This window comes from Salmo salar, chromosome 09 (genome assembly GCF_965601325.2).
Source record: "Salmo salar chromosome 09, fSalSal1, whole genome shotgun sequence".
NCBI classification, from domain to species: domain Eukaryota; kingdom Metazoa; phylum Chordata; class Actinopteri; order Salmoniformes; family Salmonidae; genus Salmo; species Salmo salar.
The window spans coordinates 42255595-42327683 of record NC_138299.1 but is presented as its reverse complement, the minus strand read 5'-3'; positions in this window follow the sequence as shown (position 1 = coordinate 42327683).

Sequence of the window (72089 nt, the reverse complement as noted above, 5' to 3'; positions counted from 1 at the left end):
TACCTACAGTATACTGCTGTTACTGTCTATTATCTATCCTGTTGTCTAGTCACTTTACCCCTACCTACAGTATACTGCTGTTACTGTCTATTATCTATCCTTTACCCCTACCTACAGTATACTGCTGTTACTGTCTACTATCTATCCTGTTGTCTAGTCACTTTACCCCTACCTACAGTATACTGCTGTTACTGTCTATTATCTATCATTTACCCCTACCTACAGTATACTGCTGTTACTGTCTATTATCTATCATTTACCCCTACCTACAGTATACTGCTGTTACTGTCTATTATCTATCATTTACCCCTACCTACAGTATACTGCTGTTACTGTCTATTATCTACCCTGTTGTCTAGTCACTTTATCCCTACCTACAGTATACTGCTGTTACTGTCTATTATCTATCCTGTTGTCTAGTCACTTTACCCCTACCTACAGTATACTGCTGTTACTGTCTATTATCTATCCTTTACCCCTACCTACAGTATACTGCTGTTACTCTCTATTATCTATCCTTTATCCCTACCTACAGTATACTGCTGTTACTGTCTATTATCTATCCTGTTGTCTAGTCACTTTACCCCTACCTACAGTATACTGCTGTTACTGTCTATTATCTATCCTTTACCCCTACCTACAGTATACTGCTGTTACTGTCTATTATCTATCCTGTTGTCTAGTCACTTTATCCCTACCTACAGTATACTGCTGTTACTGTCTATTATCTATCCTTTATCCCTACCTACAGTATACTGCTGTTACTGTCTATTATCTATCCTTTCCCCCTACCTACAGTATACTGCTGTTACTGTCTATTATCTATCCTTTATCCCTACCTACAGTATACTGCTGTTACTGTCTATTATCTATCTTTTACCCCTACCTACAGTATACTGCTGTTACTGTCTATTATCTATCCTTTACCCCTACCTACAGTATACTGCTGTTACTGTCTATTATCTATCCTGTTGTCTAGTCACTTTATCCCTACCTACAGTATACTGCTGTTACTGTCTATTATCTATCCTTTACCCCTACCTACAGTATACTGCTGTTACTGTCTATTATCTATCCTGTTGTCTAGTCACTTTATCCCTACCTACAGTATACTGCTGTTACTGTCTATTATCTATCCTGTTGCCTAGTCACTTTATCCCTACCTACAGTATACTGCTGTTACTGTCTATTATCTATCCTGTTGTCTAGTCACTTTATCCCTACCTACAGTATACTGCTGTTACTGTCTATTATCTATCCTGTTGCCTAGTCACTTTACCCCTACCTACAGTATACTGCTGTTACTGTCTATTATCTATCCTTTACCCCTACCTACAGTATACTGCTGTTACTGTCTATTATCTACCCTGTTGTCTAGTCACACTACCCCATTCATCTACACACTACCCCATCCATCTACACACTACCCCATCCATCTACACACTACCCTACCCATCTACACACTACCCCAACCATCTACATGCTACGCCGTCCATCTACACACTACCCCATCCATCTACATGCTACCCCTTCCATCTACACACTACCCCATCCATCTACACGCTATCCCTTCCATCTACACACTACCCCTATCCTTCTACACATTACCCTACCCATCTACACACTACCCCATCCATCTACACGCTACCCCATCCATCTACACGCTACCCCATCCATCTACACGCTACCCCATCCATCTACACACTACCCCATCCATCTACACGCTACCCCTTCCATCTACACACTACCCCATCCATCTACACGCTATCCCTTCCATCTACACTCTACCTCATCCATCTACACACTACCCCATCCATCTACACACTACTCCATCCATCTACACACTACCTCATCCATCTACACGCTACCCCTTCCATCTACACACTACCCCATCCATCTACACATTACCCCACCCATCTACACACTACCCCATTCATCTACACACTACCCCACCCATCTACACACTACCCCACCCATCTACACACTACCCCATCCATCTACACGCTACCCCTTCCATCTACACACTACCCCATCCATCTACACACTACCCCACCCATCTACACACTACCCCATCCATCTACACGCTACCCCTTCCATCTACACACTACCCCATCCATCTACACGCTATCCCTTCCATCTACACACTACCCCATCCATCTACACGCTATCCCTTCCATCTACACACTACCCCATCCATCTACACGCTACCCCTTCCATCTACACACTACCCCATCCATCTACACGCTATCCCTTCCATCTACACACTACCCCATCCATCTACACGCTATCCCTTCCATCTACACACTACCCCATCCATCTACACGCTATCCCTTCCATCTACACACTACCCTACCCATCTACACACTACCCCATAACAACAAAGTGAAAATATGGCTTAAGAAATATTTGTAGAAATCTCCTTTAGATAAGTATATAAATATCTAATTTACATAAGTATTCACACCCGAGTCAATACATGTTAGAATCAACTTTGGTGTGAGTCTTTCTGGGTAAGTCTAAGAGCTTTGCGCACCTGGATTGTACAATATGTGCACATTATTATTAAAAAAAATATTCAAGCTGGTTCAAGTTGGTTGTTGTTCATTGCTAGATTGTTGTTTTAAAACATGAAAACACAGAAACGACACAATATAATTCATTCTAAGTGCTATATCTACACATTTTAAGTGACAGTGCAATATGCTTGTAACGTCTGATTCCAGCTCACACTCTCAAACATGTAGATCCCCTGAACGCAGCTCACTTTCCAGATCCCAATCACCTGAATTCTGATCACCTGTTCACACACCTGTATGTCATAATCACAAACTATTTAGTTCAGTTCCTCACACCCCATCATTGTGAGATATTGTTTACTTTGTGACACACATATTCAGAGCTTTGTTTTTCCCCGTTGTTTAATCCTCCCTTTTAAGATAGTTTTTGCCTGCCTCACTAACGACGCCTTGTGCCTATTCTCTGCCTGTACTTTAGCCTATCGGATTTCCTGTTATCAACCTATTGCCTGATCTCCCTGACGACGTTACTAGCCTTTTCCCTACCTGTACTGTTGCCTTGTTGGACCCCCTGTGTGTGACCTTCTGCCTGCCCCTGGACCCAGCTACCTGCCTCCTCCTGTGGTCCTTTACCATAAACACCTGCTGCACCCTGCGCTTGAAACCAGCTCTCTGTCTCCCATTGTGTTCATTACAATGTTGTATACCCCAAGGGCCAACAGACTATTTATTACACTGCCTAATGGCTGTTGGAATAAAAGAGTCCCCATATCTATCTGTTTTAATTTTCTTTTGAAGAAGTCTCTTTCCCCTTGCCCGACTGCTGCTGCGACTGAATTTTGAGTGAAGAGGATGAGTACTGTCCTGTAACATGCTTTCAACTTTTAGAAGGATGAGATTTGTGTACAGGTTGATGGCTGATTCTTGATCTATACCAATTATCCTTCCGTCTTAATCAAGCGCTGAAGCTTGACTTGGTCTTGCACTCAAGTTTCCGAACACGCATATCAGACCAAATGATAGAACACTCTGCAGGACAGATGTATAGATCATCTGTAAGATATGGCGGTCGACATTAAAATGGTTCAGTTTGCGTAAAAAAAAACGTTCTCTGTTGAAATGTCTTTATCTTTGCAAAGGCACAGTCATTGAATTTCAGTTTATTGTCTATTTCAATACCCAGGTACTTATATGAGGTCACTATATTGACTGATTCTCCATTGATCTTCGTAGTGGAGTTTTGTTCCTTCTGAAAAGCAATTTCCATCTCTTGTTTTCTTATCATTTATTTCAAGAAAGTTATCTGGACGGAGTTAGCTGTTTCTCTGTTAAAACAAGAGAGAGAGAGAGAGAGGCTTGGGCATCTGCATATTTAAAAAATGTGTAGGCTGCATCAGAGGCTTGACAATAGTTTGTGTACAGTATCGGTGAAAGTACGCAACCTTGAGGGGCTCCCATATTCACTGTTCTAGATGTAGAGATGGCGGAGTTAAACTTCACCTGTTGAGTACGGTTCACAAGGAAACTATTAATCCACTTGATCAGTAGAGAGTTGACACCCAAATTCACCAGCATATCCACCAGTGGGTGGGATTGGATGGTGTTAAACGTGCTACTGAAGTCAATTAATACAATTTCCACTAGGCTATTTGCCTTTTCTAAATGTTGGTAGATATTGTTCAGCATGACCAGTAACACATCATCAACACCCCTGGAGACACGGTATGCCAATTTGTTGAAATCTAATTAGGATGAGATACCAGAGAGAATTTGTTTTTAAGATTTTTTTTTTAAACTATCCTAGGTACAGATGTCAGGGCTACAGAATGTCAATCATTCTTTTCTTTTAGTCTGTTGTTTTTAGGTATTGGGACAATCAGCAACTTCTTCCATAAGTCTGGAATTATCCCAGTGTCCAGTGACAGCTGGAACAGCTTCTGGAATGGTAATGTGAGCTGGTCTGCGCATGCCTGAAGTGCCTTGCTCCTGACTCCGTCTGGATCACATGATTTTCGTGGGTTGACACGTTGAAAGTATTGCTTGACGTAATTCACAGAGATCTGTATATCAAAAAAAAATATCATTTGCAAAAGCAAGGCCATTTTCGACGGTCATACAATGTCTCTTTGGTTTGTAGCCTGTGATAGTTTGTAACCCTTGCCAAGCTTTCCTACTGTCTTTGTCCTTGAAAAGGTTTTCTAATGTATCTTTGTTTGCTGGCTTGCACTCCTTCATTTTGCTTTTGAGTTGCCTCTGAATATGTTTCCTTTCCTCTATACTGCAACCTGACTTAAAACACTTGTTTTTTCTGGTTTAAGAGCTCTTTTAATTCCTGAGTTATCCACGGTTTATCAATGGGAAAGACGTTGACTTTCTTTTTGGGAATAACGAGATCCTCATCGAAACGGATGTACTCAGAGACGATATCTGCTGTCTATTCCAGGTCTGTCTGTCTGGTCTGCTCAGTTAGTGGACTCAAAACAGTCCTGGAGGACTTCAGTCGCTTCAGGAGTCCACCTTTTCAGCCATCTCTCACTGCAGACCCGGTTTGCAGACTGGGGTGAGCTGAAACATGTCATGATCCCAACCCCCAAGACTGGGTAGTGCCTTGGGAAAAATACACACCTGGGATGTTACCATAACAGAGGTCCAGACAGGCTTCATTTCAGGTAGGACATGTAATATATTGCTGATCTGATGGTAAAAGTTCAGATAGATTGCACATGTTGAAGTCTCCCATGAACAGCTTTCCTGCTTCAGGTGACTCTGTCTCAACCCGGGATACAAGGTCTTGAATCAAGTCGGCAGCTCTTTGGGTGTCAGCGGAGGAGTCTATGTAAACAATAAATAGTCGGACCTGATTTATTTCCTGTGGCAAGTAGTGTGGCCGTAGGTTAAGAGCAAGGAGGTCAATGTCTTTAGTACAAACCTGGTGCTTAGTTGTAATATGGGCAGGATTGCAATGTTTCTCGTTGATAAATGCACAAACTCCACCACCTTTTCTCTTACCAGAGTTGATGTTTCGGTCCATTCTAACGATTGTATAGCCATGCAGCTTCACAACGGAATCCTGTTCCGTAAGTCAGGTCTCAGATAAACAAGCAGGATTGTCGGTACTCTGTGAGGTATTGGGTACAAGCCATTAGCTCATCAGTCTTATTCCTTATGCTTTGTACATGTCCATGCATAATAGATGGAAGAGGTGTTCTGAAGGGCTGTTTTTTAATTCTGAATTCGGCCTCTACTGCTACACTTCATTGGTTTAGAAGCCTTTTCTTGGGAACACATTGATTGTATTAATAGTGGTACTCCATTGCAGTGTAGACTTGCAGCAAAGGGTCGGAGATTAAGCAGGACATCTCTTGTGTATGATATCCGTGGTTGCGGCGCGCTGTATCCATTGAGGGTTAGGTCGACAGCTTGTTTGGTGTTTTTCACAACAAACAAACAAAAGGTTAAAACGAACAGTTAAAGTACTGCTATTAGCCTCATTATTAGTTATCCGATTTAATACAATCGAAAACTTGGTTGGTTGAGGTAGACCAAAACTTTAAAACACTTTAGACAAAAAAACGAGAAGAGAAGAGCACAAATGGCTGTGTCGCTGCAGGAACACACACCAAATTCTTGCCATAGATTTTCAAGCAGATTTAAGTCAAAACTGTAACTATGCCACTCAGGAACATTCAATGTCGTCTTGTTATGCAACCCCAGTTGCCTTGTTTTTCAGGTTATTCTCCTGCTGAAAGATGAATTTGTCTCCCAGTGTCCGGTGGAAAGCAGACTGAAACAGGTTTCCTTCTAGGATTTTACCTGTGCTTAGCTCTATTCCGTTAACATGATGCAGCCACCACCATGTTTGAAAATATGAAGAGTGGTACTCAGTGATGTGTTTTGTTGGATTTATAATAATATAATACGTTGTATTCAAGACATAAAGTTAATTTCTTTGCCACATTTTTTGTAGTTTCACTTTAGTGCCTTGTTGCAAACAGGATGCATGTTTTTTCTATTTTTATTCTGTACAGGCTTCCCTCTTTTCACTCTGTCATTTAGGTTAGTATTGTGGAGTAACTACAATGTTGTTGATCCATCCTCCGTTTTCTCCTATCACAGCCATTCAACTCTAACAGCTTTAAAGTCACCATTGTCCTTATGGTGAAATTCCTGAGCGGTTTCCTTCCTCTTTGGCAGCTGAGTTAGGAAGGACACCTGTATCTTTGTAGTGACTGGGTGTATTGATACACCATCCAAAGTTTTATTAATAACTTCACCATGCTTAAAGGGATATTCACTGTCATCTTATTTTTTTACCCATCTACCAGGTACCCTTCTTTGCGAGGCATTGGAAAACCTCCCTGGTCTTTGTGGTTAAATCTGTGTTTTGAAATTCAGTGCTCGACTGAGGGACCTTACAGATAATTGTATATGTCAGGTACAGAGATGAGGGAGTCGTTCTAAAATCATGTTAAACACTATTATTGCAATTTATTATGTGACTTGTTGAGTGAATGTTTTACTCCTGAACTTATTTAGGCTTGCCAAAGGGGTTGAATACTTACTGACTTAAGATATTTCCGCTTTACATTTTTGTATTAATTTGTAAAACTTAATAAAAACATAATTCCACTGACATTATGGGGTAGTGTGTGTAGGCCCGTGACACAAATCTCAATTTAATCCATTTTAAATTCAGGCTGTAACACAACAAAATGTGGAAAAAGTCAAGGGGTGGGAATACTGTATACAGTGCTTTCGGAAAGAATTCAGACCCCTTCACTTGTTTTCCCCTCATCAATCTACACACAATACCCCATAATGACATTGCAAAAACAGTTTTTTTTAATGTTTTGCACATTTATTACAAATAAAAAACAGAAGTATTACATTTACATAAGTATTCAGATCCTTTACTCAGTACTTTGTTGAAGCACCTTTGGCAGTGATTACAGCCTTGAGTCTTCTTCAGTATGACCAGGGTCCGAAATTAACACCCGGGTAGATTTTCCATTTGCTGAGAAAATCTCCGAAGGCTATCTGCCACACTGGCGGGTAAATGTTTGTACCAAAATAAATATGTAATAAAATATCTGTCATGATGGCTCGGAGGAAATTACTCATTTTTGCCAGCCACAGACCGTCTCTAGTGCTCTTAGTTTCGCGGCACTCTTTACCGTACGGGATATCAGCTACTCGACAACGCTCACTTGCCACAGGTCTGCTGCTAGCTACTAGCTAGCTGTTATGTGGCGACGTTTACCCGGAGTAAGCCAATCTTTGAAACGAAAACCCACCGATGAAAAGGAGGACGAATCACATAAAAAAGCATGTTTTGTGAGAAATAGAGGTTTGGAGATAAAAGAGTTTCAAGAGGCTGGCTAAAGTATGATGCTGAGGCTGTAGTGATGAGTTGTTCTGTGTGTCGCCAGTATGCTAAAGATAAAAGCCGAAACAACTCATTTGTCATCAGAAATAAAACAGTGAAGCTGGAGAACATTCGTGACCATGAACACAGCAAGTGTCACATTGCCTGTGTGTCTGTGTCCCGGGCTCAATCGGAGCCTCTCCTCTTGATACCCTCTGTGACGATGCTAATGGAAATGTCGAGCAGACCAGCATGAAGATGAAGATACTGTTTAGGACTGTACATCCCATTGGCAAGAAGGCGAGACCACTTTCTGACTTGGAGTGGATGTGTGAGTAAGTGAAAATGTCTTTACTCTTGTAACTAGACTAGTACTTTTGTAGCTAGTTTTTACAAGTCTGTTTAGCAGACGTGGTCCAGTATGGGAGGTTATTTCTCAGCTCTTGATTAGCATTAGTTCACCTCCAAATAGTGTATAAATACCATAACATTATAGGCCTACTGATGCTGACATTGATATCCATGCTTTCCTATGGCTCTATAACATTTTATTTTAATGTTTATCTCCTGATGCTGTTTGCATTTTAAAGCATTGTGACACAATTGACTTTACCTGCCTTATTGTGTTGATTCTTAAGTAGACAAAGGGTAGAAGGCTAATTTAGCACAATCAACTGCCAGCTATATTGGATAACATGATTGTATATTTAATTATTATTGAATTCGTTTGATGTTTGATTTTTGCAGTTTAGATTTTAAAAAAGGAATCGCTGTGAGAAGCAGGCAAAAGAGTTTATGCACCATATTGCAGAGGTGGAGAGAAACAACACCAGAGAGAATCTGAAAAACACAACATTTCTCTCCGTCACGTCAGATGGCCCCACAGACAGTTCTGTGAAAGAGGAGTTAGTTTATGTCCGATTCTGTCACAAGGGCAAGATCGAGTCGAAGTTTGTTGGCATCAAGTCGATGGAGAAGTGTCACAAAATCCTTCGTGCTGTTGAAAGGAGGACCAAGGCGCAGCGGGAATATGGATACTCATATTTTAATTTTCAAAAAAAGGAGTAAAGTATCCACTGAATAAACAATAAACACAACAGTGACAGTCTTACAGGCATACAAAACGCAGTGCAAGTACAACCACCCACAAACTACAGTGACAAACAACTCCTACATATATGACTCCCAATCAGGAACAATGATTCCCAGCTGTTCCTGATCAGGAGTCACAAGACACACAAGACTGCCACGTCCTGACCCCCAAACTACTACAACAGCTCCATCTGCTGGTCAGGACGTGACAAGAAGGCAGACGTGGCACACAAAAGCAACGCCATCAGTGCCATTGTGGAGGGAGTGTGTGATGAGTGGGGGAGGAAGTTGGTCGCTCTGGGAACATATGGAGCTGCTGTGATGACCGGAGCCAAGAATGGTGTGGTCAGCCGGCTGAAGGGGGACAGGGCCTACATCATCGGCATCCACTGAATGCCACACTGCCTTGAACTGACCTTTTCTGATGCCATCCGGTCCAACGTGATGTTTCAGAAAGTAGAAGACCGGTTACAATTGGTAGCATCATGTTTTAACCTCTATGGGCTAGGCGGGACGTAATCGTCCCACCTACGTAACAGCCAGTGTAATCCAGTGGCGCGATTTTGAAATACCTTAAAAATCCTATTACTTCAATTTCTCAAACATATGACTATTTTACAGCTATTTAAAGACAAGACTCTCGTTAATCTAACCACACTGTCCGATTTCAAAAAGACAGCCAGTTGTGATAGAGCCTGGAATCAAACCAGGGTCTGTAGTGACGCCACTAGCACTGAAATACAGTGCCTTAGACCGCTGTGCCACTCGGAAGCCCTTACTAGGACCCACACTACAGAAAAAAAGTTTAATTTAGGAATTATAATTAATTCACGTATTCATCAGGCTCCATTTCCTGTAGATTACAGAAGAGAGGATGGATGAACACACACACACACACACACACACACGCACATACACACACGCACATACACATACGCACATACACACGCACACGCACACACACACATTTACATTTACGTCATTTAGCAGACGCTCTTATCCAGAGCGACTTACAAATTGGTGCATTCACGTTATGATATCCAGTGGAACAACCACTTTACAATAGTACAATATCTTTTTTGGGGGGGGGGGGTTAGAAGGATTACTTAATCTTATCCCAGGTATTCCTTAAAGAGGTGGGGTTTCAGGTGTCTCCGGAAGGTGGTGATTGACTCCGCTGTCCTGGCGTCGTGAGGGAGCTTGTTCCACCATTGGGGTGCCAGAGCAGCGAACAGTTTTGACTGGGCTGAGCGGGAACTGTGCTTCCGCAGAGGTAGGTAGGCGAGCAGGCCAGAGGTGATGAACGCAGTGCCCTTCTTTGGGTGTGGGGACTGATCAGAGCCTGAAGGTACGGAGGTGCCGTTCCCCTCACAGCTCCGTAGGCAAGCACCATGGTCTTGTAGCAGATGCGAGCTTCAACTGGAAGCCAGTCGAGTGTGCGGAGGAGCGGGGTGACGTGAGAGAACTTGGGAAGGTTGAACACCAGACGGGTTGCGGCGTTCTGGATGAGTTGTAGGGGTTTAATGGCACAGGCAGGGAGCCCCGCCAACAACGAGTTGCAGTAATCCAGACAGGAGATGACAAGTGCCTGGATTAGGACCTGCGCTGCTTCCTGTGTGAGGCAGGGTCATACTCTGCGAATGTTGTAGAGCATGAACCTACAGGATCGGGTCACCGCCTTGATGTTAGCGGAGAACGACAGGGTGTTGTCCAGGGCCACGCCAAGGATCTTAGCACTCGGGAGGAGGACACAATGGAGTTGTCAACCGTGATGGTGAGATCATGGAACGGGCAGTCCTTCCCTGGGAGGAAGAGCAGCTCCATCTTGCCGAGGTTCAGCTTGAGGTGGTGATCCGTCATCCACACTGATATGTCAGCCAGACATGCAGAGATGCGATTTGCCACCTGGTTATCAGAAGGGGGAAAGGAGAAGATTAATAATTGTGTGTCGTCTGCGTCGCAATGATAGGAGAGACCATGTGAGGATATGACAGCGCCAAGTGACTTGGTGTATAGCGAGAATAGGAGAGGGCCTAGAACTGAGCCCTGGGGGACACCAGTGGTGAGAGCACGTGGTGCGGAGACGGATTCTCGCCACCTGTTAGGAGCGACCTGTCAGGTAGGACGCAATCCAAGAGTGAGCCGGAGATGCCCAACTCGGAGATGCCCAACTCGGAGAGGGTGGAGAGGAGGATCTGATGGTTCACAGTATCAAAGGCAGCAGATAGGTCTAGAAGGATGAGAGCAGAGGAGAGAGAGTTACCTTTAGCAGTGCGGAGAGCCTCCGTGACACAGAGAAGAGCAGTCTCAGTTGAATGACCAGTCTTGAAACCTGACTGATTTGGATCAAGAAGGTCATTCTGAGAGAGATAGCAAGAGAGCTGGCCAAGGACAGAACGCTCAAGAGTTTTGGAGAGAAAAGAAAGAAGGGATACTGGTCTGTAGTTGTTGACATCGGAGGGATTGAGTGTAGGTTTTTTGAGAAGGGGTGCAACTCTCGCTCTCTTGAAGACACACACACACACACACACACACACCACACACACACACACACACACACACACACACACACACACACACACACACACACACACACACACACACACACACACAGCAATAACACTTTTAGAGTCATTGGTTAAACTTCCACTAGTCTTTCCAACTCAAATGCTGCACTCTGATATAGTTAATTAAAATAGCCTCTGAGGACAGTGAAGAGTGGTGATTCTTAACAGTGTAATGTGATCCATTATTTTCATTGTAGTAGGTTTAAATCACAACGATTGGCTGAGGGGAGCTGGAGTAATCATGTTTACAAAGAAGTAGAACCTATGGGTGTATTTTGCGTCCCTTTTTTATTTTATTTAACTATGGGCTAGGTGGGACGCTAGCGTCCCACCCGTGGTGCACTCCATCAACAGCAGGTGCATTTCAAGAGCGGCAAATTTGAATCCAAATAAATGTCAAAATTCAAATTTTTCAAACATACAACTATTTTACACCCTTTGAAAGATAAACATCTCCTTAATCTAACCACGTTTTACGATTTCAAAAAGGTTTTACGGCGAAAGCATAAATTTAGAGTATGTTAGGACAGTACATTTACAAGAGTTGTGTGTAATGTTTTGTCAAGTCAAAGACAGGGTCACCAAAACCATAAAACCAGCTAAAATGATGCACTAACCTTTTACAATCTCCATCAGATGACACTCCTAGGACATTATGTTAGACAATGCATGCATTTTTAGTTCTATCAAGTTCATATTTATATCCAAAAACAGCGTTTTACTTTGGCATTGATGTTGAGGAAATCGTTTCCCTCCAATAACCGGCAGTCAAGTCAGCGTCACAAATTAAATAATTAAAATTAGAAAACATTGGTAAAATATTATATTGTCATTTAAAGAATTATAGATTTACATCTCTTGAACGCAATCAACTTGCCAGATTTAAAAATAACCTTACTGGGAAATCACACTTTGCAATAATCTGAGCACTGCGCCCAGAAAAATACGCGTTGCGATACAGACTAGACGTCATGTTGGGGAGATCTAAAATCGAAAATACTATGTAAATAATCCATTACCTTTTATTCTCTTCATCAGATGTCACTTCCAGGTATCACAGGTCCATAACGAATGTAGTTTTGTTCAAAAAAGCTCATCATTTATGTCCAAAAATCTCCGTCTTGTTAGCACATGATCTAAGCCAGCCGGACTTCTCGTCATGAACGAGGGGAAAAAATATATTTACGTTCGTTCAAACATGTCAAACGTTGTATAGCATAAATCATTAGGGCCTTTTTTAACCAGAACATGAATAATATTCAAGGTGGACGAATGCATACTCTTTTATAACGTATTGGAACGAGGGTACCCAACATGAACTCGCGCGCCAGGTGTCTAATGGGCCATCATCGTTCCATGGCTCTTGTTCGGTCAGATCTCCCTCCAGAAGACTCAAAACACTTTGTAAAGGCTGGTGACATCTAGTGGAAGCAATAGGAAGTGCCAAAATATTCCTCAGCCCCTGTGTTTTTCAATGGGATAGGTTTAAAGGTAATACAACACATCAGGTATCCACTTCCTGTCAGAAAATGTCTCAGGGTTTTGCCTGCCAAATGAGTTCTGTTATACTCACAGACACCATTCAAACAGTTTTAGAAAATTTAGGGTGTTTTCTATCCATATGTAATAAGTATATGCATATTCTAGTTACTGGGTAGGAGTGGTAACCAGATTAAATCGGGTATGTTTTTTTATCCAGCCGTGTCAATACTGCCCCCTAGCCCTAACAGGTTAAATGTTCAGTGTTTATTTTGATAAAAAAATATTTTAAAAGGAATAGTTTCTGTCATGCCTGCTCCCGCTCCCCCTCTCTGGTACTCGAGGGCGCCAGACTGCCCATCATTATGCACACCTGTCACCATTGTTACGCGCATCAGCGCTTCATTGGACTCACCTGGACTCCTTTACTTTGTTGATTGCCCCCTCTATATCTGTCTGTTACTCAGTTTGTTCCCCATGTCAGCGTTATTGTCATTATGTTTTCCTTGTCCAGACGCCTTCCTTGTTAAGTTTCATGTCCATTATTCATTAAATGTTCACTACCTGTACTTGCTTCTCGTCTCCCAGCATCGGTCCTCACAGTTTCATCATATTAAAACGAGAGTTGTAGGGCTTTACAATGATAGTGAATACTTGGAGAAATGTTGGGGTTAAATGGGTTAAAACCTGTTGGGGCTAGGGGGCAGTATTGAGAATTTAGAAAAAAATATGTGCCCATTTTTAACTGCCTCCTACACCAACTCAGAAGCTAGGATATGCATATTATTAACAGATTTGGATAGAAAACACTCTGAATTTTTTTAAACTGTTTGAATGGTGTCTGTAAGTATAACAAAACTCATATGCCAGGCAAAAACCTGAGAAAAATACAACCAGGAAATGAGAATTTTGTGGCTGTACTATTTTCGAGTCATTGCTAATAGATCACACAGTGACAAAGGATTCATTTCGCACTTCCTACGGCTTCCACTAGATGTCAACGATCTTTATAAAGTTGTTTGAAGCATCTATGATGAACAGGGACCGGATGACAAGGAAGAGAAGTTGACGTCCCTGGGATGTCGTCACTTCATTATTGCGCGCACCAGCGCATTCATGTGAGTTCATGTGAGGCGAGACATTTTTCAAAAACGTTTTTCAAGACACAGGAGAGGTCGGGTTGAAATATTACTGAGGTTTCACGTTAAAAATGGCCCTAAAGATTGATGCTAAACAACGTTTGACATGTTTGAACGAACGTAAATAGATTATTTTTTTTACTTTTCGTCGTGACTTTCCCCCCCCCCGCTCTACTTTTGAGTAGCCTACCGAAGCGCTAACATGGAACAACTTGGAGTTATTTGGACATAAATTATGAACTTTGTCGAAAGAAACCACATTTGTTGTGGACCTGGAATCCTGGAAGTGCCAATGGATGAAGATAATCAAAGGTAAGGGATTATTGACAATAGTATTATTGATATTAGATGGTTACAAGATGGTGCTAACCTGTATATCCTAGCCTATTGTTCTTAGCACAGCACCCCGTTTATTGCAAAGTGTGATTTCCCAGTAAAGTTATTTTGAAATCTGGCAATGCAGTAGCATTTACGAAATGTTAAACTATAATTCTTTGAATGACAATATTATAATTTACCAATGTTTTCGAATAGTAATTTTGTAAATTGTAACGTTGATTCACCGGAAGCATTTGAGGGGAAAAAAATTCTGAATTTCACCGCTACTGTAAAATGCTGTTTTTGGATATAAATATGAACTTGATGGAACAAAAAATGCATGTATTGTATAACATAATGTCCTAGGAGTGTCATCTGAGGAAGATTGTCAAAGGTTAGTGCATAATTTTAGCTGGTTATCTGCTTTTGGTGACGCCTGTCTTTGAATTGACAAAACATTACACACAGCTATTTTCAATGTACTCTCCTAACATAACCTAACTTTATGCTTTCGCCGTAAAGCCTCTTTGAAATCGGACAATGTGGTTGGATTTAGGAGATGTTTATCTTTCAAATGGTGAAAAATAGTTGATTGTTTGAGAAATTGAAATTATTAGATTCTTGCAGTTTTGAATTTCCCGCCATGGTCTCTTGACAATAAATCCCAATACCGGGATCAGATCCCCAACAGGTTAATAGTCAAATCATATTGTAAAAGCAGGTAAACAGGTTAGAATCTTTTTGGCCATTTTCTGGTGTTTTTGTGATGGAAAACCGAGCGGGTTGAGCATAACACGTATCACTGTAACACATACTGTAGATAGACAAGCTAGAAATGATTTACCAATTTCAATGTTTTTGTGCAGCATTTCATTAATTTCATTCATTAAATTGCATTCAATTGCATTCACTCCCTGTTGCACACAAGTTCCCCCTGTCACAAGAGGATTTATGGCTGATTTAAGATCGTTAAACCTGTAATGGTCAATCCTGTTAGTGTCAACCCTGTTACTTTATTTGGCACGTAATAGGAACTTACTATAGTATTTTTTTATTCTTGAGATGGGAAAAAACATAATAATTAGGTTGAACATGTGATCTTTATGACAGCATGTAAAAAGAGTTTTTTTTTACCAAGCTACACTTCTCAGAAGGCACTGAATTCTTGCAACGAGGCTGGTATTGCTTATTTACAAAGGAACTCCAAAGTCTAATGTAACTGTCCATACGGTACTGCATTCTCTACTAAATGAAAGACACATTGCAAATGGTTTGCACAAAAAAAGGACGAAGTGAGAGATATGAGAAAAGAGAGAGGCAGAGGAGAGAGATGAGAGAGATGAGAAAAGAGAGAGGCAGAGGAGAGAGATGAGAAAAGAGAGAGGCAGAGGAGAGAGATGAGAGAGATGAGAAAAGAGAGAGGCAGAGGAGAGAGATGAGAGAGATGAGAAAAGAGAGAGGCAGAGGAGAAAGATGAGAGAGATGAAAAAAGAGAGAGGCAGAGGAGAGAGATGAGAAAAGAGAGAGGCAGAGGAGAGAGATGAGAGAGATGAGAAAAGAGAGAGGCAGAGGAGAAAGATGAGAGAGATGAGAAAAGAGAGAGGCAGAGGAGAGAGATGAGAGAGATGAGAAAAGAGAGAGGCAGAGGAGAAAGATGAGAGAGATGAGAAAAGAGAGAGGCAGAGGAGAAAGATGAGAGAGATGAGAAAAGAGAGAGGCAGAGGAGAGAGATGAGAGAGATGAGAAAAGAGAGAGGCAGAGGAGAGAGATGAGAGAGATGAGAAAAGAGAGAGGCAGAGGAGAAAGATGAGAGAGATGAGAAAAGAGAGAGGCAGAGGAGAAAGATGAGAGAGATGAGAAAAGAGACAGGCAGAGGAGAGAGATGAGAGAGATGAGAAAAGAGAGAGGCAGAGGAGAGAGATGAGAGAGATGAGAAAAGAGAGAGGCAGAGGAGAAAGATGAGAGAGATGAGAAAAGAGAGAGGCAGAGGAGAAAGATGAGAGAGATGAGAAAAGAGAGAGGCAGAGGAGAGAGATGAGAGAGATGAGAAAAGAGAGAGGCAGAGGAGAAAGATGAGAGAGATGAAAAAAGAGAGAGGCAGAGGAGAGAGATGAGAAAAGAGAGAGGCAGAGGAGAGAGATGAGAGAGATGAGAAAAGAGAGAGGCAGAGGAGAAAGATGAGAGAGATGAGAAAAGAGAGAGGCAGAGGAGAGAGATGAGAGAGATGAGAAAAGAGAGAGGCAGAGGAGAAAGATGAGAGAGATGAGAAAAGAGAGAGGCAGAGGAGAAAGATGAGAGAGATGAGAAAAGAGAGAGGCAGAGGAGAGAGATGAGAGATATGAGAAAAGAGAGAGGCAGAGGAGAGAGATGAGAGAGATGAGAAAAGAAAGAGGCAGAGGAGAAAGATGAGAGAGATGAGAAAAGAGAGAGGCAGAGGAGAAAGATGAGAGAGATGAGAAAAGAGACAGGCAGAGGAGAGAGATGAGAGAGATGAGAAAAGAGAGAGGCAGAGGAGAGAGATGAGAGAGATGAGAAAAGAGAGAGGCAGAGGAGAAAGATGAGAGAGATGAGAAAAGAGAGAGGCAGAGGAGAAAGATGAGAGAGATGAGAAAAGAGAGAGGCAGAGGAGAGAGATGAGAGAGATGAGAAAAGAGAGAGGCAGAGGAGAAAGATGAGAGAGATGAGAAAAATAGAGAGGCAGAGGAGAGAGATGAGAGAGATGAGAAAAGAGAGAGGCAGAGGAGAGAGATGAGAGAGATGAGAAAGGTGAATATCCCTCTCAGTGCTGTAGGTGTTTAACACAACACCGATGACTGATAGTTGCTGTGGAGACAGACAGAGAGAGGAAGGAGCAACAAAGAATGGAGAGAAGCAGAGGAAGAAACAACAAAAGAGGGATGGGTGAGGAAAACAGAGAAGAGAAGAAAAAAGGAAGGACGGAGAGGTAAAAGAGAAAGAAACAAAGGATGGAGAGACAAAAAGAAAGAACTAACAAAAAAGAGAGAAAGAAAGAAAAGGGAAGGAAACAACGGCAGGCTTTGCGTTGCCATGTTGCCATGGGGACAGTAACCGGGCAAGCGGTTGCTGTATTAATGATGTGTGCAAGAGCTCAGGCGGCACACGGCCGTAAATCTGGAGCGAGTAAAAAGGAGTCAGCAGGCGCACGCCGTTAATGTGTGTGTGCATTATAAAATATATGTGTGGGCAAACACATATTCTGGCACACCAATATCAAGCATCTCTTTGTGTGTGTGTGTGTGTGTGTGTGTGTGTGTGTGTGTGTGTGTGTGTGTGTGTGTGTGTGTGTGTGTGTGTGTGTGTGTGTGTGTGTGTGTGTGTGTGTGTGTGTGTGTGTGTGTGTGTGTGTGTGTGTGTGAGGTGTTAATGGCGCAAGAGCCTGCAGGAAGATCTCCATTGTTCTTTGGTTATGACAGAAAAGACATGGGAGAGGGCTGAAAGGACAGAGAGAACACACACAGCACATAGCTGCACACTCACACAAAAACACACACTAACTGCTGGAGGCATAAGTTCTATTCTGAGGTGTAAAAAGATCAAGCATGTTTTTTCTCCCTCCTATACTCCCTCTCTCTTCATCCCTCCTTTCTCCCCTCCCTCCTCTCTCCTTCTCCCTCCCTCAGGGCAAGTGTTATTATTTATCACTTTGGAGTGATAATCTGAACTAAACATAGCCCTGGGCCACACACATAAACTCTACACACATACACACATTTCAGCTCTTCATTCACTCCCCACTTTCACACTAAATATTACTCTCTTCTTCTCTTTTTCTCTCTCTCACCCCCCCTTTCTTTTCCCACACTGCTTGCCACACCCCCTCCCTCCTCCTCTATCCAGTCCCTATGCTCTCTGTCATCCTATATTAAAGGAAACTGAAAGCAGGGGAAGAGAGAATGATAAGGAGACAGTGGAGGAGAGAAGGAGACAGGGGAGTGAGAGAAGGAGACAGGGGAGGAGAGAAGGAGACAGGGGAGGAGAGAAGGAGACGGGGGAGGAGAGAAGGAGACGGGGAGGACAGAAGGAGATAGATGACCCGCGAGGAGAGAAGGAAACAGGGGACCTGGGAGGAGAGAAGTATATAGGGGAAGAGAGAAGGACACAGGGGAGGAGAGAAGGAGACAGGGGAGGAGAGAAGGTGGCAGTTGAGGAGAGAAGGAGACAGGGGAGGAGAGAAGGAGGCAGTGGAGGAGAGAAGGAGACAGGGGAAGACAGATGGAAAATGAGACCGGGGAGGAGAGATGGAAAATGAGACAGGTGAGGAGAGAAAAAGACAGGGGAGATATGGAGAAGGAGACAGGGGAGGAGAGAAGGTGGCAGTTGAGGAGAGAAGTTGGAAGTGGAGGAGAGAAGGAGACAGGGGAAGAGAGATGGAAAAGGAGACAGGGGAGGAGAGATGGAAAATCAGACAGGTGAGGAGAGAAAAAGACAGGGGAGATATGGAGAAGGAGACAGGGGAGGAGAGAAGGAGACAGGTGACCCGGGAGGAGAGAAGAAGACAGGTGACCCGGGAGGAGAGAAGAAGACCGGTGACCCGGGAGGAGAGAAGAAGACAGGTGACCCGGGAGGAGAGAAGAAGACAGGGGACCCGGGAGGAGAGAAGAAGACAGGGGACCCGGGAGGAGAGAAGAAGACAGGGGACCCAGGAGGAGAGAAGAAGACAGGGGACCCGGGAGGAGAGAAGAAGACAGGGAAGAGAGAAAGACACAGGGGGGAGAGAAGGAGACAGAGGAGGAGAGAAGGTGGCAGTGGAGGAGAGAAGGAGACGGGGGAAGAGAGATAGAAAAGGAGACAGGGGAGGAGAGATGGAAAATGAGACAGGTGAGGAGAGAAAAAGACAGGGGAGGAGATATGGAAAAGGAGAAAGGGGAGGAGAGAAGGAGACAGGGGACCCGGGACCCAGGAGGAGAGAAGGAAACAGGGGACCCGGGAGGAGAGAAGGATACAGGGAAGAGAGGAAGACACAGGGGAGGAGAGAAGGAGACAGGGGAGGAGAGAAGGTGGCAGTGGAGTAGAGAAGGAGACAGGGGAAGAGAGATGGAAAAGGAGAGGTGAGGAGAGAAAAGGACAGGGGAGGAGATATGGAAAAGGAGAAAGGGGAGGAGAGAAGGAGACAGGTGACCCGGGAAGATAGAAAAAGACAGGGGACCCGGGAGGAGAGAAGGATACAGGGGAAGAGAGAAGGAGACGGGGAGGGAAGGAGGAGACAGGGAGGGGGCAGAGACACAGAATGAGCTCAGCATTGCCCTAATTGGTGCCATTTTGGATGCAACAAAGTGTATTCAGAGTCCCTAGCCCAGAGGTCCCCTAACCGTGTATGTGTGTAATGTTCCACCTAAAGCATTTAGTATCATCTTCCTTTTAATCACAGCCACATGTAGCCACATGTCAGGAACTGTCTTCCATGACTCGACTGTGTGTGAACAACTAAGGCCACCATGTCTGAAACAGTGCCCACGTCTACAAACAACGTTGATTTACAGTAGAAGACAAAGGCTGATGGCATTCACAAACCTATTCCCAATCCCTTCCCATCCCATCCCTTCCCATCCCATCCCTTCACAACCCATCCTTTCCCATCCCATCCCCATCCCAACCACATCCCAACCACATCCCATCCCCTTCACATCCCATCCCTTCCCCATCTTCACCCCATCCCATCCCATCCCCATCCCTTCTCTTCCCATCCCATCCCATCCCCAGTACCTGAAGGCCTCCAGGACAGCCCTCTCAGGCAGGTGAGGAGACACTCTACTGAAGGCTGCTCTAAAATCCTCCAGCTTCAGGAAACGACGACCTGCAGAGACGAGACAAGCACAGGGTTTAACGCACACACACACACAGACCCCACTAACGCACACACACAAGTACTGTACTCACAGGCATGTACACCAGTGGCAGTCGGTGCCGTCAAAGATGAGGGAAGATAAAAAAATGTGGCCTTATTTCTATTACAGCATATTGGATGACTATCATTCATCTTCCATTTACCCAGTTCAATGTAACAGTGATAGGTTTAGGCTACTACATGATACTCTAATGTTCCCTATACCCATCATGAGGTTGCTACAATCCAGCCTACAATTTAAAGTTTACAATGTAGGTCGAGAGACACGTAAGAGTAATCAAGGTGACAGACAGTGATTGCGGTCCAAACACTTAAAAGACACCCTATCCCCTTAGCCCTCAAATTAAGTGGACACTTCTGATGACGTATCATGACGTCTCACGAGTATACACTTGCAGGGTGAGGGAGGAAGGAATGATTTTTAAATGGACCGCCCTTGGCTGGAAATTCGTCACTCGTTCATCCTGCAATGATTGTGTTTTCAGCCACTGGTGGCTTGTGTGTGCTTTATATGTGCAACAATCAATTATGATTGCATGTCTACTAAATTCATATACGCCTACTGTATGATAGCTGGCAAATTAATTAGTTTAATTAATTAGCTTAATTAGCTAACTAACTTTAGCCTGCAATCTGGAACTTCTGAAGAATGAAAATGTTTTATTTCTACAATTTCCAAAAGACAAGCAAACAAAAAAATATTTAGTTTTTACGTAGTAGCAAAATGTCTAACTTATTTGCATTCGTTTTTACTTACATTTGTATGTTGACTTCTCCATTGATGTTGTTTTTAAGTTTTCGCTGACTTTTCTTAGCGGATGTCCAATCATCGCGAATTGAATTATGGGGAGTTTCAGGCCCTGGAGTGAACATAAATGTACACTCACAAAGCCTACTAAAAATGGAGGCTGAGGGTCTTGCGTTGCAAGCTTCCCTTGTTTGGCCCATCATTTGGACCACCCTCCAAGATGGCGATGGGGATTCCCCCAAGGGCATAAGACAAGGGTAAGTGGCCGAGGGTGTGTCTTTTAAGTGTTTGGACCATAACCAGTGACACATTCAATACCACCTTGAACAGTCTTGCCTGCATCTAGCTGCTCCAGGGTGTAATCATTAGTCTAACAGTATCGCCTCTTGCCTGCATCGAGCTTATCTAGGGTGTAATCATTAGTTCAACAGTTGCAAACGAGAGCTTCTATTAGGCAAATTAATGTATGTTTATCACCGTTTCATTCCATTTTCTTCCATCTAAGAAACGTTTTTCAAAAGAATCAGTGGACTGAACACACACCCCTGATCATCGGCAAACACAGTTCACTTTCATAGCAGCCACATACAAAAAGCCTCATCACTTTGCTCATTGTATAATTCCTACTCGCATCTACGCGTTCTCCTCCTCTCACCTTTTCCCTTCGCTTGTGGACTTCAGTGCACAACACAAAAGCTGTCTGTGGCCAGGCGAAAAAACATTTCCAAGCCAAACCTTCAGACCACACCCGCTAACCGCTACAAACAGCCTACATCATTGTCAAAATATTAAATAATGTCTAGTCAACATAGTGTGGTGGCTAATTTCTGCATTACCAAATGAGGAGAGTTACAAACACACCAGTCTGAGTTAAACTACATCTTTAATACTTAAGATACTTTTGCAAAAGCACTTGACCTTCAATGATGCCATTGAAAAAGGTGACTACACCTTCAATACAAAGAGCTTTTATACTCAAGGTCCACCCCTCTCAACGTACATGACAAACCACAGATACATAGAATGGGTCACAAGGTTAAGTTTTGTATGAAAATATATCTATAAAACACAGCAGCTGCTATATCAACAGAGTCATTATATAGACCAGTGTCTGGTCTCCCTAGAACCGCCCCTCCCTGGTACGGTATTGAACAGAACTATTAGCTCATGTCCTCTGGAATGCTTTTTAGGCGTTCTCATCAAAATACATCATAAATCTCCTCTGTCAGTGCTATCTTATAGAGGCCCATCCTCAGTAAAACACCTCTTGTTCCCACTCCTGGACAAGCTCACTGAGGGGAGTGACCTGCGCACAGACATTGTGGAGACAAATAATTGGTTCCCCATTAATCACGCCATCCCTTCACATGGTTTAAGAATAGGTAAAGACACATTCACATGAAGACAGTTTCATTCTCCTCTCTTGCTGATATTCTGCATAGCAACAGAGACATGTAAAAAACAAGTGTGACCTCTTCCCTCTCTGGGCCCCAAGTGACTGAGCCCCAGCTAAGGGAAAAGTGCAACTGAAAGACACCTGAGTCCAAAGGACACTTTCTAATGACAAGTATCTCACATAAGCATATTATACCAATAAAACATCTTAATTATCTATGTTACCCAACTAATTCTGATTCATCCACCACAATAGCTACTCGAACTAACGCATTAGTAAACCTGCTACAATCATGCAGTACAGAGTACAGCAAGCAATTTAGCAGTTTCACCCGCGGGCCCCATTGGCAATAAATTATTATAGTTGAAGTCGGAAGTTTACATACACCTCAGCCATAATACATTTAAACTCAGTTTTTCACAATTCCTGACATTTAATGCAAGTAAACATTCCCTGTCTTAGGTCAGTTAGGATCACCACTTTATTTTAAGAATGTGAAATGTCAGAATAATAGTAAAGAGAATTATTTATTTCAGCTTTTATTTCTTTCATCACATTCCCAGTGGGTCATAAGTTTACCTACACTCAATTAGTATTTGGTAACATTGCCTTTAAATTGTTTAACTTCTATGGTCTAGGTGGGACGCTAGCGTCCCACCTGTGGGACACAGCCAGTGAAATATCAGGGCAGCAAATTGAAAAACAACAAAATGTCATAATTCAACTTTCTCAAATATACAACTATTTTACACCATTTTAAAGATAAACTTCTCGTTAATCTAACCACATTGTCCGATTTCAAAAAGGCTTTACAGCGAAAGCAAAACATTAGATTATGTTAGGAGAGTACATAGACAAAAACAATCACACAGCCATTTTCCAAGCAAGGACATGTGTCAATAAAACCCAAAACACAGCTAAACGAAGCACTAACCTTTGACGATCTTCATCAGATGACACTCCTAGGACATTATGTTACACAATACATGTATGTTTTGTTCGATAAAGTTCATATTTATATCCAAAAACAGCATTTTACATTGGCACGTGATGTTCAGAAAATGTATTCCCACCAAAACGTCCGGTGAATGTGCATGGCTGTGGAGAAGAGACATCATGTCTGTAGAGCAAAAGCTGTTATAACACTGAGTCACTTACATATATAATGACGTAGAGGTGGACATAATACTGAGACACTTACATATATAATGAAGTAGAACTAGACATAATACTGAGACACTTGCACATATAATGAAGTAGAACTAGACATAATACTGAAACACATATATAATGAAGTAGAACTAGACATAATACTGAGACACATATATAATGAAGTAGAACTAGACATAATACTGAGACACTTACATATATAATGAAGTAGAACTAGACAAAATACTGAGACACTTACATATATAATGAAGAAGAACTAGACATAATACTGAAACACTTACATATATAATGAACTAGAACTAGACATAATACTGAGACACTTGCATATATAATGAAGTAGAACTAGACATAATACTGAGACACTTACATATATAATGAAGTAGAACTAGACATAATACTGAGACACTTACATATATAATGAAGTAGAACTAGACATAATACTGAGACACATATATAATGAAGTAGAACTAGACATAATACTGAGACACTTACATATATAATGAAGTAGAACTAGACAGAATACTGAGACACTTACATATATAATGAAGTAGAACTAGACAAAATACTGAGACACTTACATATGTAATGAAGTAGAACTAGACATAATACTGAGACACTTACATATATAATGAAGTAGAACTAGAGAAAATACTGAGACACATACATATATAATGAAGTAGAACTAGACATAATACTGAGACACTTACATATATAATGAAGTAAAACTAGAAATAATACTGAGACACTAACATATATAATGAAGTAGAACTAGACATAATACTGAGACACATATTTAATGAAGTAGAACAAGACATAATACTGAGACACTTACATATATAATGAAGTAGAACTACACAAAATACTGAGACACTTACATATATAATGAAGTAGAACTAGACATAATACTGAGACACTTACATACATAATGAAGTAGAACTAGACAAAATACTGAGACACTTACATATATAATGAAGAAGAACTAGAAATAATACTGAGACACTTACATATATAATGAAGTAGAACTAGACATAATATTGAGACACTTACATATATAATGAAGTAGAACTAGACATAATACTGAGACACTTACATATATAATGAAGTAGAACTAGACATAATACTGAGACATTTACATATATAATGAAGTAGAACTAGACATAATACTGGGACACTTACATATATAATGAAGTAGAACTAGACATAATACTGAGACACATATATAATGAAGTAGAACTAGACATAATACTGAGACACTTACATATATAATGAAGTAGAACTAGACATAATACTGAGACACTTACATATATAATGAAGTAGAACTAGACATAATACTGAGACACTTACATATATAATGAAGTAGAACTAGACAAAATACTGAGACACTTACATATATAATGAAGAAGAACTAGACATAATACTGAGACACTTACATATATAATGAAGTAGAACTAGACATAATACTGAGACACTTACATATATAATGAAGTAGAACTAGACATAATACTGAGACACTTACATATATAATGAAGTAGAACTAGACATAATACTGAGACACTTACATATATAATGAAGTAGAACTAGACATAATACTGAGACACATATAATGAAGTAGAACTAGACATAATACTGAGACACATATAATGAAGTAGAACTAGACATAATACTGAGACACTTACATATATAATGAAGTAGAACTAGACAGAATACTGAGACACATATATAATGAAGTAGAACAAGACATAATACTGAGACACTTACAAATATAATGAAGTAAAACTAGACATTATACTGAGACACTTACATAAATAATGAAGTAGAACTAGACATAATACTGAGACGCTTACATATATAATGAAGTAGAACTAGACATAATACTGAGACACATATAATGAAGTAGAACTAGACATTATACTGAGACACTTACATATATAATGAAGTAGAACTAGACATAATACTGAGACACTTACATATATAATGAAGTAGAACTAGACATAATACTGAGACACTTACATATATAATGAAGTAGAACTAGACATAATACTGAGACACATATAATGAAGTAGAACTAGACATAATACTGAGACACATATAATGAAGTAGAACTAGACATAATACTGAGACACTTACATATATAATGAAGTAGAACTAGACAGAATACTGAGACACATATATATTGAAGTAGAACTAGACATAATACTGAGACACTTACATATATAATGAAGTAGAACTAGACATAATACTGAGACACATACATATATAATGAAGTAGAACAAGACATAATACTGAGACACTTACAAATATAATGAAGTAAAACTAGACATTATACTGAGACACTTACATAAATAATGAAGTAGAACTAGACATAATACTGAGACGCTTACATATATAATGAAGTAGAACTAGACATAATACTGAGACACATATAATGAAGTAGAACTAGACATTATACTGAGACACTTACACATATAATGAAGTAGAACTAGACATAATACTGAGACACTTACATATATAATGAAGTAGAACTAGACATAATACTGAGACACTTACATATATAATGAAGTAGAACTAGACATAAATCTGAGACACATATATAATGAAGTAGAACTAGACATAATACTGAGACACTTACATATATAATGAAGTAGAACTAGACAAAATACTGAGACACTTACATATATAATGAAGAAGAACTAGACATAATACTGAGACACTTACAAATATAATGAAGTAGAACTAGACATAATACTGAGATGCTTACATATATAATGAAGTAGAACTAGACATAATACTGAGACACATATAATGAAGTAGAACTAGACATTATACTGAGACACTTACATATATAATGAAGTAGAAATAGACATAATACTGAGACACTTACATATATAATGAAGTAGAACTAGACATAATACTGAGACACTTACATATATAATGAAGTAGAACTAGACATAATACTGAGACACATATATAATGAAGTAGAACTAGACATAATACTGAGACACTTACATATATAATGAAGTAGGACTAGACATAATACTGAGACACTTACATATATAATGAAGTAGAAATAGACATAATACTGAGACACTTACATATATAATGAAGTAGAACTAGACATAATACTGAGACACTTACATATATAATGAAGTAGAACTAGACATAATACTGAGACACTTACATATATAATGAAGTAGAACTAGACATAATACTGAGACACATATATAATGAAGTAGAACTATACATAATACTGAGACACATACATATATAATGAAGTAGAACAAGACATAATACTGAGACACTTACAAATATAATGAAGTAAAACTAGACATTATACTGAGACACTTACATAAATAATGAAGTAGAACTAGACATAATACTGAGACGCTTACATATATAATGAAGTAGAACTAGACATAATACTGAGACACATATATAATGAAGTAGAACTAGACATAATACTGAGACACTTACATATATAATGAAGTAGAACTAGACAGAATACTGAGACACATATATAATGAAGTAGAACTAGACATAATACTGAGACACATACATATATAATGAAGTAGAACAAGACATAATACTGAGACACTTACATATATAATGAAGTAGAACAAGACATAATACTGAGACACTTACAAATATAATGAAGTAAAACTAGACATAATACTGAGACACTTACATAAATAATGAAGTAGAACTAGACATAATACTGAGACGCTTACATATATAATGAAGTAGAACTAGACATAATACTGAGACACATATAATGAAGTAGAACTAGACATTATACTGAGACACTTACATATATAATGAAGTAGAACTAGACACAATACTGAGACACTTACATATATAATGAAGTAGAACTAGACATAATACTGAGACACTTACATATATAATGAAGTAGAACTAGACATAATACTGACACACATATAATGAAGTAGAACTAGACATAATACTGAGACACATATAATGAAGTAGAACTAGACATAATACTGAGACACTTACATATATAATGAAGTAGAACTAGACAGAATACTGAGACACATATATATTGAAGTAGAACTAGACATAATACTGAGACACTTACATATATAATGAAGTAGAACTAGACAGAATACTGAGACACATATATATTGAAGTAGAACTAGACATAATACTGAGACACTTACATATATAATGAAGTAGAACTAGACATTATACTGAGACACTTACATATATAATGAAGTAGAACTAGATATAATACTGAGACACTTACATATATAATGAAGTAGAACTAGACATAATACTGAGACACTTACATATATAATGAAGTAGAACTAGACATAATACTGAGACACATATATAATGAAGTAGAACTAGACATAATACTGAGAAACTTACATATATAATGAAGTAGAACTAGACATAATACTGAGACACATATATAATGAAGTAGAACTAGACATAATACTGAGACACTTACATATATAATGAAGTAGAACTAGACAAAATACTGAGACACTTACATATATAATGAAGTAGAACTAGACATAATACTGAGACACTTACATATATAATGAAGTAGAACTAGACATAATACTGAGACACATTTATAATGAAGTAGAACTAGACATAATACTGAGACACTTACATATATAATGAAATAGGACTAGACATAATACTGAGACACTTACATATATAATGAAGTAGAAATAGACATAATACTGAGACACTTACATATATAATGAAGTAGAACTAGACATAATACTGAGACACTTACATATATAATGAAGTAGGACTAGACATAATACTGAGACACTTACATATATAATGAAGTAGAACTAGACATAATACTGAGACACATACATATATAATGAAGTAGAACAAGACATAATACTGAGACACTTACAAATATAATGAAGTAGAACTAGACATAATACTGAGACACTTACATATATAATGAAGTAGAACTAGACATAATACTGAGACACTTACATATATAATGAAGTAGAACTAGACATAATACTGAGACACTTACATATATAATGAAGTAGAACTAGACATAATACTGAGACACATATATAATGAAGTAGAACTAGACATAATACTGAGACACTTACATATATAATGAAGTAGAACTAGACATAATACTGAGACACTTACATATATAATGAAGTAGAACTAGACATAATACTGAGACACTTACATATATAATGAAGTAGAACTAGACATAATACTGAGACACATATAATGAAGTAGAACTAGACATTATACTGAGACACTTACATATATAATGAAGTAGGACTAGACATAATACTGAGACACTTACATATATAATGAAGTAGAACTAGACATAATACTGAGACACTTACATATATAATGAAGTAGAACTAGACATAATACTTAGACACTTACATATATAATGAAGTAGAACTAGACATAATACTGAGACACTTACAAATATAATGAAGTAGAACTAGACATAATACTGAGACACTTACATATATAATGAAGTAGAACTAGACAAAATACTGAGACACTTACATATATAAGAAGTAGAACTATACATAATACTGAGACACATACATATATAATGAAGTAGAACAAGACATAATACTGAGACACTTACAAATATAATGAAGTAGAACTAGACATAATACTGAGACACTTACATATATAATGAAGTAGAACTAGACATAATACTGAGACACTTACATATATAATGAAGTAGAACTAGACATAATACTGAGACACTTACATATATAATGAAGTAGAACTAGACATAATACTGAGACACATATAATGAAGTAGAACTAGACATAATACTGAGACACTTACATATATAATGAAGTAGAACTAGACATAATACTGAGACACATATATAATGAAGTAGAACTAGACATAATACTGAGACACTTACATATATAATGAAGTAGAACTAGACATAATACTGAGACACATAAATATATATAATGAAGTAGAACAAGACATAATACTGAGACACTTACAAATATAATGAAGTAGAACTAGACATTATACTGAGACACTTACATACATAATGAAGTAGAACTAGACATAATACTGAGACACTTACATATATAATGAAGTAGAACTAGTCATAATACTGAGACACATATATAATGAAGTAGAACTAGACATAATACTGAGACACTTACATATATAATGAAGTAGAACTAGACAGAATACTGAGACACTTACATATATAATGAAGTAGAACTAGACATAATACTGAGACACATACATATATAATGAAATAGAACAAGACATAATACTGAGACACTTACAAATATAAAGAAGTAGAACTAGACATTATACTGAGACACTTACATATATAATGAAGTAGAACTAGACATAATACTGAGACACTTACATATATAATGAAGTAGAACTAGACATAATACTGAGACACTTACATATATAATGAAGTAGAACTAGACATAATACTGAGACACATATAATGAAGTAGAACTAGACATTATACTGAGACACTTACATATATAATGAAGTAGAACTAGACATAATCCTGAGACACTTACATATATAATGAAGTAGAACTAGACATAATACTGAGACACTTACATATATAATGAAGTAGAACTAGACATAATACTGAGACACATATATAACGAAGTAGAACTAGACATAATACTGAGACACTTACATATATAATGAAGTAGGACTAGACATAATACTGAGACACTTACATATATAATGAAGTAGAACTAGACATAATACTGAGACACTTACATATATAATGAAGTAGAACTAGTCATAATACTGAGACACATATATAATGAAGTAGAACTAGACATAATACTGAGACACTTACATATATAATGAAGTAGAACTAGACAGAATACTGAGACACTTACATATATAATGAAGTAGAACTAGACATAATACTGAGACACATACATATATAATGAAATAGAACAAGACATAATACTGAGACACTTACAAATATAAAGAAGTAGAACTAGACATTATACTGAGACACTTACATATATAATGAAGTAGAACTAGACATAATACTGAGACACTTACATATATAATGAAGTAGAACTAGACATAATACTGAGACACTTACATATATAATGAAGTAGAACTAGACATAATACTGAGACACATATAATGAAGTAGAACTAGACATTATACTGAGACACTTACATATATAATGAAGTAGAACTAGACATAATCCTGAGACACTTACATATATAATGAAGTAGAACTAGACATAATACTGAGACACTTACATATATAATGAAGTAGAACTAGACATAATACTGAGACACATATATAACGAAGTAGAACTAGACATAATACTGAGACACTTACATATATAATGAAGTAGGACTAGACATAATACTGAGACACTTACATATATAATGAAGTAGAACTAGACATAATACTGAGACACATACATATATAATGAAGTAGAACAAGACATAATACTGAGACACTTACAAATATAATGAAGTAGAACTAGACATAATACTGAGACACTTACATATATAATGAAGTAGAACTAGACATAATACTGAGACACTTACATATATAATGAAGTAGAACTAGACATAATACTGAGACACTTACATATATAATGAAGTAGAACTAGACATAATACTGAGACACATATATAATGAAGTAGAACTAGACATAATACTGAGACACTTACATATATAATGAAGTAGAACTAGACATAATACTGAGACACTTACATATATAATGAAGTAGAACTAGACATAATACTGAGACACTTACATATATAATGAAGTAGAACTAGACATAATACTGAGACACATATAATGAAGTAGAACTAGACATTATACTGAGACACTTACATATATAATGAAGTAGGACTAGACATAATACTGAGACACTTACATATATTGAAGTAGAACTAGACATAATACTGAGACACTTACATATATAATGAAGTAGAACTAGACATAATACTTAGACACTTACATATATAATGAAGTAGAACTAGACATAATACTGAGACACTTACAAATATAATGAAGTAGAACTAGACATAATACTGAGACACTTACATATATAATGAAGTAGAACTAGAAAAAATACTGAGACGCTTACATATATAATGAAGTAGAACTAGACATAATACTGAGACACTTACATATATAATGAAGTAGAACTAGACATAATACTGAGACACATATAATGAAGTAGAACTAGACATTATACTGAGACACTTACATATATAATGAAGTAGAACTAGACATAATACTGAGACACATACATATATAATGAAGTAGAACTAGACATAATACTGAGACACTTACAAATATAATGAAGTAGAACTAGACATAATACTGAGACACTTACATATATAATGAAGTAGAACTAGACATAATACTGAGACACTTACATATATAATGAAGTAGAACTAGACATAATACTGAGACACATATAATGAAGTAGAACTAGACATAATACTGAGACACTTACATATATAATGAAGTAGAACTAGACATAATACTGAGACACATATATAATGAAGTAGAACTAGACATAATACTGAGACACTTACATATATAATGAAGTAGAACTAGACATAATACTGAGACACTTACATATATAATGAAGTAGAACTAGACATAATACTGAGACACTTACATATATAATGAAGTAGAACTAGACATAATACTGAGACACTTACATATATAATGAAGTAGAACTAGACATAATACTGAGACACTTACATATATAATGAAGTAGAACTAGACATAATACTGAGACACTTACATATATAATGAAGTAGAACTAGACATAATACTGAGACACTTACATATATAATGAAGTAGAACTAGACATAATACTGAGACACTTACATATATAATGAAGTAGAACTAGACATAATACTGAGACACTTACATATATAATGAAGTAGAACTAGACATAATACTGAGACACTTACATATATAATGAAGTAGAACTAGACATAATACTGAGACACTTACATATATAATGAAGTAGAACTAGACATAATACTGAGACGCTTACATATATAATGAAGTAGAACTAGACATAATACTGAGACACTTACATATATAATGAAGTAGAACTAGACATAATACTGAGACACATATAATGAAGTAGAACTAGACATTATACTGAGACACATACATATATAATGAAATAGAACAAGACATAATACTGAGACACTTACAAATATAAAGAAGTAGAACTAGACATTATACTGAGACACTTACATATATAATGAAGTAGAACTAGACATAATACTGAGACACTTACATATATAATGAAGTAGAACTAGACATAATACTGAGACACTTACATATATAATGAAGTAGAACTAGACATAATACTGAGACACATATAATGAAGTAGAACTAGACATTATACTGAGACACTTACATATATAATGAAGTAGAACTAGACATAATCCTGAGACACTTACATATATAATGAAGTAGAACTAGACATAATACTGAGACACTTACATATATAATGAAGTAGAACTAGACATAATACTGAGACACATATATATATAGTGAAGTAGAACAAGACATAATACTGAGACACTTACAAATATAATGAAGTAGATCTAGACATTATACTGAGACACTTACATATATAATGAAGTAGAACTAGACATAATACTGAGACGCTTACAAATATAATGAAGTAGAACTAGACATAATACTGAGACACTTACATATATAATGAAGTAGAACTAGACATAATACTGAGACACTTACATATATAATGAAGTAGAACTAGACATAATACTGAGACACTTACATATACAATGAAGTAGAAATAGACATAATACTCAGACACTTACATATATAATGAAGTAGAACTAGACATAATACTCAGACACTTGCATATATAATGAAGTAGAACTAGACATAATACTGAGACACTTACATATATAAAGAAGTAGAACTAGACATAATACTTAGACACTTACATATATAATGAAGTAGAACTAGACATAATACTGAGACACTTACAAATATAATGAAGTAGAACTAGACATAATACTGAGACACATATATAATGAAGTAGAACTATACATAATACTGAGACACATACATATATAATGAAGTAGAACTAGACATAATCCTGAGACACTTACAAATATAATGAAGTAGAACTAGACATAATACTGAGACACTTACATATATAATGAAGTAGAACTAGACATAATACTGAGACACTTACATATATAATGAAGTAGAACTAGACATAATACTGAGACACTTACATATATAATGAAGTAGAACTAGACATAATACTGAGACACTTACATATATAATGAAGTAGAACTAGACAGAATACTGAGACACATATATATTGAAGTAGAACTAGACATATTACTTAGACACGTACATATATAATGAAGTAGAACTAGACATAATACTGAGACACATACATATATAATGAAGTAGAACAAGACATAATACTGAGACACTTACAAATATAATGAAGTAGAACTAGACATTATACTGAGACACTTACATATATAATGAAGTAGAACTAGACATAATACTGAGACACTTACATATATAATGAAGTAGAACTAGACATAATACTGAGACACTTACATATATAATGAAGTAGAACTAGACATAATACTGAGACACATATAATGAAGTAGAACTAGACATTATACTGAGACACTTACATATATAATGAAGTAGAACTAGACATAATCCTGAGACACTTACATATATAATGAAGTAGAACTAGACATAATACTGAGACACTTACATATATAATGAAGTAGAACTAGACATAATACTGAGACACATATAATGAAGTAGAACTAGACATTATACTGAGACACTTACATATATAATGAAGTAGAACTAGACATAATCCTGTGACACTTACATATATAATGAAGTAGAACTAGACATAATACTGAGACACTTACATATATAATGAAGTAGAACTAGACATAATACTGAGACACATATATATATAGTGAAGTAGAACAAGACATAATACTGAGACACTTACAAATATAATGAAGTAGAACTAGACATTATACTGAGACACTTACATATATAATGAAGTAGAACTAGACATAATACTGAGACGCTTACATATATAATGAAGTAGAACTAGACATAATACTGAGACACTTACATATATAATGAAGTAGAACTAGACATAATACTGAGACACATATAATGAAGTAGAACTAGACATTATACTGAGACACTTACATATATAATGAAGTAGAACTAGACATAATACTGAGACACATACATATATAATGAAGTAGAACTAGACATAATACTGAGACACTTACATATATAATGAAGTAGAACTAGACACAATACTGAGACACTTACATATATAATGAAGTAGAACTAGACATAATACTGAGACACTTACATATATAATGAAGTAGAACTAGACATAATACTGAGACACATATAATGAAGTAGAACTAGACATAATACTGAGACACTTACATATATAATGAAGTAGAACTAGACAGAATACTGAGACACATATATATTGAAGTAGAACTAGACATAATACTCAGACACTTACATATAAAATGAAGTAGGACTAGACATAATACTGAGACACTTACATATATAATGAAGTAGAACTAGACATAATACTGAGACACTTACATATATAATGAAGTAGAACTAGACATAATACTGAGACACTTACATATATAATGAAGTAGAACTAGACATAATACTGAGACACATATAATGAAGTAGAACTAGACATTATACTGAGACACTTACATATATAATGAAGTAGAACTAGACATAATCCTGAGACACTTACATATATAATGAAGTAGAACTAGACATAATACTGAGACAATTACATATATAATGAAGTAGAACTAGACATAATACTGAGACACATATATATATATATAGTGAAGTAGAACAAGACATAATACTGAGACACTTACAAATATAATGAAGTAGAACTAGACATTATACTGAGACACTTACATATATAATGAAGTAGAACTAGACATAATACTGAGACGCTTACATATATAATGAAGTAGAACTAGACATAATACTGAGACACTTACATATATAATGAAGTAGAACTAGACATAATACTGAGACACATATAATGAAGTAGAACTAGACATTATACTGAGACACTTACATATATAATGAAGTAGAACTAGACATAATACTGAGACACATACATATATAATGAAGTAGAACTAGACATAATACTGAGACACTTACATATATAATGAAGTAGAACTAGACACAATACTGAGACACTTACATATATAATGAAGTAGAACTAGACATAATACTGAGACACTTACATATATAATGAAGTAGAACTAGACATAATACTGAGACACATATAATGAAGTAGAACTAGACATAATACTGAGACACTTACATATATAATGAAGTAGAACTAGACATAATACTGAGACACTACATATATAATGAAGTAGAACTAGACATAATACTGAGACACTTACATATAAAATGAAGTAGGACTAGACATAATACTGAGACACTTACATATATAATGAAGTAGAACTAGACATAATACTGAGACACTTACATATATAATGAAGTAGAACTAGACATAATACTGAGACACTTACATATATAATGAAGTAGAACTAGACATAATACTGAGACACTTACATATATAATGAAGTAGAACTAGACATAATACTGAGACACTTACAATATAATGAAGTAGAACTAGACATAATACTGAGACACTTACATATATAATGAAGTAGAACTAGACATAATACTGAGACACTTACATATATAATGAAGTAGAACTAGACATAATACTGAGACACTTACATATATAATGAAGTAGAACTAGACATAATACTGAGACACTTACATATATAATGAAGTAGAACTAGACATAATACTGAGACACTTACATATATAATGAAGTAGAACTAGACATTATACTGAGACACTTACATATATAATGAAGTAGAACTAGACATAATCCTGAGACACTTACATATATAATGAAGTAGAACTAGACATAATACTGAGACACTTACATATATAATGAAGTAGAACTAGACATAATACTGAGACACACTATATAACGAAGTAGAACTAGACATAATACTGAGACACTTACATATATAATGAAGTAGAACTAGACATAATACTGAGACACATATAATGAAGTAGAACTAGACATTATACTGAGACACTTACATATATAATGAAGTAGAACTAGACATAATCCTGAGACACTTACATATATAATGAAGTAGAACTAGACATAATACTGAGACACTTACATATATAATGAAGTAGAACTAGACATAATACTGAGACACATATAATGAAGTAGAACTAGACATTATACTGAGACACTTACATATATAATGAAGTAGAACTAGACATAATCCTGTGACACTTACATATATAATGAAGTAGAACTAGACATAATACTGAGACACTTACATATATAATGAAGTAGAACTAGACATAATACTGAGACACATATATATATAGTGAAGTAGAACAAGACATAATACTGAGACACTTACAAATATAATGAAGTAGAACTAGACATTATACTGAGACACTTACATATATAATGAAGTAGAACTAGACATAATACTGAGACGCTTACATATATAATGAAGTAGAACTAGACATAATACTGAGACACTTACATATATAATGAAGTAGAACTAGACATAATACTGAGACACATATAATGAAGTAGAACTAGACATTATACTGAGACACTTACATATATAATGAAGTAGAACTAGACATAATACTGAGACACATACATATATAATGAAGTAGAACTAGACATAATACTGAGACACTTACATATATAATGAAGTAGAACTAGACACAATACTGAGACACTTACATATATAATGAAGTAGAACTAGACATAATACTGAGACACTTACATATATAATGAAGTAGAACTAGACATAATACTGAGACACATATAATGAAGTAGAACTAGACATAATACTGAGACACTTACATATATAATGAAGTAGAACTAGACAGAATACTGAGACACATATATATTGAAGTAGAACTAGACATAATACTCAGACACTTACATATAAAATGAAGTAGGACTAGACATAATACTGAGACACTTACATATATAATGAAGTAGAACTAGACATAATACTGAGACACTTACATATATAATGAAGTAGAACTAGACATAATACTGAGACACTTACATATATAATGAAGTAGAACTAGACATAATACTGAGACACATATAATGAAGTAGAACTAGACATTATACTGAGACACTTACATATATAATGAAGTAGAACTAGACATAATCCTGAGACACTTACATATATAATGAAGTAGAACTAGACATAATACTGAGACACTTACATATATAATGAAGTAGAACTAGACATAATACTGAGACACATATATATATAGTGAAGTAGAACAAGACATAATACTGAGACACTTACAAATATAATGAAGTAGAACTAGACATTATACTGAGACACTTACATATATAATGAAGTAGAACTAGACATAATACTGAGACGCTTACATATATAATGAAGTAGAACTAGACATAATACTGAGACACTTACATATATAATGAAGTAGAACTAGACATAATACTGAGACACATATAATGAAGTAGAACTAGACATTATACTGAGACACTTACATATATAATGAAGTAGAACTAGACATAATACTGAGACACATACATATATAATGAAGTAGAACTAGACATAATACTGAGACACTTACATATATAATGAAGTAGAACTAGACACAATACTGAGACACTTACATATATAATGAAGTAGAACTAGACATAATACTGAGACACTTACATATATAATGAAGTAGAACTAGACATAATACTGAGACACATATAATGAAGTAGAACTAGACATAATACTGAGACACTTACATATATAATGAAGTAGAACTAGACATAATACTGAGACACATATAATGAAGTAGAACTAGACATTATACTGAGACACTTACATATATAATGAAGTAGAACTAGACATAATCCTGAGACACTTACATATATAATGAAGTAGAACTAGACATAATACTGAGACACTTACATATATAATGAAGTAGAACTAGACATAATACTGAGACACATATAATGAAGTAGAACTAGACATTATACTGAGACACTTACATATATAATGAAGTAGAACTAGACATAATCCTGTGACACTTACATATATAATGAAGTAGAACTAGACATAATACTGAGACACTTACATATATAATGAAGTAGAACTAGACATAATACTGAGACACATATATATATAGTGAAGTAGAACAAGACATAATATTGAGACACTTACAAATATAATGAAGTAGAACTAGACATTATACTGAGACACTTACATATATAATGAAGTAGAACTAGACATAATACTGAGACGCTTACATATATAATGAAGTAGAACTAGACATAATACTGAGACACTTACATATATAATGAAGTAGAACTAGACATAATACTGAGACACATATAATGAAGTAGAACTAGACATTATACTGAGACACTTACATATATAATGAAGTAGAACTAGACATAATACTGAGACACATACATATATAATGAAGTAGAACTAGACATAATACTGAGACACTTACATATATAATGAAGTAGAACTAGACACAATACTGAGACACTTACATATATAATGAAGTAGAACTAGACATAATACTGAGACACTTACATATATAATGAAGTAGAACTAGACATAATACTGAGACACATATAATGAAGTAGAACTAGACATAATACTGAGACACTTACATATATAATGAAGTAGAACTAGACAGAATACTGAGACACATATATATTGAAGTAGAACTAGACATAATACTCAGACACTTACATATAAAATGAAGTAGGACTAGACATAATACTGAGACACTTACATATATAATGAAGTAGAACTAGACATAATACTGAGACACTTACATATATAATGAAGTAGAACTAGACATAATACTGAGACACTTACATATATAATGAAGTAGAACTAGACATAATACTGAGACACATATAATGAAGTAGAACTAGACATTATACTGAGACACTTACATATATAATGAAGTAGAACTAGACATAATCCTGAGACACTTACATATATAATGAAGTAGAACTAGACATAATACTGAGACACTTACATATATAATGAAGTAGAACTAGACATAATACTGAGACACATATATATATAAGTGAAGTAGAACAAGACATAATACTGAGACACTTACAAATATAATGAAGTAGAACTAGACATTATACTGAGACACTTACATATATAATGAAGTAGAACTAGACATAATACTGAGACGCTTACATATATAATGAAGTAGAACTAGACATAATACTGAGACACTTACATATATAATGAAGTAGAACTAGACATAATACTGAGACACATATAATGAAGTAGAACTAGACATAATACTGAGACACTTACATATATAATGAAGTAGAACTAGACATAATACTGAGACACATACATATATAATGAAGTAGAACTAGACATAATACTGAGACACTTACATATATAATGAAGTAGAACTAGACACAATACTGAGACACTTACATATATAATGAAGTAGAACTAGACATAATACTGAGACACTTACATATATAATGAAGTAGAACTAGACATAATACTGAGACACATATAATGAAGTAGAACTAGACATAATACTGAGACACTTACATATATAATGAAGTAGAACTAGACAGAATACTGAGACACATATATATTGAAGTAGAACTAGACATAATACTCAGACACTTACATATAAAATGAAGTAGGACTAGACATAATACTGAGACACTTACATATATAATGAAGTAGAACTAGACATAATACTGAGACACTTACATATATAATGAAGTAGAACTAGACATAATACTGAGACACTTACATATATAATGAAGTAGAACTAGACATAATACTGAGACACTTACATATATAATGAAGTAGAACTAGACATAATACTGAGACACATATAATGAAGTAGAACTAGACATTATACTGAGACACTTACATATATAATGAAGTAGAACTAGACATAATACTGAGACACTTACATATATAATGAAGTAGAACTAGACATAATACTGAGACACTTACATATATAATGAAGTAGAACTAGACATAATACTGAGACACTTACATATATAATGAAGTAGAACTAGACATAATACTGAGACACATATAATGAAGTAGAACTAGACATTATACTGAGACACTTACATATATAATGAAGTAGAACTAGACATAATCCTGAGACACTTACATATATAATGAAGTAGAACTAGACATAATACTGAGACACTTACATATATAATGAAGTAGAACTAGACATAATACTGAGACACATATATAACGAAGTAGAACTAGACATAATACTGAGACACTTACATATATAATGAAGTAGGACTAGACATAATACTGAGACACTTACATATATAATGAAGTAGAACTAGACATAATACTGAGACACATACATATATAATGAAGTAGAACAAGACATAATACTGAGACACTTACAAATATAATGAAGTAGAACTAGACATAATACTGAGACACTTACATATATAATGAAGTAGAACTAGACATAATACTGAGACACTTACATATATAATGAAGTAGAACTAGACATAATACTGAGACACTTACATATATAATGAAGTAGAACTAGACATAATACTGAGACACATATAATGAAGTAGAACTAGACATAATACTGAGACACTTACATATATAATGAAGTAGAACTAGACATAATACTGAGACACATATATAATGAAGTAGAACTAGACATAATACTGAGACACTTACATATATAATGAAGTAGAACTAGACATAATACTGAGACACTTACATATATAATGAAGTAGAACTAGACATAATACTGAGACACATATAATGAAGTAGAACTAGACATAATACTGAGACACTTACATATATAATGAAGTAGAACTAGACAGAATACTGAGACACATATAATGAAGTAGAACTAGACATAATACTGAGACACTTACATATATAATGAAGTAGAACTAGACATAATACTGAGACACTTACATATATAATGAAGTAGAACTAGACATAATACTGAGACACTTACATATATAATGAAGTAGAACTAGACATAATACTGAGACACTACATATATAACGAAGTAGAACTAGACATAATACTGAGACACTTACATATATAATGAAGTAGAACTAGACATAATACTGAGACACTTACATATATAATGAAGTAGAACTAGACATAATACTGAGACACTTACATATATAATGAAGTAGAACTAGACATAATACTGAGACACTTACATATATAATGAAGTAGAACTAGACATAATACTGAGACACTTACATATATAATGAAGTAGAACTAGACATAATACTGAGACACTTACATATATAATGAAGTAGAACTAGACATAATACTGAGACACTTACATATATAATGAAGTAGAACTAGACATAATACTGAGACACATATAATGAAGTAGAACTAGACATAATACTGAGACACTTACATATATAATGAAGTAGAACTAGACATAATACTGAGACACATATATAATGAAGTAGAACTAGACATAATACTGAGACACTTACATATATAATGAAGTAGAACTAGACATAATACTGAGACACTTACATATATAATGAAGTAGAACTAGACATAATACTGAGACACATATAATGAAGTAGAACTAGACATAATACTGAGACACTTACATATATAATGAAGTAGAACTAGACAGAATACTGAGACACATATATATTGAAGTAGAACTAGACATAATACTCAGACACTTACATATATAATGAAGTAGAACTAGACATAATACTGAGACACTTACATATATAATGAAGTAGAACTAGACATAATACTGAGACACTTACATATATAATGAAGTAGAACTAGACATAATACTGAGACACTTACATATATAATGAAGTAGAACTAGACATAATACTGAGACACTTACATATATAATGAAGTAGAACTAGACATAATACTGAGACACTATATAATGAAGTAGAACTAGACATTATACTGAGACACTTACATATATAATGAAGTAGAACTAGACATAATACTGAGACACTTACATATATAATGAAGTAGAACTAGACATAATACTGAGACACTTACATATATAATGAAGTAGAACTAGACATAATACTGAGACACTTACATATATAATGAAGTAGAACTAGACATAATACTGAGACACATATAATGAAGTAGAACTAGACATTATACTGAGACACTTACATATATAATGAAGTAGAACTAGACATAATACTGAGACACTTACATATATAATGAAGTAGAACTAGACATAATACTGAGACACTTACATATATAATGAAGTAGAACTAGACATAATACTGAGACACACTATATAATGAAGTAGAACTAGACATAATACTGAGACACTTACATATATAATGAAGTAGGACTAGACATAATACTGAGACACTTACATATATAATGAAGTAGAACTAGACATAATACTGAGACACATACATATATAATGAAGTAGAACTAGACATAATACTGAGACACTTACAAATATAATGAAGTAGAACTAGACATAATACTGAGACACTTACATATATAATGAAGTAGAACTAGACATAATACTGAGACACTTACATATATAATGAAGTAGAACTAGACATAATACTGAGACACTTACATATATAATGAAGTAGAACTAGACATAATACTGAGACACATATAATGAAGTAGAACTAGACATAATACTGAGACACTTACATATATAATGAAGTAGAACTAGACATAATACTGAGACACATATATAATGAAGTAGAACTAGACATAATACTGAGACACTTACATATATAATGAAGTAGAACTAGACATAATACTGAGACACTTACATATATAATGAAGTAGAACTAGACATAATACTGAGACACTTACATATATAATGAAGTAGAACTAGACATAATACTGAGACACTACTATAATGAAGTAGAACTAGACATAATACTGAGACACTTACATATATAATGAAGTAGAACTAGACATAATACTGAGACACTTACATATATAATGAAGTAGAACTAGACATAATACTGAGACACTTACATATATAATGAAGTAGAACTAGACATAATACTGAGACACTTACATATATAATGAAGTAGAACTAGACATAATACTGAGACACACATATATAATGAAGTAGAACTAGACATAATACTGAGACACTTACATATATAATGAAGTAGAACTAGACATAATACTGAGACACTTACATATATAATGAAGTAGAACTAGACATAATACTGAGACACTTACATATATAATGAAGTAGAACTAGACATAATACTGAGACACTTACATATATAATGAAGTAGAACTAGACATAATACTGAGACACTTACATATATAATGAAGTAGAACTAGACATAATACTGAGACACTTACATATATAATGAAGTAGAACTAGACATAATACTGAGACACTTACATATATAATGAAGTAGAACTAGACATAATACTGAGACACTACTATAATGAAGTAGAACTAGACATAATACTGAGACACTTACATATATAATGAAGTAGAACTAGACATAATACTGAGACACATATATAATGAAGTAGAACTAGACATAATACTGAGACACTTACATATATAATGAAGTAGAACTAGACATAATACTGAGACACTTACATATATAATGAAGTAGAACTAGACATAATACTGAGACACATATATAATGAAGTAGAACTAGACATAATACTGAGACACTTACATATATAATGAAGTAGAACTAGACAGAATACTGAGACACATATATATTGAAGTAGAACTAGACATAATACTGAGACACTTACATATATAATGAAGTAGAACTAGACATAATACTGAGACACTTACATATATAATGAAGTAGAACTAGACATAATACTGAGACACTTACATATATAATGAAGTAGAACTAGACATAATACTGAGACACTTACATATATAATGAAGTAGAACTAGACATAATACTGAGACACTTACATATATAATGAAGTAGAACTAGACATAATACTGAGACACATATAATGAAGTAGAACTAGACATTATACTGAGACACTTACATATATAATGAAGTAGAACTAGACATAATACTGAGACACTATATAATGAAGTAGAACTAGACATTATACTGAGACACTTACATATATAATGAAGTAGAACTAGACATAATACTGAGACACTTACATATATAATGAAGTAGAACTAGACATAATACTGAGACACTTACATATATAATGAAGTAGAACTAGACATAATACTGAGACACATATAATGAAGTAGAACTAGACATTATACTGAGACACTTACATATATAATGAAGTAGAACTAGACATAATACTGAGACACTTACATATATAATGAAGTAGAACTAGACATAATACTGAGACACTTACATATATAATGAAGTAGAACTAGACATAATACTGAGACACTTACATATATAATGAAGTAGAACTAGACATAATACTGAGACACTTACATATATAATGAAGTAGAACTAGACATAATACTGAGACACTTACATATATAATGAAGTAGAACTAGACATAATACTGAGACACTTACATATATAATGAAGTAGAACTAGACATAATACTGAGACACTTACATATATAATGAAGTAGAACTAGACATAATACTGAGACACTTACATATAAATGAAGTAGAACTAGACATAATACTGAGACACTTACATATATAATGAAGTAGAACTAGACATAATACTGAGACACTTACATATATAATGAAGTAGAACTAGACATAATACTGAGACACTTACATATATAATGAAGTAGAACTAGACATAATACTGAGACACTTACATATATAATGAAGTAGAACTAGACATAATACTGAGACACATATATAATGAAGTAGAACTAGACATAATACTGAGACACTTACATATATAATGAAGTAGAACTAGACATAATACTGAGACACTTACATATATAATGAAGTAGAACTAGACATAATACTGAGACACTACATATATATGAAGTAGAACTAGACATAATACTGAGACACTTACATATATAATGAAGTAGAACTAGACATAATACTGAGACACTTACATATATAATGAAGTAGAACTAGACATAATACTGAGACACTTACATATATAATGAAGTAGAACTAGACATAATACTGAGACACTACATATATAATGAAGTAGAACTAGACATAATACTGAGACACTTACATATATAATGAAGTAGAACTAGACATAATACTGAGACACTTACATATATAATGAAGTAGAACTAGACATAATACTGAGACACTTACATATATAATGAAGTAGAACTAGACATAATACTGAGACACTTACATATATAATGAAGTAGAACTAGACATAATACTGAGACACTTACAATATAATGAAGTAGAACTAGACATAATACTGAGACACTTACATATATAATGAAGTAGAACTAGACATAATACTGAGACCTTACATATATAATGAAGTAGAACTAGACATAATACTGAGACACTTACATATATAATGAAGTAGAACTAGACATAATACTGAGACACTTACATATATAATGAAGTAGAACTAGACATAATACTGAGACACTTACATATATAATGAAGTAGAACTAGACATAATACTGAGACACTTACATATATAATGAAGTAGAACTAGACATAATACTGAGACACTTACATATATAATGAAGTAGAACTAGACATAATACTGAGACACTTACATATATAATGAAGTAGAACTAGACATAATACTGAGACACTTACATATATAATGAAGTAGAACTAGACATAATACTGAGACACTTACATATATAATGAAGTAGAACTAGACATAATACTGAGACACTTACATATATAATGAAGTAGAACTAGACATAATACTGAGACACTTACATATATAATGAAGTAGAACTAGACATAATACTGAGACACTTACATATAAATGAAGTAGAACTAGACATAATACTGAGACACTTACATATATAATGAAGTAGAACTAGACATAATACTGAGACACTTACATATATAATGAAGTAGAACTAGACATAATACTGAGACACTTACATATATAATGAAGTAGAACTAGACATAATACTGAGACACTTACATATATAATGAAGTAGAACTAGACATAATACTGAGACACATATAATGAAGTAGAACTAGACATTATACTGAGACACTTACATATATAATGAAGTAGAACTAGACATAATACTGAGACACTTACATATATAATGAAGTAGAACTAGACATAATACTGAGACACTTACATATATAATGAAGTAGAACTAGACATAATACTGAGACACTTACATATATAATGAAGTAGAACTAGACATAATACTGAGACACTTACATATATAATGAAGTAGAACTAGACATAATACTGAGACACTTACATATATAATGAAGTAGAACTAGACATAATACTGAGACACTTACATATATAATGAAGTAGAACTAGACATAATACTGAGACACTTACATATATAATGAAGTAGAACTAGACATAATACTGAGACACTTACATATATAATGAAGTAGAACTAGACATAATACTGAGACACCATATATAATGAAGTAGAACTAGACATAATACTGAGACACTTACATATATAATGAAGTAGAACTAGACATAATACTGAGACACTACATATATAATGAAGTAGAACTAGACATAATACTGAGACACTTACATATATAATGAAGTAGAACTAGACATAATACTGAGACACTTACATATATAATGAAGTAGAACTAGACATAATACTGAGACACTTACATATATAATGAAGTAGAACTAGACATAATACTGAGACACATATAATGAAGTAGAACTAGACATAATACTGAGACACTTACATATATAATGAAGTAGAACTAGACATAATACTGAGACACTTACATATATAATGAAGTAGAACTAGACATAATACTGAGACACTTACATATATAATGAAGTAGAACTAGACATAATACTGAGACACTTACATATATAATGAAGTAGAACTAGACATAATACTGAGACACATATATAATGAAGTAGAACTAGACATAATACTGAGACACTTACATATATAATGAAGTAGAACTAGACATAATACTGAGACACTTACATATATAATGAAGTAGAACTAGACATAATACTGAGACACATACATATATAATGAAGTAGAACTAGACATAATACTGAGACACTTACATATATAATGAAGTAGAACTAGACATAATACTGAGACACTTACATATATAATGAAGTAGAACTAGACATAATACTGAGACACTTACATATATAATGAAGTAGAACTAGACATAATACTGAGACACTTACATATATAATGAAGTAGAACTAGACATAATACTGAGACACATATAATGAAGTAGAACTAGACATAATACTGAGACACTTACATATATAATGAAGTAGAACTAGACATAATACTGAGACACATATATAATGAAGTAGAACTAGACATAATACTGAGACACTTACATATATAATGAAGTAGAACTAGACATAATACTGAGACACTTACATATATAATGAAGTAGAACTAGACATAATACTGAGACACATATAATGAAGTAGAACTAGACATAATACTGAGACACTTACATATATAATGAAGTAGAACTAGACAGAATACTGAGACACCATATATATTGAAGTAGAACTAGACATAATACTCAGACACTTACATATATAATGAAGTAGGACTAGACATAATACTGAGACACTTACATATATAATGAAGTAGAACTAGACATAATACTGAGACACTTACATATATAATGAAGTAGAACTAGACATAATACTGAGACACTTACATATATAATGAAGTAGAACTAGACATAATACTGAGACACTTACATATATAATGAAGTAGAACTAGACATAATACTGAGACACCATATAATGAAGTAGAACTAGACATTATACTGAGACACTTACATATATAATGAAGTAGAACTAGACATAATACTGAGACACTTACATATATAATGAAGTAGAACTAGACATAATACTGAGACACTTACATATATAATGAAGTAGAACTAGACATAATACTGAGACACTTACATATATAATGAAGTAGAACTAGACATAATACTGAGACACATATAATGAAGTAGAACTAGACATTATACTGAGACACTTACATATATAATGAAGTAGAACTAGACATAATACTGAGACACTTACATATATAATGAAGTAGAACTAGACATAATACTGAGACACTTACATATATAATGAAGTAGAACTAGACATAATACTGAGACACATATATAACGAAGTAGAACTAGACATAATACTGAGACACTTACATATATAATGAAGTAGGACTAGACATAATACTGAGACACTTACATATATAATGAAGTAGAACTAGACATAATACTGAGACACATACATATATAATGAAGTAGAACAAGACATAATACTGAGACACTTACAAATATAATGAAGTAGAACTAGACATAATACTGAGACACTTACATATATAATGAAGTAGAACTAGACATAATACTGAGACACTTACATATATAATGAAGTAGAACTAGACATAATACTGAGACACTTACATATATAATGAAGTAGAACTAGACATAATACTGAGACACATATAATGAAGTAGAACTAGACATAATACTGAGACACTTACATATATAATGAAGTAGAACTAGACATAATACTGAGACACATATATAATGAAGTAGAAATAGACATAATACTGAGACACTTACATATATAATGAAGTAGAACTAGACATAATACTGAGACACTTACATATATAATGAAGTAGAACTAGACATAATACTGAGACACTTACATATATAATGAAGTAGAACTAGACATAATACTGAGACACATATAATGAAGTAGAACTAGACATTATACTGAGACACTTACATATATAATGAAGTAGGACTAGACATAATACTGAGACACTTACATATATAATGAAGTAGAACTAGACATAATACTGAGACACTTACATATATAATGAAGTAGAACTAGACATAATACTTAGACACTTACATATATAATGAAGTAGAACTAGACATAATACTGAGACACTTACAAATATAATGAAGTAGAACTAGACATAATACTGAGACACTTACATATATAATGAAGTAGAACTAGACATAATACTGAGACACTTACATATATAATGAAGTAGAACTAGACATAATACTGAGACACTTACATATATAATGAAGTAGAACTAGACATAATACTGAGACACTTACATATATAATGAAGTAGAACTAGACATAATACTGAGACACATATAATGAAGTAGAACTAGACATTATACTGAGACACTTACATATATAATGAAGTAGAACTAGACATAATACTGAGACACTTACATATATAATGAAGTAGAACTAGACATAATACTGAGACACTTACATATATAATGAAGTAGAACTAGACATAATACTGAGACACTTACATATATAATGAAGTAGAACTAGACATAATACTGAGACACATATAATGAAGTAGAACTAGACATTATACTGAGACACTTACATATATAATGAAGTAGAACTAGACATAATCCTGAGACACTTACATATATAATGAAGTAGAACTAGACATAATACTGAGACACTTACATATATAATGAAGTAGAACTAGACATAATACTGAGACACATATATAACGAAGTAGAACTAGACATAATACTGAGACACTTACATATATAATGAAGTAGGACTAGACATAATACTGAGACACTTACATATATAATGAAGTAGAACTAGACATAATACTGAGACACATACATATATAATGAAGTAGAACAAGACATAATACTGAGACACTTACAAATATAATGAAGTAGAACTAGACATAATACTGAGACACTTACATATATAATGAAGTAGAACTAGACATAATACTGAGACACTTACATATATAATGAAGTAGAACTAGACATAATACTGAGACACTTACATATATAATGAAGTAGAACTAGACATAATACTGAGACACATATAATGAAGTAGAACTAGACATAATACTGAGACACTTACATATATAATGAAGTAGAACTAGACATAATACTGAGACACATATATAATGAAGTAGAAATAGACATAATACTGAGACACTTACATATATAATGAAGTAGAACTAGACATAATACTGAGACACTTACATATATAATGAAGTAGAACTAGACATAATACTGAGACACTTACATATATAATGAAGTAGAACTAGACATAATACTGAGACACATATAATGAAGTAGAACTAGACATTATACTGAGACACTTACATATATAATGAAGTAGGACTAGACATAATACTGAGACACTTACATATATAATGAAGTAGAACTAGACATAATACTGAGACACTTACATATATAATGAAGTAGAACTAGACATAATACTTAGACACTTACATATATAATGAAGTAGAACTAGACATAATACTGAGACACTTACAAATATAATGAAGTAGAACTAGACATAATACTGAGACACTTACATATATAATGAAGTAGAACTAGACAAAATACTGAGACACTTACATATATAAGAAGTAGATCTATACATAATACTGAGACACATACATATATAATGAAGTAGAACAAGACATAATACTGAGACACTTACAAATATAATGAAGTAGAACTAGACATAATACTGAGACACTTACATATGTAATGAAGTAGAACTAGACATAATACTGAGACACTTACATATATAATGAAGTAGAACTAGACATAATACTGAGACACTTACATATATAATGAAGTAGAACTAGACATAATACTGAGACACATATAATGAAGTAGAACTAGACATAATACTGAGACACTTACATATATAATGAAGTAGAACTAGACATAATACTGAGACACATATATAATGAAGTAGAACTAGACATAATACTGAGACACTTACATATATAATGAAGTAGAACTAGACATAATACTGAGACACTTACATATATAATGAAGTAGACCTAGACATAATACTGAGACACATATAATGAAGTAGAACTAGACATAATACTCAGACACTTACATATATAATGAAGTAGAACTAGACATAATACTCAGACACTTACATATATAATGAAGTAGAACTAGACATAATACTGAGACACTTACATATATAATGAAGTAGAACTAGACATAATACTGAGACACTAACATATATAATGAAGTAGAACTAGACATAATACTGAGACACTTACATATATAATGAAGTAGAACTAGACATAATACTGAGACACTTACATATATAATGAAGTAGAACTAGACATAATACTGAGACACTTACATATATAATGAATTAGAACTAGACAAAATACTGAGACACTTACATATATAATGAAGTAGAACTAGACATAATACTGAGACGCTTACATATATAATGAAGTAGAACTAGACATAATACTGAGACACTTACATATATAATGAAGTAGAACTAGACATAATACTGAGACACATATAATGAAGTAGAACTAGACATTATACTGAGACACTTACATATATAATGAAGTAGAACTAGACATAATACTGAGACACATACATATATAATGAAGTAGAACTAGACATAATACTGAGACACTTACATATATAATGAAGTAGAACTAGACACAATACTGAGACACTTACATATATAATGAAGTAGAACTAGACATAATACTGAGACACTTACATATATAATGAAGTAGAACTAGACATAATACTGAGACACATATAATGAAGTAGAACTAGACATAATACTGAGACACTTACATATATAATGAAGTAGAACTAGACAGAATACTGAGACACATATATATTGAAGTAGAACTAGACATAATACTCAGACACTTACATATAAAATGAAGTAGGACTAGACATAATACTGAGACACTTACATATATAATGAAGTAGAACTAGACATAATACTGAGACACTTACATATATAATGAAGTAGAACTAGACATAATACTGAGACACTTACATATATAATGAAGTAGAACTAGACATAATACTGAGACACTTACATATATAATGAAGTAGAACTAGACATAATACTGAGACACATATAATGAAGTAGAACTAGACATAATACTGAGACACTTACATATATAATGAAGTAGAACTAGACATAATACTGAGACACATATAATGAAGTAGAACTAGACATTATACTGAGACACTTACATATATAATGAAGTAGGACTAGACATAATACTGAGACACTTACATATATAATGAAGTAGAACTAGACATAATACTGAGACACTTACATATATAATGAAGTAGAACTAGACATAATACTTAGACACTTACATATATAATGAAGTAGAACTAGACATAATACTGAGACACTTACAAATATAATGAAGTAGAACTAGACATAATACTGAGACACTTACATATATAATGAAGTAGAACTAGACAAAATACTGAGACACTTACATATATAAGAAGTAGATCTATACATAATACTGAGACACATACATATATAATGAAGTAGAACAAGACATAATACTGAGACACTTACAAATATAATGAAGTAGAACTAGACATAATACTGAGACACTTACATATATAATGAAGTAGAACTAGACATAATACTGAGACACTTACATATATAATGAAGTAGAACTAGACATAATACTGAGACACTTACATATATAATGAAGTAGAACTAGACATAATACTGAGACACATATAATGAAGTAGAACTAGACATAATACTGAGACACTTACATATATAATGAAGTAGAACTAGACATAATACTGAGACACATATATAATGAAGTAGAACTAGACATAATACTGAGACACTTACATATATAATGAAGTAGAACTAGACATAACACTGAGACACTTACATATATAATGAAGTAGACCTAGACATAATACTGAGACACATATAATGAAGTAGAACTAGACATAATACTCAGACACTTACATATATAATGAAGTAGAACTAGACATAATACTCAGACACTTACATATATAATGAAGTAGAACTAGACATAATACTGAGACACTTACATATATAATGAAGTAGAACTAGACATAATACTGAGACACTAACATATATAATGAAGTAGAACTAGACATAATACTGAGACACTTACATATATAATGAAGTAGAACTAGACATAATACTGAGACACTTACATATATAATGAAGTAGAACTAGACATAATACTGAGACACTTACATATATAATGAATTAGAACTAGACAAAATACTGAGACACTTACATATATAATGAAGTAGAACTAGACATAATACTGAGACACTTACAAATATAATGAAGTAGAACTAGACATAATACTGAGACACTTACATATATAATGAAGTAGAACTAGACATAATACTGAGACACTTACATATATAATGAAGTAGAACTAGACATAATACTGAGACACTTACATATATAATGAAGTAGAACTAGACATAATACTGAGACACATATAATGAAGTAGAACTAGACATAATACTGAGACACTTACATATATAATGAAGTAGAACTAGACATAATACTGAGACACTTACATATATAATGAAGTAGAACTAGACATAATACTGAGACACTTACATATATAATGAAGTAGAACTAGACATAATACTGAGACACATATAATGAAGTAGAACTAGACATTATACTGAGACACTTACATATATAATGAAGTAGGACTAGACATAATACTGAGACACTTACATATATAATGAAGTAGAACTAGACATAATACTGAGACACTTACATATATAATGAAGTAGAACTAGACATAATACTTAGACACTTACATATATAATGAAGTAGAACTAGACATAATACTGAGACACTTACAAATATAATGAAGTAGAACTAGACATAATACTGAGACACTTACATATATAATGAAGTAGAACTAGACAAAATACTGAGACACTTACATATATAAGAAGTAGATCTATACATAATACTGAGACACATACATATATAATGAAGTAGAACAAGACATAATACTGAGACACTTACAAATATAATGAAGTAGAACTAGACATAATACTGAGACACTTACATATATAATGAAGTAGAACTAGACATAATACTGAGACACTTACATATATAATGAAGTAGAACTAGACATAATACTGAGACACTTACATATATAATGAAGTAGAACTAGACATAATACTGAGACACATATAATGAAGTAGAACTAGACATAATACTGAGACACTTACATATATAATGAAGTAGAACTAGACATAATACTGAGACACATATATAATGAAGTAGAACTAGACATAATACTGAGACACTTACATATATAATGAAGTAGAACTAGACATAACACTGAGACACTTACATATATAATGAAGTAGACCTAGACATAATACTGAGACACATATAATGAAGTAGAACTAGACATAATACTCAGACACTTACATATATAATGAAGTAGAACTAGACATAATACTCAGACACTTACATATATAATGAAGTAGAACTAGACATAATACTGAGACACTTACATATATAATGAAGTAGAACTAGACATAATACTGAGACACTAACATATATAATGAAGTAGAACTAGACATAATACTGAGACACTTACATATATAATGAAGTAGAACTAGACATAATACTGAGACACTTACATATATAATGAAGTAGAACTAGACATAATACTGAGACACTTACATATATAATGAATTAGAACTAGACAAAATACTGAGACACTTACATATATAATGAAGTAGAACTAGACATAATACTGAGACGCTTACAAATATAATGAAGTAGAACTAGACATAATACTGAGACACTTACATATATAATGAAGTAGAACTAGACATAATACTGAGACACTTACATATATAATGAAGTAGAACTAGACATAATACTGAGACACTTACAAATATAATGATGTAGAACTAGACATAATACTGAGACACATATATAATGAAGTAGAACTATACATAATACTGAGACACATACATATATAATGAAGTAGAACTAGACATAATCCTGAGACACTTACAAATATAATGAAGTAGAACTAGACATAATACTGAGACACTTACATATATAATGAAGTAGAACTAGACATAATACTGAGACACTTACATATATAATGAAGTAGAACTAGACATAATACTGAGACACTTACATATATAATGAAGTAGAACTAGACATAATACTGAGACACTTACATATATAATGAAGTAGACCTAGACATAATACTGAGACACATATAATGAAGTAGAACTAGACATAATACTCAGACACTTACATATATAATGAAGTAGAACTAGACATAATACTCAGACACTTACATATATAATGAAGTAGAACTAGACATAATACTGAGACACTTACATATATAATGAAGTAGAACTAGACATAATACTGAGACACTAACATATATAATGAAGTAGAACTAGACATAATACTGAGACACTTACATATATAATGAAGTAGAACTAGACATAATACTGAGACACTTACATATATAATGAAGTAGAACTAGACATAATACTGAGACACTTACATATATAATGAATTAGAACTAGACAAAATACTGAGACACTTACATATATAATGAAGTAGAACTAGACATAATACTGAGACGCTTACAAATATAATGAAGTAGAACTAGACATAATACTGAGACACTTACATATATAATGAAGTAGAACTAGACATAATACTGAGACACTTACATATATAATGAAGTAGAACTAGACATAATACTGAGACACTTACAAATATAATGATGTAGAACTAGACATAATACTGAGACACATATATAATGAAGTAGAACTATACATAATACTGAGACACATACATATATAATGAAGTAGAACTAGACATAATCCTGAGACACTTACAAATATAATGAAGTAGAACTAGACATAATACTGAGACACTTACATATATAATGAAGTAGAACTAGACATAATACTGAGACACTTACATATATAATGAAGTAGAACTAGACATAATACTGAGACACTTACATATATAATGAAGTAGAACTAGACATAATACTGAGACACTTACATATATAATGAAGTAGAACTAGACAGAATACTGAGACACATATATATTGAAGTAGAACTAGACATATTACTTAGACACGTACATATATAATGAAGTAGAACTAGACATAATACTGAGACACATACATATATAATGAAGTAGAACAAGACATAATACTGAGACACTTACAAATATAATGAAGTAGAACTAGACATTATACTGAGACACTTACATATATAATGAAGTAGAACTAGACATAATACTGAGACACTTACATATATAATGAAGTAGAACTAGACATAATACTGAGACACTTACATATATAATGAAGTAGAACTAGACATAATACTGAGACACATATAATGAAGTAGAACTAGACATTATACTGAGACACTTACATATATAATGAAGTAGGACTAGACATAATACTGAGACACTTACATATATAATGAAGTAGAACTAGACATAATACTGAGACACTTACATATATAATGAAGTAGAACTAGACATAATACTTAGACACTTACATATATAATGAAGTAGAACTAGACATAATACTGAGACACTTACAAATATAATGAAGTAGAACTAGACATAATACTGAGACACTTACATATATAATGAAGTAGAACTAGACAAAATACTGAGACACATATATAAGAAGTAGATCTATACATAATACTGAGACACATACATATATAATGAAGTAGAACAAGACATAATACTGAGACACTTACAAATATAATGAAGTAGAACTAGACATAATACTGAGACACTTACATATATAATGAAGTAGAACTAGACATAATACTGAGACACTTACATATATAATGAAGTAGAACTAGACATAATACTGAGACACTTACATATATAATGAAGTAGAACTAGACATAATACTGAGACACATATAATGAAGTAGAACTAGACATAATACTGAGACACTTACATATATAATGAAGTAGAACTAGACATAATACTGAGACACATATATAATGAAGTAGAACTAGACATAATACTGAGACACTTACATATATAATGAAGTAGAACTAGACATAATACTGAGACACTTACATATATAATGAAGTAGACCTAGACATAATACTGAGACACATATAATGAAGTAGAACTAGACATAATACTCAGACACTTACATATATAATGAAGTAGAACTAGACATAATACTCAGACACTTACAAATATAATGAAGTAGAACTAGACATAATACTGAGACACTTACATATATAATGAAGTAGAACTAGACATAATACTGAGACACTAACATATATAATGAAGTAGAACTAGACATAATACTGAGACACTTACATATATAATGAAGTAGAACTAGACATAATACTGAGACACTTACATATATAATGAAGTAGAACTAGACATAATACTGAGACACTTACATATATAATGAATTAGAACTAGACAAAATACTGAGACACTTACATATATAATGAAGTAGAACTAGACATAATACTGAGACGCTTACAAATATAATGAAGTAGAACTAGACATAATACTGAGACACTTACATATATAATGAAGTAGAACTAGACATAATACTGAGACACTTACATATATAATGAAGTAGAACTAGACATAATACTGAGACACTTACATATACAATGAAGTAGAAATAGACATAATACTCAGACACTTACATATATAATGAAGTAGAACTAGACGTAATACTCAGACACTTGCATATATAATGAAGTAGAACTAGACATAATACTGAGACACTTACATATATAAAGAAGTAGAACTAGACATAATACTTAGACACTTACATATATAATGAAGTAGAACTAGACAGAATACTGAGACACATATATATTGAAGTAGAACTAGACATATTACTTAGACACGTACATATATAATGAAGTAGAACTAGACATAATACTGAGACACATACATATATAATGAAGTAGAACAAGACATAATACTGAGACACTTACAAATATAATGAAGTAGAACTAGACATTATACTGAGACACTTACATATATAATGAAGTAGAACTAGACATAATACTGAGACACTTACATATATAATGAAGTAGAACTAGACATAATACTGAGACACTTACATATATAATGAAGTAGAACTAGACATAATACTGAGACACATATAATGAAGTAGAACTAGACATTATACTGAGACACTTACATATATAATGAAGTAGAACTAGACATAATCCTTAGACACTTACATATATAATGAAGTAGAACTAGACATAATACTGAGACACTTACATATATAATGAAGTAGAACTAGACATAATACTGAGACACATATATAATGAAGTAGAACTAGACATAATACTGAGACACTTACATATATAATGAAGTAGGACTAGACATAATACTGAGACACTTACATATATAATGAAGTAGAACTAGACATAATACTGAGACACATACATATATAGTGAAGTAGAACAAGACATAATACTGAGACACTTACAAATATAATGAAGTAGAACTAGACATTATACTGAGACACTTACATATATAATGAAGTAGAACTAGACATAATACTGAGACGCTTACATATATAATGAAGTAGAACTAGACATAATACTGAGACACTTACATATATAATGAAGTAGAACTAGACATAATACTGAGACACATATAATGAAGTAGAACTAGACATTATACTGAGACACTTACATATATAATGAAGTAGAACTAGACATAATACTGAGACACATACATATATAATGAAGTAGAACTAGACATAATACTGAGACACTTACATATATAATGAAGTAGAACTAGACACAATACTGAGACACTTACATATATAATGAAGTAGAACTAGACATAATACTGAGACACTTACATATATAATGAAGTAGAACTAGACATAATACTGAGACACATATAATGAAGTAGAACTAGACATAATACTGAGACACTTACATATATAATGAAGTAGAACTAGACAGAATACTGAGACACATATATATTGAAGTAGAACTAGACATAATACTCAGACACTTACATATAAAATGAAGTAGGACTAGACATAATACTGAGACACTTACATATATAATGAAGTAGAACTAGACATAATACTGAGACACTTACATATATAATGAAGTAGAACTAGACATAATACTGAGACACTTACATATATAATGAAGTAGAACTAGACATAATACTGAGACACTTACATATATAATGAAGTAGAACTAGACATAATACTGAGACACATATAATGAAGTAGAACTAGACATTATACTGAGACACTTACATATATAATGAAGTAGAACTAGACATAATACTGTGACACTTACATATATAATGAAGTAGAACTAGACAGAATACTGAGACACATATATAATGAAGTAGAACTAGACATATTACTAAGACACTTACATATATAATGAAGTAGAACTAGACATAATACTGAGACACATACATATATAATGAAGTAGAACAAGACATAATACTGAGACACTTACAAATATAATGAAGTAGAACTAGACATTACACTGAGACACTTACATATATAATGAAGTAGAACTAGACATAATACTGAGACACTTACATATATAATGAAGTACAACTAGACATAATACTGAGACACTTACATATATAATGAAGTAGAACTAGACATAATACTGAGACACATACATATATAATGAAGTAGAACAAGACATAATACTGAGACACTTACATTTATAATGAAGTAGAACTAGACATAATACTGAGACACATATAATGAAGTAGAACTAGACATTATACTGAGACACTTACATATATAATGAAGTAGAACTAGACATAATACTGAGACACTTACAAATATAATGAAGTAGAACTAGACATAATACTGAGACACTTACATATATAATGAAGTAGACCTAGACATAATACTGAGACACATATAATGAAGTAGAACTAGACATTATACTGAGACACTTACATATATAATGAAGTAGGACTAGACATAATACTGAGACACTTACATATATAATGAAGTAGAACTAGACATAATACTGAGACACTTACATATATAATGAAGTAGAACTAGACATAATACTTAGACACTTACATATATAATGAAGTAGAACTAGACATAATACTGAGACACATACAAATATAATGAAGTAGAACTAGACATAATACTGAGACACTTACATATATGATGAAGTAGAACTAGACAAAATACTGAGACACTTACATATATAAGAAGTAGAACTATACATAATACTGAGACACATACATATATAATGAAATAGAACAAGACATAATACTGAGACACTTACAAATATAATGAAGTAGAACTGGACATAATACTAAGACACTAACATATATAATGAAGTAGAACTAGACATAATACTGAGACACTTACATATATAATGAAGTAGAACTAGACATAATACTGAGACACTTACATATATAATGAAGTAGAACTAGACATAATACTGAGACACATATAATGAAGTAGAACTAGACATAATACTGAGACACTTACATATATAATGAAGTAGAACTAGACATAATACTGAGACACTTACATATATAATGAAGTAGAACTAGACATAATACTGAGACACTAACATATATAATGAAGTAGAACTAGACATAATACTGAGACACTTACATATATAATGAAGTAGAACTACACATAATACTGAGACACTTACATATATAATGAAGTAGAACTAGACATAATACTCAGACACTTGCATATATAATGAATTAGAACTAGACATAATACTGAGACACTTACATATATAAAGAAGTAGAACTAGACATAATACTTAGACACTTACATATATAATGAAGTAGAACTAGACATAATACTGAGACACTTACAAATATAATGAAGTAGAACTAGACATAATACTGAGACACTTACATATATAATGAAGTAGAACTAGACAAAATACTGAGACACTTACATATATAATGAAGTAGAACTAGACATAATACTGAGACACTTACATATATAATGAAGTAGAACTAGACATTATACTGAGACACTTACATATATAATGAAGTAGAACTAGACATAATACTGAGACACTTACAAATATAATGAAGTAGAACTAGACATAATACTGAGACACTTACATATATAATGAAGTAGAACTAGACATAATACTGAGACACTACAATATAATGAAGTAGAACTAGACATTATACTGAGACACTTACATATATAATGAAGTAGGACTAGACATAATACTGAGACACTTACATATATAATGAAGTAGAACTAGACATAATACTGAGACACTTACATATATAATGAAGTAGAACTAGACATAATACTGAGACACTTACATATATAATGAAGTAGAACTAGACATAATACTGAGACACTTACATATATAATGAAGTAGAACTAGACATAATACTGAGACACTTACATATATGATGAAGTAGAACTAGACATAATACTGAGACACTTACATATATAATGAAGTAGAACTAGACATAATACTGAGACACTTACATATATAATGAAGTAGAACTAGACATAATACTGAGACACTTACATATATAATGAAGTAGAACTGGACATAATACTAAGACACTAACATATATAATGAAGTAGAACTAGACATAATACTGAGACACTTACATATATAATGAAGTAGAACTAGACATAATACTGAGCACACATATATAATGAAGTAGAACTAGACATAATACTGAGACACTTACATATATAATGAAGTAGAACTAGACATAATACTGAGACACTTACATATATAATGAAGTAGAACTAGACATAATACTGAGACACTTACATATATAATGAAGTAGAACTAGACATAATACTGAGACACTTACATATATAATGAAGTAGAACTAGACATAATACTGAGACACTTACATATATAATGAAGTAGAACTAGACATAATACTGAGACACATATAATGAAGTAGAACTAGACATAATACTGAGACACTTACATATATAATGAAGTAGAACTAGACATAATACTGAGACACTTACATATATAATGAAGTAGAACTAGACATAATACTGAGACACTTACATATATAATGAAGTAGAACTAGACATAATACTGAGACACTTACATATATAATGAAGTAGAACTAGACATAATACTGAGACACTTACATATATAATGAAGTAGAACTAGACATAATACTGAGACACTTACATATATAATGAAGTAGAACTAGACATAATACTGAGACACTTACATATATAATGAAGTAGAACTAGACATAATACTGAGACACTTACATATATAATGAAGTAGAACTAGACATAATACTGAGACACTTACATATATAATGAAGTAGAACTAGACATAATACTGAGACACTTACATATATAATGAAGTAGAACTAGACATAATACTGAGACACTTACATATATAATGAAGTAGAACTAGACATAATACTGAGACACATATAATGAAGTAGAACTAGACATTATACTGAGACACTTACATATATAATGAAGTAGAACTAGACATAATACTGAGACACTTACATATATAATGAAGTAGAACTAGACATAATACTGAGACACTTACATATATAATGAAGTAGAACTAGACATAATACTGAGACACATATATATGAAGTAGAACTAGACATAATACTGAGACACTTACATATATAATGAAGTAGGACTAGACATAATACTGAGACACTTACATATATAATGAAGTAGAACTAGACATAATACTGAGACACTTACATATATAATGAAGTAGAACTAGACATAATACTGAGACACTTACATATATAATGAAGTAGAACTAGACATAATACTGAGACACTTACATATATAATGAAGTAGAACTAGACATAATACTGAGACACTTACATATATGATGAAGTAGAACTAGACATAATACTGAGACACTTACATATATAATGAAGTAGAACTAGACATAATACTGAGACACTACATATATAATGAAGTAGAACTAGACATAATACTGAGACACTTACATATATAATGAAGTAGAACTAGACATAATACTGAGACACTTACATATATAATGAAGTAGAACTAGACATAATACTGAGACACTTACATATATAATGAAGTAGAACTAGACATAATACTGAGACACTTACATATATAATGAAGTAGAACTAGACATAATACTGAGACACACTATAATGAAGTAGAACTAGACATAATACTGAGACACTTACATATATAATGAAGTAGAACTAGACATAATACTGAGACACTTACATATATAATGAAGTAGAACTAGACATAATACTGAGACACTTACATATATAATGAAGTAGAACTAGACATAATACTGAGACACTTACATATATAATGAAGTAGAACTAGACATAATACTGAGACACTTACATATATAATGAAGTAGAACTAGACATAATACTCAGACACTTACATATATAATGAAGTAGAACTAGACATAATACTGAGACACTTACATATATAATGAAGTAGAACTAGACATAATACTGAGACACTTACATATATAATGAAGTAGAACTAGACATAATACTGAGACACTTACATATATAATGAAGTAGAACTAGACATAATACTGAGACACTTACATATATAATGAAGTAGAACTAGACATAATACTGAGACACTTACATATATAATGAAGTAGAACTAGACATAATACTGAGACACTTACATATATAATGAAGTAGAACTAGACATAATACTGAGACACTTACATATATAATGAAGTAGAACTAGACATAATACTGAGACACTTACATATATAATGAAGTAGAACTAGACATAATACTGAGACACTTACATATATAATGAAGTAGAACTAGACATAATACTGAGACACTTACATATATAATGAAGTAGAACTAGACATAATACTGAGACACTTACATATATAATGAAGTAGAACTAGACATAATACTGAGACACTTACATATATAATGAAGTAGAACTAGACATAATACTGAGACACTTACATATATAATGAAGTAGAACTAGACATAATACTGAGACACTTACATATATAATGAAGTAGAACTAGACATAATACTGAGACACTTACATATATAATGAAGTAGAACTAGACATAATACTGAGACACTTACATATATAATGAAGTAGAACTAGACATAATACTGAGACACTTACATATATAATGAAGTAGAACTAGACATAATACTGAGACACTTACATATATAATGAAGTAGAACTAGACATAATACTGAGACACAAATATAATGAAGTAGAACTAGACATAATACTGAGACACTTACATATATAATGAAGTAGAACTAGACATAATACTGAGACACTTACATATATAATGAAGTAGAACTAGACATAATACTGAGACACTTACATATATAATGAAGTAGAACTAGACATAATACTGAGACACTTACATATATAATGAAGTAGAACTAGACATAATACTGAGACACTTACATATATAATGAAGTAGAACTAGACATAATACTGAGACACTTACATATATAATGAAGTAGAACTAGACATAATACTGAGACACTTACATATATAATGAAGTAGAACTAGACATAATACTGAGACACTTACATATATAATGAAGTAGAACTAGACATAATACTGAGACACTTACATATATAATGAAGTAGAACTAGACATAATACTGAGACACTTACATATATAATGAAGTAGAACTAGACATAATACTGAGACACTTACATATATAATGAAGTAGAACTAGACATAATACTGAGACACTTACATATATAATGAAGTAGAACTAGACATAATACTGAGACACTTACATATATAATGAAGTAGAACTAGACATAATACTGAGACACTTACATATATAATGAAGTAGAACTAGACATAATACTGAGACACTTACATATATAATGAAGTAGAACTAGACATAATACTGAGACACTTACATATATAATGAAGTAGAACTAGACATAATACTGAGACACTTACATATATAATGAAGTAGAACTAGACATAATACTGAGACACATATATAATGAAGTAGAACTAGACATAATACTGAGACACTTACATATATAATGAAGTAGAACTAGACATAATACTGAGACACTTACATATATAATGAAGTAGAACTAGACATAATACTGAGACACTTACATATATAATGAAGTAGAACTAGACATAATACTGAGACACTTACATATATAATGAAGTAGAACTAGACATAATACTGAGACACTTACATATATAATGAAGTAGAACTAGACATAATACTGAGACACTTACATATATAATGAAGTAGAACTAGACATAATACTGAGACACTTACATATATAATGAAGTAGAACTAGACATAATACTGAGACACTTACATATATAATGAAGTAGAACTAGACATAATACTGAGACACTTACATATATAATGAAGTAGAACTAGACATAATACTGAGACACTTACATATATAATGAAGTAGAACTAGACATAATACTGAGACACTTACATATATAATGAAGTAGAACTAGACATAATACTGAGACACTTACATATATAATGAAGTAGAACTAGACATAATACTGAGACACTTACATATATAATGAAGTAGAACTAGACATAATACTGAGACACATATAATGAAGTAGAACTAGACATTATACTGAGACACTTACATATATAATGAAGTAGAACTAGACATAATACTGAGACACTTACATATATAATGAAGTAGAACTAGACATAATACTGAGACACTTACATATATAATGAAGTAGAACTAGACATAATACTGAGACACTTACATATATAATGAAGTAGAACTAGACATAATACTGAGACACTTACATATATAATGAAGTAGAACTAGACATAATACTGAGACACTTACATATATAATGAAGTAGAACTAGACATAATACTGAGACACTTACATATATAATGAAGTAGAACTAGACATAATACTGAGACACTTACATATATAATGAAGTAGAACTAGACATAATACTGAGACACTTACATATATAATGAAGTAGAACTAGACATAATACTGAGACACTTACATATATAATGAAGTAGAACTAGACATAATACTGAGACACTTACATATATAATGAAGTAGAACTAGACATAATACTGAGACACTTACATATATAATGAAGTAGAACTAGACATAATACTGAGACACTTACATATATAATGAAGTAGAACTAGACATAATACTGAGACACTTACATATATAATGAAGTAGAACTAGACATAATACTGAGACACTTACATATATAATGAAGTAGAACTAGACATAATACTGAGACACTTACATATATAATGAAGTAGAACTAGACATAATACTGAGACACATATAATGAAGTAGAACTAGACATAATACTGAGACACTTACATATATAATGAAGTAGAACTAGACATAATACTGAGACACTACATATATAATGAAGTAGAACTAGACATAATACTGAGACACTTACATATATAATGAAGTAGAACTAGACATAATACTGAGACACTTACATATATAATGAAGTAGAACTAGACATAATACTGAGACACTTACATATATAATGAAGTAGAACTAGACATAATACTGAGACACATATAATGAAGTAGAACTAGACATTATACTGAGACACTTACATATATAATGAAGTAGAACTAGACATAATACTGAGACACTTACATATATAATGAAGTAGAACTAGACATAATACTGAGACACTTACATATATAATGAAGTAGAACTAGACATAATACTGAGACACTTACATATATAATGAAGTAGAACTAGACATAATACTGAGACACTTACATATATAATGAAGTAGAACTAGACATAATACTGAGACACTTACATATATAATGAAGTAGAACTAGACATAATACTGAGACACTTACATATATAATGAAGTAGAACTAGACATAATACTGAGACACTACATATATAATGAAGTAGAACTAGACATAATACTGAGACACTTACATATATAATGAAGTAGAACTAGACATAATACTGAGACACTTACATATATAATGAAGTAGAACTAGACATAATACTGAGACACTTACATATATAATGAAGTAGAACTAGACATAATACTGAGACACTTACATATATAATGAAGTAGAACTAGACATAATACTGAGACACTACATATATAATGAAGTAGAACTAGACATAATACTGAGACACTTACATATATAATGAAGTAGAACTAGACATAATACTGAGACACTTACATATATAATGAAGTAGAACTAGACATAATACTGAGACACTTACATATATAATGAAGTAGAACTAGACATAATACTGAGACACTTACATATATAATGAAGTAGAACTAGACATAATACTGAGACACTTACATATATAATGAAGTAGAACTAGACATAATACTGAGACACTTACATATATAATGAAGTAGAACTAGACATAATACTGAGACACTTACATATATAATGAAGTAGAACTAGACATAATACTGAGACACTTACATATATAATGAAGTAGAACTAGACATAATACTGAGACACTTACATATATAATGAAGTAGAACTAGACATAATACTGAGACACTTACATATATAATGAAGTAGAACTAGACATAATACTGAGACACTTACATATATAATGAAGTAGAACTAGACATAATACTGAGACACTTACATATATAATGAAGTAGAACTAGACATAATACTGAGACACTTACATATATAATGAAGTAGAACTAGACATAATACTGAGACACTTACATATATAATGAAGTAGAACTAGACATAATACTGAGACACTTACATATATAATGAAGTAGAACTAGACATAATACTGAGACACTTACATATATAATGAAGTAGAACTAGACATAATACTGAGACACTTACATATATAATGAAGTAGAACTAGACATAATACTGAGACACTACATATATAATGAAGTAGAACTAGACATAATACTGAGACACTTACATATATAATGAAGTAGAACTAGACAGAATACTGAGACACTTACATATATAATGAAGTAGAACTAGACATAATACTGAGACACTACATATAAATGAAGTAGAACTAGACATAATACTGAGACACTTACATATATAATGAAGTAGAACTAGACATAATACTGAGACACTTACATATATAATGAAGTAGAACTAGACATAATACTGAGACACTTACATATATAATGAAGTAGAACTAGACATAATACTGAGACACTTACATATATAATGAAGTAGAACTAGACATAATACTGAGACACTACATATATAATGAAGTAGAACTAGACATAATACTGAGACACTTACATATATAATGAAGTAGAACTAGACATAATACTGAGACACTTACATATATAATGAAGTAGAACTAGACAGAATACTGAGACCACATATATAATGAAGTAGAACTAGACATATTACTGAGACACTTACATATATAATGAAGTAGAACTAGACATTACACTGAGACACTTACATATATAATGAAGTAGAACTAGACATAATACTGAGACACTTACATATATAATGAAGTAGAACTAGACATAATACTGAGACACTTACATATATAATGAAGTAGAACTAGACATAATACTGAGACACTTACATATATAATGAAGTAGAACTAGACATAATACTGAGACACTTACATATATAATGAAGTAGAACTAGACATAATACTGAGACACTTACATATATAATGAAGTAGAACTAGACATAATACTGAGACACTTACATATATAATGAAGTAGAACTAGACATAATACTGAGACACTTACATATATAATGAAGTAGAACTAGACATAATACTGAGACACTTACATATATAATGAAGTAGAACTAGACATAATACTGAGACACTTACATATATAATGAAGTAGAACTAGACATAATACTGAGACACTTACATATATAATGAAGTAGAACTAGACATAATACTGAGACACTTACATATATAATGAAGTAGAACTAGACATAATACTGAGACACTTACATATATAATGAAGTAGAACTAGACATAATACTGAGACACTTACATATATAATGAAGTAGAACTAGACATAATACTGAGACACTTACATATATAATGAAGTAGAACTAGACATAATACTGAGACACTACATATAATGAAGTAGAACTAGACATAATACTGAGACACTTACATATATAATGAAGTAGAACTAGACATAATACTGAGACACTTACATATATAATGAAGTAGAACTAGACATAATACTGAGACACTTACATATATAATGAAGTAGAACTAGACATAATACTGAGACACTTACATATATAATGAAGTAGAACTAGACATAATACTGAGACACTTACATATATAATGAAGTAGAACTAGACATAATACTGAGACACTTACATATATAATGAAGTAGAACTAGACACAATACTGAGACACTTACATATATAATGAAGTAGAACTAGACATAATACTGAGACACTTACATATATAATGAAGTAGAACTAGACATAATACTGAGACACTTACATATATAATGAAGTAGAACTAGACATAATACTGAGACACTTACATATATAATGAAGTAGAACTAGACATAATACTGAGACACTTACAATATATAATGAAGTAGAACTAGACATAATACTGAGACACTTACATATATAATGAAGTAGAACTAGACATAATACTGAGACACTTACATATATAATGAAGTAGAACTAGACATAATACTGAGACACTTATATAATGAAGTAGAACTAGACATAATACTGAGACCACTTACATATATAATGAAGTAGAACTAGACATAATACTGAGACACTTACATATATAATGAAGTAGAACTAGACATAATACTGAGACACTTACATATATAATGAAGTAGAACTAGACATAATACTGAGACACTTACATATATAATGAAGTAGAACTAGACATAATACTGAGACACTTACATATATAATGAAGTAGAACTAGACATAATACTGAGACACTTACATATATAATGAAGTAGAACTAGACATAATACTGAGACACTTACATATATAATGAAGTAGAACTAGACATAATACTGAGACACTTACATATATAATGAAGTAGAACTAGACATAATACTGAGACACTTACATATATAATGAAGTAGAACTAGACATAATACTGAGACACTTACATATATAATGAAGTAGAACTAGACATAATACTGAGACACTTACATATATAATGAAGTAGAACTAGACATAATACTGAGACACTTACATATATAATGAAGTAGAACTAGACATAATACTGAGACACTTACATATATAATGAAGTAGAACTAGACATAATACTGAGACACTTACATATATAATGAAGTAGAACTAGACATAATACTGAGACACTTACATATATAATGAAGTAGAACTAGACATAATACTGAGACACTTACATATATAATGAAGTAGAACTAGACATAATACTGAGACACTTACATATATAATGAAGTAGAACTAGACATAATACTGAGACACTTACATATAATGAAGTAGAACTAGACATAATACTGAGACACTTACATATATAATGAAGTAGAACTAGACATAATACTGAGACACTTACATATATAATGAAGTAGAACTAGACATAATACTGAGACACTTACATATATAATGAAGTAGAACTAGACATAATACTGAGACACTTACATATATAATGAAGTAGAACTAGACATAATACTGAGACACTTACATATATAATGAAGTAGAACTAGACATAATACTGAGACACTTACATATATAATGAAGTAGAACTAGACATAATACTGAGACACTTACATATATAATGAAGTAGAACTAGACATAATACTGAGACACTTACATATATAATGAAGTAGAACTAGACATAATACTGAGACACTTACATATATAATGAAGTAGAACTAGACATAATACTGAGACACTTACATATATAATGAAGTAGAACTAGACATAATACTGAGACACTTACATATATAATGAAGTAGAACTAGACATAATACTGAGACACGTACATATATAATGAAGTAGAACTAGACATAATACTGAGACACTTACATATATAATGAAGTAGAACTAGACATAATACTGAGACACTTACATATATAATGAAGTAGAACTAGACATAATACTGAGACACTTACATATATAATGAAGTAGAACTAGACATAATACTGAGACACTTACATATATAATGAAGTAGAACTAGACATAATACTGAGACACTTACATATATAATGAAGTAGAACTAGACATAATACTGAGACACTTACATATATAATGAAGTAGAACTAGACATAATACTGAGACACTTACATATATAATGAAGTAGAACTAGACATAATACTG